At 37.8% G+C, this 72089-nt stretch overlaps 1 protein-coding gene across 1 annotated transcript; it reads left to right on the top strand.

The window, feature by feature from the left end:
- Window positions 1-22350: 22350 nt before the first annotated feature.
- LOC127092215 (uncharacterized) lies at window positions 22351-24416 on the top strand. Its single transcript, XM_051031051.1, has 4 exons — window positions 22351-22416; window positions 22558-22740; window positions 23989-24224; window positions 24329-24416. The coding sequence occupies exons 1-4, from the start codon at window positions 22351-22353 to the stop codon at window positions 24414-24416; spliced, it is 573 nt and encodes a 190-aa protein (XP_050887008.1).
- The last annotated feature ends 47673 nt before the right edge of the window (window positions 24417-72089 follow it).

Here is a 72089-nt window from a genome sequence, read left to right as displayed (position 1 = left end):
TTCTTCAAGAATATTCCAACTGGCCATGATTTGTGTTGGTTGGTCTAGATACCAATCCTTAGGCTTACCAATTAGAGAATGAGAAAATGATCTCATAAAGATAACTTCCTCTTCTACTTCCAAAGCTCTAAGCATATCGGATAATTCAAAGAATTTGGTGAGGTGAGTGTAAGGATCTTCATAATCATGATCGGCGAAAGGATTCACATAAATAGTCTGAAGTAATAATGTATTCATCTCAATTTTCCTGGCATTTGTATAAGTTATGGCCACGTGAGCCTATTGCCTCGGGCTATTATGACATGGCATACTTCCCTCTATGGGTGGGTTGTTATTTATGACATTTCTGGTGTTTTCTTCGACCTTAGCTATGACTTTCATTTGTTGTGGAGAAGAAGAGTTTGAGGTAGAAGTTTCTTCGTGTTGCTTTCATTGTTTAGCTAGTTGTTTGCGTCTTCTGGTTTTGTTGTTGTTCCTTCAGATTGTTATTTCAATCTCTGGATAAAAAATAAGTTGATTTTCCAGAGTTTTACGTTGCATACATAGAATTCACAACTTAACCACACAAGTGAGCAACATGATAGGTAAAAATATATGTATAATATGAAGTGTAATAGTTTCTTAAACAAATATGAACTGACGTAATGCTTTTAATATCTAAACCACTCCCCAACAACGACGCCATTTTGATAGTTGTAGTATTCAACACCAAAAGTAAGTATTTGTTTATCGTATCCATAAGGATTGATGCGATATTCAATTTCGTTCAAAAATTGATATAGTTTATTGTATTTGAATACCTGCTAGAACAAGTTTGGTTCTACATCTACAATCCTTGAGTTTTGATGATAACAAAGTATAAAGAATAATTTTGTACTCTAATAGTTTCATTAAGTGTGAAAAATCTAAATAAGCCATATCTCGGATAAAATAGACTCTAAACAAGCCAGATTGTGGATAAAGAAGACTCTGGATAAAGAGACTTTGGACTTTGTACTTCATCAGACTCTAGACTCTAGACATCATAAGACTCTGGACTCTGGACATCATCAGATTCTGAACCAAGTTAAAAATACACAAAAGTACTTAACTGATAGTCAACTCTGGATAACCTAGTCAACGCTTCTAAAAAGAAAATCCAGACATACTCTAATAAATTCAAGCCTCGTGTCCACTAGACTTTAAAGTCTAATCTTCAAGACTCTGAACTCTGATCAATCTTCAAATAATCTCTAATATGAAGCTAATAATTTAGATAACTATGATTGAAATAATATTCCTGAAAATCGTACATTCAAGCGGCATAATCAAATGTTTCCTTTAAAGGAAAAATATGATGGAATTATTAAGGAATGTATTACTAATGAATCTCCATGTTTCATAGATAAACCTCGTACCACTATTACAACTGTGAAGTTGAAGAATTTTCCAATTATATCCTCCAACAGTACTATTGATCATCTATTTAAAGAGGACAAAAGAATTATGAAAGATAGAATAGAAGTGACATATAACAATGAAAAGAAAAAAAAACACTCATTACACTTAGAGCTTTTCATTTGTATATTTTCTTAAGTGTAAACTCTAAAACTTATTTTGTATATCTGCTTGTTAAGAAGCATTCTTGTATAATCTTTGCATTGTAACTTTGTGTAAATTCCTCGAGGGACTAAGTTTAGTTGGTAGCCTCAAGAAGTCATTGACAGTTGATCTTTTAGTTTTTCCTTGAGTGACTAAGTTTAGTCTGTAGCCTCGAGAAGTCATTGACATTTGGTCTTTGAGTTTGTAATCTGATTTATTAGTGGATTAATACCTTAAGAAAAGGAGAAATCACTCTGATGAGTGGACTGGGCTAACTTAGATAACAGTGAACAAGTATAAAAATCCAGTGTATTTTTATCATTATTGTTCTTGTCTTTGGTTTGTGATTAGTTTGGTAAAAAGTTGTCATATCTGAAACCCAATTCAAACGCCCATTTCTTATGTTTCATGTACCTTCAATTGGTATCAGAGCTTCGGGTCTGGTATTGACTCTTTTCTGTCAAGCACTTAATTGTGTCAGATAAAGATCCACTTTCAGGAACACAATATGACATCCACAAGCAACAATGATAAAGATCATTATTCTGCTAAACCTCCAATCTCTGATGGAGAAAAGTTCGACTATTGGAAATATAGAATCGAAGGTTTCTTCCTTGGATATGATTCGGATCTATGGGATATGGTGATGGATGGTTACACACGTCCTATAAATTTAAATGGTGTAAAGCATGAAAGAAACAAGATGGATGAACAACAAAATAAGGACACCAAAAACCATCACAAATCAAGAACAATATTGTTGAATGTTATTTCTTATAATGTGTATGAAAAAGATTACAAATAGAGACTCAGCTAAGTCTATATTTGATTCTTTGGAAATGAATCATGAAGGAAATGAGCAAGTAAAGGAAACTAAGGTTTTTGCATCAATCCAGAAATATGAAGCTTTCAAAATGGAAGAAGATGAAACTATTGAGGATATTCTCAAGTTTTCAAACTCTTGTGGATGGATTAAAAGTTTTGAAAAAAGGCTACACCACTGCAGATCTTGTTAAGAAAATCATTAGAAGTCTGCCAAAGAATTGGAGGCCAATGGTAACACCACTCAAGGTGTCAAAGGATCTGAATAACACAACTTTGGAAGAGCTTGCAATATCTTTAAGAAGTCATGAAATAGATCTAGAAGAGGATGAGCCCCAAAGGAAAGTGAAGTATGTGGTTCTGAAGTCTAAAGGCAAGTTTGAAAAGACTAAATCTCTTCAAGCTGGAGAAGAAGAAGAGTCTAAAGAAAGTTCTGATTAAGAGGACGAGATGTCTCTATTATCCAGAAGGGTCAACCAACTATGTAAAGAAAGATAGAATAAGTCCATAGGCTATAGAATAATATGTGAACACTTTGAGTCAACCTCTGAGAGAGAAATGAAGGTTTGAAAAACACAAGAAGGGGGGTTGAATTATGTTGCCTTTTTCTTCTTTTAAGCTTTTTCTACTTCTACTTCTGATGGCTTTCAAGAAGATTCTAAACACTTAGTTCAGAGTGTAAGACCCCAAATTTTACCCTAAGATCCCTCATGCTATCTCATCATATGCATTGGCTTGGGGATCACACCTTGGCATCCTCCTTACCCCTCACTCATTGGGTTTGCATTGGGAGATATCACCAAGCACATTTTGATTGTATAATACTTTGTTTTTCATTATTTACTAACCAAAATACCAAAAATATGTCTATGTATAACTTTGTTCATTTGTAGGTAGTGTGTATGCTCACCAATGCCTCATCAAGCTCATATCTAGGGTTTAAGACCCTCAATGCAAGGAGACTAAGCAATAAATGGTTCAAATTTACTTTATACATCATACATGGGTCCCCATGATCTTAACATATCATTTTGATCAAGAAATCATCAAGAGTTTGAAGCTTGTTTGCCTTGGAAGCCCTAATTCATCTAGGTATCTTGTGTGACTTCCTCAGCAAGTTTCTTCATCATTTGATCAAATATTTCAAGGGATAATTCATATTACATCATTTTACGCATATATGATCCTCCATGAGTCCCAAAAATCAAGAGAATGTCAAGCTATAAAGATGGTTCATGGTGGTTGACTAGAGAAAGTCAACTAGTCAAAACTGGGGTTCCCTAGACCCTATCTCCTACAATTTTTGCCATATGAAAATTATTCCAAGAGAAACTTTACTTATAATTACATTAAAAACAACTTTCATGTTGAATTCTAGAGCTAGTTTTTCTTGGAAAGTCATTTTTTATGGTGAAAGATTATAGGTTATTTTATCTGAACCCTAGTTAGGAGGTCAACTTCCCAAGACCATAACTTGCTCAATTTTTATGATATGAAATCCATTAAAATTCCATGATCAAATTCAAGATGTATTATTCAACTTTGATGTTTGGAGGAAGTTCAAATTCAACTTTAAAATGCATGTGCCAAGAGGAAACATTATAGGTCATTTTGGGCCATTACCATTGAACAAGTGATTTTCTTCTACTTCTAAAATGCATAACTCCTTCATGCCAAATCCAAATGAGGTCAAATTTCTGACTAAATTTAATAGGTTTGAAAGATATACAGCTTTTATGAAGGAATTTTTTCCATTTGAAGTCCATAACAAAAGTTATTCAAGGTGGAAGAAGTGAACATTTGACTTGGTACTTAGAAAATTTTCATTTATGTTTGATTTTCCAAACTTCCACCTTACAATTCATCATGATCCAAGCTTAAAATGGAAAAGTGTTCAACATGAAAGTTGTTCCTCTTGATCTCACCTTTCCAAAAAGTCCAATATCATCTCATTTGGATCAATATTGAAAGACTTGTGCATGGGTGTAATGCTTGGTACCATATGGAAGTTTCTCATGTTCAATCTCATTTCAACATTGCATGGCTTAATGCATTGCTTTCAGCACCACGTGTGCACGATTTTGGACCTTTACCAATCATTCTTTGGGCTTTATACACACCCATGCAAGCTCATGATGCAAATTGCTATTTTTGGATTTTCAAATGGAAGTGTGTGGAAAGCATGTGATAACCCTATAATTACAAGTGCTATGAGTTTAGAACTTCATCAACACCTTGCCCAAGCTTTGCCAAGACAACTCAAACCCCTCACTCCATAAAATTCTTGAAGATTTCAATTGAAATCGAGTTTGAATTTCACCTTCTGTTTTGGAATTCAAACTCCAAGAATTCATTGCCCTTTTAATCTCAATTAATCACTGCAAGCAAGAGGAAGAGGAATCACGCAAATCCAGATCAAGATCAAGCAAATTTAAAGCAACTTGAAGGTGAAAATTCAAAAACTTCATCTCTTCAATTCTCTCTTAATTCTTCACTAATCTTTGTGATTTTTGGTTTGCTGAATTCCTACCAATGTAGGCAACAAGATTGAGTTGCTTTGAGGTTAAATCGAAGAAACTCAGATCATGAACCTCAAATTTCAAATCCATGTATCTTTCAATATACTTGGAATTGGAAGAAATAGAGGTCACATTCGTGCTCCTGAGCATTTTTTCTTCAAATTAGTGTATTCATTTTTCATTTTTCATGAATTTTTAGTTGGACCAGTCTGGTGGTCGTCAGCAGAGAAGATGACCAGAGCTAGGGCTCTGGTGGTGTGTTGGCAAGGTTCCAACCATCTGATCTTGGTCAATATTCTGATCTTGGTCCATATTCTAATCTTGGCCATTGGTTTTGATTACCATGCGTGTGGCGTTTTGACTTGAGTCCACCATGGATAGCGCGCGCGTGGCCGTCAAATCTGCCACCTCAATTAATGAGGGAGATTTGATGGCCCTTGTTTTTTTGTATTTTCTGATTTTTCATTTAATTGCTTTATTTTGTTTAATTCATATTAATTTCATTTTTAATCCAAAAAATATGGGACTTTCACCAAAAATCTTTAAATATTTTTATCTTTCATTTTCTGAATTAAAATTATTTTTTGGATTAATTCTGATATTTTTCATGAATTAAATGTTTTTGTGCATGTTTTTAATTGTTTAAAAATGCTTCTGACTTTTCAAAAATCATGAAATTTTTTGTCTAAGGTCCTTTGACCTTGTTTGACCTAGGATGAATCTCTTGGCCATTTATTTGGTGTTTTAAAGAGATTTTAGGTTTTGACCAAATTGAATTTTTATGCATTTTTAATTTGATTTATAATTGATTAATTGTGTAAAAATTGTGTTGAGAAATTTTTATGGTCTTGTGATGTTTGAATTTTTGTTTGGGCCTTGGTCAAGGTTGATTTGACTTATATTGAATTAAAATCATTGGATTTAGGGGATTGATGAAATGTACATTTCATCTCCCAAAATGAATGAATGATTTTAATTTGATAAAGTTCCTCCCATGACCAATTTTTGTTTCTCTCATCTCCCCTATCTCTTCATCTTCATCCCCATTCTTTCCCATCATTTTCATTGATCAATGAAGTCTCAATATCCTAAGGCTAATTGGTTCATTAATGACCTTGTGTCAGATGGACCAATACAAGTATGGATAAGATAAGTCTATCCCTTTTGATATTTTCTTTTAGTGTGTGGTATATTTTAGGAGTTTGGTTCATTATACCAAATCTCTAACATGCATTAACACCTAAATTTTTATTGCCTGACCTCAGATAGTTGTGACTTCTACATAAGTTCAATTATGATTGCTTAACATAGAGCTAAATTTGACCCTAAAGGCATAGCATTCTAGTAAGTGAGATTGTAAGTCTCCCATCTTTCATGGTATTGTGTGGAAACTTGGTCTTTTTTCCTTCCTTTGGAAGATGTCTTGGTTCAAGGATCCATGTTTGTGAATAGATGGTTGAGTGTTCTCCATGGAATGACTTAATCAATTGAAAAGCAAAACACCACTAACATATAATTAACCTTGACTAACATTTGACTAACTTTTATTAATATTGCTTTTACTTTCAAGTCATTTACTTTATGCACTATAATTTCTAGTCATTTATCATTCATTGCCATTTACATGTCATTTAACTTGTTTATGTTTATGCCATTTTTACTTTGCTCATTTGAGCCATATATTGTGATTGTATATATTTGTTTGTGTATTTTGTTTGTGCTTGTGGTCTTAGGACCTTAAAATACCTAATAAACAACAAAAACCTTTAAAAAAATTGGTGGACTGTTGAGCTTGATCTGGACTTTTGGACTTAGGATTAGGCAATGTTTCATATGCAAAAGGACTTGGCCAATGCCAACATTTTGAGACCAAGTTATTGTGATTTGAGACCAAGTATTGGAATCTATTTGAACTCATCTGCTACATTATCTTGATACCAACTGTTATTTTGATCTTGTATCTGATGCATTATTTTGAGTCAATCAAGGAGTATTTCATCTTATACCTGAGAAGACAAAGAAGACTGCTAGATATGAGATTTGCTTGCTTGGATATGACCATCTTTATTTGATGCCTTGATCTTTACGATGTCTGATATTGCTAATTGCTTGTTGATTATTGCTTGATTCAAAGTCCAAAGGGAAAGTGGGTTTTCTATATGACATTCTTGTATGTTGGATTGCATCCCATTGGTTAGATCTTTTCAACTCTTAACTTTTAATTTTATGCTTAGGATTAGCCTCTTCATCTCCTCCCACTTCTTAAATTTCAAAATCTCTCCCCCTTTTCTAAAACTTTCTATGCTTGTGATTTCAAACTAAGACCTTATTTCAAATGGAAACTTTGGCCTTATGTCATTGAATTTTTAAACTCTTTTCTTAAATCAAACTTGCAAATGAACTTAATCATATTGACTTAAAATTTCAAAATACAAAAAGAACTAACACCCATTCAAACTTTTAGGCCCTTTTTGCCTCTTTTAACTTAAATTTTAATTAAAAGAAATCCACTCATTTTGAAATTATTATCACGAACTACGAGGTTTTGATCCCTCATTTTTATGTTGGAACGTAGGCACAAGTTTGAAGGTCTTGTCAAACACAAAAGCATAATTAATGAATTTTTTTCTCATCCCTACATTCTATTTTTCTCAAACATAATTTTATACCAAACACACATACACACATAAAAAAAAGGGCTCTCTATGAGTACCTAGGACACTTTGGGTGCTAACACCTTCCCTCTGTGTAATCAACCCCCTTACCTGTAATCTCTGGCATTTTATTAGTTTTGATTTGAAAACTTCTTATCTTTGGGTTTTGTTCATTCTTTTCCCTTTTCCTTTGGAAATGATAAAAGCGCGGTGGCAACTCTGGTTTTATTGACGTTAAGCTTATCCATAGCTTGATGGTCATGAATTTACCGTTATAGAATCTGACTCAGAAAAGCTTGGATAGCTTATGAAGGTCCTTCATCGGATTCTAAACTAGAACCTAACTAGGAGGATCGGAGTTTAAAATAGCAAAATATTAATGAGCAGAAGCAAGGAAAGTAAAAGCAAAGACATAAGCAATTATTCTGGTGCCTCTCGCAACTTGAGAGTAGTCTAGTCCCCTTGCACTTCCAAGGGATTTCCCCTATAACCAAACTTATTATAAATGCTCAAACACAAGCAATAGACTTCCAAATGCTCAAGAACATAAGTAAGAGAGTTCCATATGCTCAAGCACACAAGCAAGAGACTTCTAAATGCTCAAGCACGTGAATAAGAGACATCCAAATGCTCAAGCACACAAGCAAGAGTCTTCCTTTGCTCAAACCCATAAGTAAGAGACTTCCAATGCTCAAACACACAGGTAAGAGACTTCAAATGCTCAAGCACTAAAGCAAGAAACTTCTGACTCAATAACAAATTTTAATAAGATATGGGTAACAACCACACTTGATATATAATCATAGGTGTAGATAGAATATAACTTAGAAAGACTCTAAGACTTATGAACTTCTAAAATATACAAGTTTTAAGATGTTCCAAGTCTAGCAATTTGACAGAGTGGCTTCCCTTTGATTGTCAAGGTTCAGAGTCTGTACATAAGTATGTTATATTGAAGCTTGGTAGTCTTCTTTATCATCCCATATGCTCGTTATATAGAGAGGGAGAAAAGAGGCAGTGAATACTTTCACCAAAAGGTTACACTGGCTTTGTACTTGATTAAACACGTCAATAAATCACCTTTCTCCATGAGGAATTATCCATTAAAGCTCATAAACCCAAGAGAGAGATTTTTCCTTAATTCTTCACGTGATCAAAAGGTCTTTGAGTCTGTCAGAAGTACCTCAGTTGAAGAGCTTTTTCTTCAGAGGTTGACTTTCTTCAGAGTTCACTCTTCAGAGGTTGATCACTTCATAGTCTGGGTCACCAAAGTCTGACTTTTTTCGGAGTTGATTTCTTCAGAGTCTGGATCACCACTAGAGCCAGAGTCTTCAGAAGTGATCCTCAGAGCAAGATTTTGATCTTCAAATGCATATTCCTCAAACATCTTTCATTTGTTCTTAATGATTATATTCCTACAAGTTTGAATATATGTTATAATGCTTAATTGTTCTTTAAATACTTTGTCATCATCAAAACTCAAGAGATGTGGTATTAGCCAATTTTGTTCCAACAAGAAAGTATGGAGATAACAAAGAGGTTATCTTCTTTAAGTGAAAAGATTCAGGTCACTACAAAAATGAGTGTCCCAAACTCAACAAATAAAAGCCTAAGAAGAAATTATTCAGAGAGAAGAATAAAGGGTTAATGAAACCATGGGATGACAGTGACTCTTCCAAGGATGACTATGAAGAAGAGCAGGCTAACATGGCACATATAGCTAGCATGGAAGCCTCTAAATCAAATCCAGACTCCGAAGTGGTATTTTCTCATCTAACTCATTCTAAACTTAATTAGCTTTAGTTCAAATTCTTAAAAAGAGACAGAAACTCCAAAAAAGATACAAGAATCTGAAACAAGTTCAGGTAATTGATTTTGGATCACATAGTGAGCTGATAAAATAAAATTCTATTTTAAAAGAAAGAGTTGATAGTTTAGAAAAAGAAAACTCTAGTCTCAAAAGCAAAAGTGAAAAACTCGAGAAGGAAACTCTTTCAGAAACTCCTATGGATTCAGGGTGTGTTTCAAATAAATATGAAACATATTTTCAAAAATTTCTAGCAAAGAAACATGGATAGAAGAAAGATGGCTTCCATGATCTACAGAGTAAGTATAAATGGGAAAATAGACATTGATTATGTTCCACCAAAGAACTGGATGTTTAAATCTAAACCTAAAGAAATGGTGATAAAACCAAAAGCTAGGTAGTCTCACTTTATTTATGATCACACATATGATATCTACTTTGCACGTAAACCTTGAGTTGAGAAAACCACTGCGAAAATTAACTATAAAGAACCTAAAAAGATGTGGATACCTAAGAACAAAATAATTTATGTTGTTGATATCCTTTGCAACAAAGTTGACACACCGGTCATGGTACCTGGTGTAAGTCTCTTAATTCAACTAATTTATTTAATTGAATTTAGTTGAAATTTATTTAAACTATTAAGTGATTTATATGCTTTTATTTGGATAATTGAAAATATTTGTGTTTTGGAGGGTTTGGAGAGAGTTAAAGGAATGGTAGGAATTAGTTAGATTATTTTAATTTAATTAAGTTGAATGGAATAATTAAAAATAAGTTAGTTGTAGAAAAATATGAGAAATAATCAATTTTTTTGGATAATTGAATTATTAGAAATTAAAATAAAGGAAATTATAAGTTAGTAAGAGGAGTAGGCGCAAGAGAGAGAATATGGGAGTAAGATGAGGGAAATAAGGGAATAATCTAATTAAGGGAATAATCTAATTAAGGGAATCAGATTTTGGTTTAAATAGAAAAGGGAGAGGGTTTAAATTTGGCAATACGTATTATTTTGGAAAACAAGAGAAAAGAGGAAAATGAGGCAACCTAGGGTTTGGGAAGAAAACACCATTGTTGAGGAGCTTAGAGCTTGCTTTGCTGGAAATCCAAGGTAAGGGGGAAGATTACTCTTCTATGGGTGTATATTGTATGAAGGGTAGAGAGGGATCCTCACTCTCCTCTAGGTTTTTATTTTAATTTCATCATTGTTTATGTGTTCATGTGTTCTTGATGAAAATTGTGTACAATTTGTGTCCAATTGTTATCGTTCATGATTTAATATGTGTGTTATAACATATGTATTTGTTATGAGATTGTTATATGCTGTGAAATTCATGATATGATGTGTTAGGATGTTATATTGACAATTGGTTGTATGCATGGGGGTAAGGGGATGGGGAAGATGAAGTAAACATGTTGAAAACTAGGATTTTGGGGATTTTGGCTGATGTCAATCGATTGACATCTTGTGTCAATCGATTGCACACATGAAATATTATAAAATTTTGAAAAGAAAAACTGTGTCAATCGATTAATTCCCCTTAATCAATCAATTGTTCTTAGCCAAAATGTGAAAATTTGGAAGGCATAATTTAATGAGGAATTATGTCAATTAATTTATTTATGATGTGAGTATACATCTTGCTCTTCCACCATTCAAATTAAATAGAGTCTCCAATAAATGTTGGAGGTCTAGCAACATAATTTTTCTTTTCAAATGTACTTTACTCATGATTATTATAACCACGACGAGAACCCCCACTTGAACCAAATCTAGATTCATTAGCCATGAAAGAATATGTATTTTCCTCCGGATCTTTCTTGCACCATTATTAAGTGTTTAGCACAGACCTTGCTCTGATATCAATTGAAGGTAAGAAAAACACAAGATGGGGGGTTGAATTGTGTTAGCTTTTTCTTCTTTTATGCTTTTTCTACTTCTGCTTCTGATAGCTTTCAAGCAGATTTTGAACACTTACTTCAGAGTCTGACTCAAAAAGGCTTGGATAGATTCTAAAGGTCCTTTATCAGTTTCCAAACCAGAACCTGACTAGGAGGATCAAAGTTGACAACAACAGAATATTAATGAGCAAAAGCAAGGGAAGTAAAAGCAAAAACACAAGCAATTATCCTGGTTCCTCTCACAACTTGAGAGTAGTCTAGTCCCTTTGCACTTCCAATGGATTTCCACTATAACCAAATTTATTACAAAGCTCAAGCACACAAGCAAAAGACTTCCAAATGCTCAAGCATACAAGTAAGAGACTTCCAAATGCTCAAGCACACAAGGAATAAACTTCCAAATGCTCAAGCACACGAGAAAGAGACTTCCAAATTCTCAAGCACACATGCAAGAGTCTTCCTTTGCTCAAACCCACAAGTAAGAGACTTCTAATGCTCAAGCACACAAGCAAGAGACTTCAAATGCTCAAGCACTAAAGTAAGAGACTTCTGACTCAATAACAAACTGTTATGAGATATGGGTAACAACTACACTTGATATACAATCAGAGGTGTAGATAGAATATAACTTAGAAAGACTCTAACACTTATGAACTTATAAAATACACAATGTTAAAATGTTCTAAGTCTAGCAATTTGACAGGGTAACTTCTCTTTGATTGTGTTCAGAGTCCGTATAGAAGTGTGTTATATTGAAGCTTGGTAGTCTTCTTCTTCAACCCATCTGCTCCTTATATAGAGATGGAGAAAAGAGACGTTGAATACTTTCACCAAAAGGTTGGGATAACTTTGTACTTGATTAGACACATCAACAGATCACATTCCTGCAAGAGGAATTATCCGTTGAAGCTCAGACACCCAAGAGAGTGGTTTTTCCTTAGTTCTTCATGTGATCAAAAGGTCTTTGAGTCTGTTAGAGTTTCCTCGGATGAAAGTCTGCTTCAGAGGTTAACTTTCTTCATACTTTACTCTTCAAAGGCTGATCACTTCAGAGTCTGCTTCTTGGCTTCTAAAGCTTCAGAGTCTTGGTCACCAAAGGCTGACTTTATCTAGAGTTGACTTCTTCAGAGTCTGGAACACCACCAGAGCCAGAGTCTTCAGAAGTGATCTTCAGAGCCAGAGTTTGGTCTTCAAATGCATATTCCTCAAGAATTTCTTTATATGTTCTTATTGATTATATTCTTGCAAGCTTAAACAGATGTAAAAATACCTAATTGCTCCACCAAAGAACTGTATGTTTAAATCGAAACCTTAAGAAATGGTGATAAGACCAAAACCTTTGTAGTATCACTTTACTTATGGTCACACATATGATATCTACTTAAACCCTGAGTTGACCAAACCACTGAGAAACTAACCATAAAGAACCCAAAAAGATATGGGTAAGAACAAAATAATATATGTTGTCGATATCCTTTGCAACAAAGTTGAGACACCAGTCATGGTACCTGGTGTAACTCCCTGAATTCAATTTAATTTATTAAGTGATTTATATGCTTTTATTTGAATAATTGGAAATATTTGTCTTTTGGAGGGTTTGGAGAGAGTTAAGGGAATTGTATGAATTAGTTAGATTATTTTAATTTATTTAAGTTAAATGGAATAATTAAAAATAAGGTAGTTGTAGAAAAATAAGACAAATAATCAAATTTTGTGGATAATTGAATTATTAAAAATTAAAAATAAAGGAAATTATATGTTAGTAAGACAAGTAGGGGCAAGAGAGAGAACATGGGAGTAAGTTGAGGGTAATAAGGGAATAACCTAATTAAGAGAGTTAGATTTTGGTTTAAATAGAAAAAGATGAGGGTTGAACTTTGACAATACATATTATTTTGGAGAACAAGAGAAAAGAGTCAAGTGAGGAAACCTAGGGTTTGGAGAGAAAACACCATTGTTGAGGAGCTTAGAGCTTGCTTTGTTGGAAATCCAAGGTAATGGGGAAATTACTCTTCTATGGGTGTATATTGTATGAATGATAAATAGAAATCCTCACCCTCCTCTAGGTTTTTATTTTGATTTCACCATTATTAATGTATTCACGTGTTCTTGATGAAAATTGTGTAAATTTTGTGTCCAATTGTTATGGTTCATGATTTAATATGTGCGTTATAACATGTTTAATTGCTATGAGATGGTTATATGCAGTCAAATTCATGATATGATGTGTTAGGATGTAATATTGAGAATTTGTTTGATGTATGAGGGTTAGGGGATGGGAAGATGAAATGGACGTGTTGAAAACTGAGATATTAGGGATTTTGGCTGATGTTAATCGATTGACATCATGTGTCAATTGATTGCACGCGTGAAAAATTAGAAATTTTTGAAAAGAAGAAATATGCCAATCGATTAATTCCCCCCTAATCAATCAATTGTTCTTAGACAAAATGTGAAAATTGGGAAAGGCATAATTTAATGAGGAATTATGTCAATTGATTTATTTATGATGCGAGTATACATCTCGCTCTTCCACTGTTCAAATTAAGTAGAGTCTCCACTAAATGTTGGAGGTCTAGAAACATAATTTTTCTTTTAATATGTACTTGGATCATGATTATTATCACCATGAGGAGTACCCCGACTTGAACCAAATCCAGATTAATCAGCCATGAAAGAATATGTATTTTTCTCAGGATTTTTCTGCACCACTATTAAGTGTTTAGCACATACCTTACTCTGATGTCAATTGAAAGTGAGAAAGACACAAGAATCGAGGCTTGAATTATGTTGGCTTTTTCTTCTTTTAAGCTTTCTCAACTTCTGCTTCTGATAGCTTTCAAGCAGTTTCTGAACACTTAGTTCAGAGTTTGACTCAGAAAGGCTTGGATAACTTCTGAAGGTATTTTATCAGATTCCGGACCAAAACCTGATTAGTAGAATCAGAGTTAACAACATTAAAATATTAATGAGTAGAAGCAAGGAAAGTAAAAGCAAATACATAAGCAGTTTTACTGGTTCCTCTCATAACTTGAGAGTAGTCTAGTCCCCTTGTACTTCTAAGGGATTTCCACTATAACCTAACTTATTACAAATGCTCATGCACACAAGCAAGAGACTTCCAAATGCTCAAGCATACAAGCAAGAGACTTCCAAATTCTTAAGCACACAAGCACGAGACTTCCAAATGCTCAAGCACACGAGAAAGACACTTCCAAATGCTTAAGCACAGAAGCAAGAGTCTACCTTTGCTCAAACCCACGAGTAAGAGACTTCCAATGCTCAAGCACACAGGCAAGATACTTCAAATGCTCAAGCACTAAAGTAAGATACTTCTGACTCTATAACAAATGGTTATGAGATATGGGTAACAACTACACTTGATATACAATCAAAGGTGTAGATATAATACAACTTAGAAAGACTCTAAGACTTATGAACTTCTAAAATATATAAGTGTTCAGATGTTCTAAGTCTAGCAATTTGACAGAGTGACTTCTCTTTGATTGTCGAGGTTCAAAGTCTATATAGAAGTGTGTTATATTAAGGCTTGATAGTCTTCTTCTTCAGCCCATCTGCTCCATATATAGAGTCGGACAAAAGAGACGTTGAATATTGTCACCAAAAGGTTTGGATAGCTTTGTACTTGATTAGACACATCAATAAATCACCTTTCTGCAAGAGGAATTATTCGTTGAAGCTCAGACACCCAAGAGAGTGATTTTTACTTAACTTTTCACGTGATTCAAAGGTTTTTGAGTCTGTCAAAGTTGCCTTAGTTGAAAAGCTTCTTCTTCAGAGGTTGACTTTCTTTAGACTTCCCTCTTCAGAGGCTGATCACTTCAGAGTCTGCTTCTAGGCTTCTGAAGCTTCAGAGTTTGGGTCATCAAAGGTTGACTTTCTTTAGAGTTGACTTCTTCAGAGTCTGGATCACCACCAGAGCTAGAGTCTTCAGAATTGATCTTCAGAGCCAGAGTCTGATCTTCAGATGCATATTCCTCAAGCATCTCTTCATTTGTTATTAATGATTATATTCCTGCAAGCTTGAATAGATGTTAGAATACCTAATTGTTCTTTAAATACTTTGTTATCATTAAAACCTAAGAGATATGGTATTAGCCAATTTTGAAGAAAGTTTGGAGCTGACAAAGAGGTTATCTGCTTTGAGTGCAAGGAGCCAACTCACTACTAAAATTAGTGTCCCAAACTCAACAAATAAAAGCCTAAGAATAAATTTTTCATAAAGAAGAAGAAAGGGCTAATAGAAATATGGGATGACTCTAACTCTTCCAAGGATGACTCTGAAGAAGAGTAAGCTAACATGGCATGTATGGCTAACACTAAAGCCTCTTAATCAAATTCAGAATCCGAAGAGGTATTTTCTCGTATAACTCATTCTAAACTTAAATTAGCTTTTGTTGAAATTCTCTAAAAGAGTCAGAAACTCCATAGAAGATACAAGAATCTGAAACATGTTCAGGTAGTTGATTTTGGATCCCATAGTTAGCTGATAAAAGAAAGTTATATTTTAAAAGAAAGACTTGATAGTTTAGAAAAAGAAAACTCTGGTCTCAAAAGCAAAAGTGAAAAATTTGAGAAAGGAATTCTTTCAGAAACTTCTATGGATTCTCGTTGTGTTTCAAACAAATATGAAACATCTTTTCAAAAATTTATAGCAAGAAACATATATAGAAGCAAAATGGAGTAAGTTGAAAATGGATTCTTAAAAAATGTTTTTCAAAATATTATAAGTTTTTCTAAATTTGTTTTTTATAAATTAAAAGATTGAATTATTCATTTTATAATATAAATATACATTATTGAAGATCAAAACATAATCAAAATCACAATTTTTTTGAAAAGTTGTATCTTAAAAATGATTTTTCTGGAAGCTGTTTGAAATAGCTTCAAAATTAAGTGATTTTTTGAAAATTTGATATCCAAAAAAAGTTTCGATAAAATGATGAAATACCTAAAATAACATTTTAATAATAACTATTCAAATCAAATTTTCATTTGAAGCTTTTATGAAAAGTTTCTTTGTAAAATTTTTTTACACTAAAATATGTAAAACTATAAAAATCATTTTTAGAAAAAGTCAAAACAAACGGGCCCTATATGTTTAAATCTAAGCCTAAAGAAAACCCAAAAGTTATGTACTCTCATTTTACTTATGGTCACACATATGATATTTAATTTTCACATAAACCCTTAGTTGATAAAGCCACCGGAAAAACTAACCATAAAGAACCCAAAAAGATGTGGGTACCTAAGAATAAAATAATATATGTTGCTGACAACTTTTGCAACAAAGTTGAGACACTAGTCATGGTACATGGTGTAACTCCTTGAATTTAATTAATTTATTTAATTAAATTTAGTTACATTTTATTTAAATTATTAAGTGATTTATATGCTTTTATTTGGATAATTGGAAATATTTGTGTTTGGGAGGGTTTGGAGAGAGTTAAGGGAATGGTAGGAATTAGTTAGATTATTTTAATTTATTTAAGTTAAATGGAGTAATTAAAAATAAGATAGTTGTAGAAAAATAAGAGAAATAATCGAATTTGGTGGATAATTAAATTATTAGAAATTAAAAATAAAGGAAATTAGAAGTTAGTAAGAGGAGTAGGGGTAAGAGAGAGAACATGGGAGTTAGCTGAGGGCAATAAGGGAATAACCTAATTAAGGGAATTCAATTTTGGTTTAAATAGAAAAAGGTGAGGGCTGAACTTTGACAATACCTATTATTTTGAAAAACAAGAGAAAAGAGGCAAGAGAGGCAATCTAGGGTTTGGGGAGAAAACATCATTGTTGAGGAGCTTAGAGTTTACTTTGCTGGAAATCCAAGGTAAGAGGGGACATTACTCTTCTATGGGTTTATATTATATGAAGGGCAGAGAAGGATCCTCACCCTCCTCTAGGGTTTTCTATTGATTTCACCATTGTTGATGTGTTCATGTCTTCTTGTTGAAAATTGTGTAAATTTTGTGCCCAATTGTTATAATTCATGATTGATCGGTGTGTTATAACATGTTTAATTATTATGAGATTGTTATATGTTGTTAAATTCATGATATGATATATTTGGATGTTATATTGTGAATTGGTTTGATGTATGAGGGTTAAGGGATAGGGAAGATGAAGTAAATATGTTGAACATTGGGATTTTTGGGATTTTGGCTTATGTCAATCGATTGATATCTTGTGTCAATCGATTGCACGCGTGAAAAATTAGAAAAAAAGAACTATGCCAATCGATTAATTCCCCATAATCAATCGATTGTTCTAAGCTAAAATGTAAAAAATTGGAAAGGCAGAATTTAATGAGGAATTATGTCAATTGATTTCCCTCAGATGTCAATCGATTGAGACTAGTTGAAGTTGGGAAATTGTTGAGTTGAACCCTATTATTCTATCTGATCATTTTTGTCATAAATTTAGTTCCGTAAGTCCAAATGAGGTGCGGTTTGAAGCATTAGAAAGCTAACGTGTATGGCTATATTATAGTGATGTATTAAGAGACTATATAGGTACTGAAAATTGTGAAAATAAATTTTTTTACTTGTTACATAGTAGTGGATGGTAACGAATGAGCGGTTAATTGTTGTGAATGAATGAAATTAATGATGAAATGATGTTTAAATTATTCAACATAATTGAGTGTTGCATGGATGTTTATTCGATGTGTGAATAGATGATGTGAAGTGCAAGTATAATTATATAAATTGTTATAAACACCTGCTGATGATTTTTAAGATGCATGGTTCAGAGTGATAACTATTGTTGATGCATTGAGATGCATGGATGTTTATAGTCAGATGTGGGGTTGTAACCATTGTTGTGTTGTTGTTATGAATGATTGTTTACAGTCAGATGTAGGGTTGTAATCGTTGTTCTGTTGTTTTCATTGCATTATTTTATGCCATACATCATATGTTGGCGTTGATGTGAAAGAGGCGAGTCAAAAGTTTAGAGATGGGACTTATGATTTGTCCCAAGCTCAGGGACGGGGCTTGGAGCTTAGATAGGGGGATCGGGGTTCAGATGTTAGGGCCCAGTTTATATGAAGATCCATTTTTTATTTGGTACCAAATGCATATAGCGTTGACTTGTGAGTCTGATTTAGAGAGGCGGTCGTGACTAGCATTGCCAGAGTTAAGGAGTCGAGCATTACATAATTATTTGCATTGAGCTTGAGTTAACTACTGATATGAGTTGATGCGAATGAGTAATTCATTGTATGAGTTGAATGAAGTGTTTTGTTTGAGTTGATGTTATCGATGATTGTTGTGTGAATACATTGCCTGTTGATGATTATTGTTGTTATTGTTTAGGCTACCCTTCCTGATCTTTTGCACCGCTAACATATTTGAGCGTATTCATACCACTTTGCTTTATGTTGTCCACCATTGACATCTTTAAGATAATCAGAAGTATAGTTTGGTTGTTGTGATTGGATAATAGCTTCTTGGAGGTCATCTTCATTTGTTTTATCGTTATTATTTTTAGTCGGTTAAATGATCTGATCTATAACATCGGGAACATGGTGTTTTTATTATGTTTTAAATTATTGCTGAATTATATGGTTTAAAGCATAACACTTTATTTGTGAAATTTGATTTTAAAATTTATTATGTTAATTTTGCTATGTTAAATGTTTTCAAAAAGTTTTTGGATGATTGTCATAGTGACACCTTGAATTATCGATTAAATCTGTTAATATAAGTTTTAGGGTTTAGGGTGATACATAGTGGTATCAGAGCAGGTCGGTCCATATGGCCAAGTTGTTTAATGATGTTTGTTCCCTAGTATGCGACACATGTGTGAAACACTGTTGATGCTCATTTGTTTTGTTAATCGCTTGTTAGTAGGAACAAGATTGAAATAAGTGGGGGAAAAGCTTTTGTGTCATCAAGTTGTTTCAGGTGTTGAGGGTTGGTTCAACATACCGGTGATTGCAAGGGTGCAGGTGTTGTTGAGGCAGTGTTGTTTCTTGAATCCTAGGAGAGTACAAATTCGATTTTCATGACCGCGAGATATGTAGGGATGTCCTTGAGAGAGATTGTGCTTGAGTTTCATGGTTTTCGCATCCTTGAGAGGGGGAAGTGAGATAATGATTACATATCTACCTATTGTGTATGAGTTTCTCGAAGTGTTCCTAGATGACATTAGTGATTTTCTGTCAGAACGTGGGGTGTAGTTTACTATAGACTTAGTACCTGGTACTAGTCTTGGGTCGATGGCTCCTTGTAGGATGTATGCTTCAAAGCTGAGTGAGTAGAAGAAACAATTATAGGATCTGCTTGAGAAGAAGCTTGTTCGACTGAGTGTTTCACTGTGGGGAGCGCTAATGGTGTTAGTCAAGAAGAAATATTGTAGCATAAGGTTATATGTTGATTATAAAAAACTGAATAAAGTGACTATAAAAAACAACTATCCTCTTCCGAGATTTGATGGTTTGATGGATCATTTGGTCGGTGCTTGCGTATTCAATAAGATTGATTTGAGGTCAGGTTATTATCAGACTCGAATGAAACCAGAAGATATTCTTAAGACTGCATTCATAACGAGATATGGCCATTATGAGTATTATGTAATGTTGTTTAGTGTGTCTAATGTGCCAAGTGATTTTATGGAATAAATTAATAGGATTTTCCATCCTTATCTATATCATTTTGTGGTTGTGTTCATCGATAATATATTAATATATTCCAAGTATGATGAAGAGCATACAGAGTATCTGAAAGTTGTGTTGCATACCTTGAAAGAAAAGAAGTTGTATGTGAAGTTATCTAAGTGTGAGTTCTGGTTGAAAGGAGTAAGTTTCCTTGGTCAAGTGATATCTAGTGGTGGTATCATAATGGATCCCTCAAAGATAGATACAATGTTGTAGTGGGAGACTCTGAAGTCTGTTATTGAGATCAAAAGTTTTCTCGGAATATGTGGTTATTACCAAAGATTCATTGAAGGCTTTTCAAAGTTAGCATTGCCTTTGACTCAGTTGACTCGAAAGGGTCAAGCTTATGTATGGAGTGTTCAGTTTAAAAAGAGTTTTCAGGAACTCAAGAGAAAGTTGACGTCTGCTTCAATTTTGATTTTGCCAAGTCTAGGTGAATCCTTTCACTATTACAAAAAGTGATTTTAATGTCGAACACGAAATACATTTTCACTTGGCTGCAGTAACGAGGTAACAAATGGTGTCATGAAAAGTTACCACTTATCACCTCCGTGATTTAAAAATCGAGGGGTTACGTTATATGCACCTGGGTTCGAACCCCAACATCAACACTTTTATTATTTTTAAATCTAACGTATCTTATATCTCGATTTATATTGAAAATTGAGGGGTAAGATTATTTCTTTAAAAAAAAACATATTGTTACATTGTTTACCTAGAATATTACATTGTTTACATAGAATATTAAAATAAAAAATCAAACTCCCTAGAGATATAAATAAAAATCAAATTCCCTAGGAATCTTGATAAAAATTAAATTTCCTGAAGATCTAGATTTTAGATCTTCAAATTATTGAATCTTAGGGAAGATCAAATGTTGGGTGCAAGATTATTCTTTACGGATCTTGCATGCATTTGATTCTAAAACAAAACAAAATAAGGGTTAGATAAATAAAATCAATATTCAAATATATGATTTTGTGCTCAAATAAATATTTAAGAAAACAAACCTAAAACCCAAGTAATTTTTTGCTCTTGCAATCCATCTTAGAGAATTTTTCCAAACGTCTTTATGTTTCAAGCGCTTCATGTTCCATATATATTAGATTTTTAATATTCAACATGCTTTTATAATGGATGTCTCTTAGGTTTCACGCATATCACTAATGACACATTCATGAGTGTTGATAAACATTAAATGGATGACAAAGATTTGTTTAAGAGCGTTGAATATAGTAAAAAAACGCTTAACTATCCCCTCGGTCACGAAGAAAATCGAGGTGAATAAGCTGTTTTTTTTTTAAATTACATTATTTACACATAATACTAAAAATAAATTGTAAAATCTATTTCCCAATGAGAATTTTTATTTTCCATGCCCATGTCCCAAGCAAGATGCTACATATCTGTTTTCCAGTGAGAATTTTTATTTTCTGCACTCGCAATCCATCCCAGAGATCTGTAGTAGAAACTCATGCTCAAATGAACAGTGGTGAATATCTATTTTAACAAATATTCATCAAAACTCTTCCAACGGATCTCTAGGGTAAAATGACATTTGATGAATATCTCTTTGGGGCAGCTACATATAAGTTAGTCTTAGGGTAAAATCAGTTTAATGAGTGTTTTTATAGTAAAATATGATTATTAAACACCTCAATTTTACTATAAAATTGAGGTGAATAATTCTTTTTTTAAAATTACATTATTTACACAGAATATTAAAATACATTGTTTACAACAAATCTTCGGCGATATCTAAATTTTGTTGCATTCCCTTTAAAACAATTTTTTTTGAAACATTAATGATTTTCTGCACTTGCAATTTATCAACTGAATACTCTTCAAAGGTTGAGCTCCCTTTTTTAATTGAGGGTTATTCCAAAAATATAAACACGACAACATCAACACCATTATGTGAGATAGATTGCAAGGGCATAAAAAATGTTTTGTTCAAGATAGAAGAACATTGAAGCTTTTTTTTTGTCTTGCAATCCATCCCAAATAATGATGCTTGCGAGTTTGGGGGGTTTCATATAAGTAATGATTAGGGTCAAATATGTTTAACGAGTGATTTTATAGTAAAATATTATTATTTTATGCCTCAGTTAAATAGAAAACCGAAGGGTTAAAACCTTTTTTTTGCACTTATAAACAAATAAAATCATAAACTGTGATAGCTAGGAATCGAAACTTGTACTGAGTTATTTTTTCACCTCGGTATTTTGAAAATCTGAGGGAATATATGGTTTTTTTATAAAAAAATAATAGAAAATAACGCGTCTTGGCTTTATACCTCGTTTTCTATTGTTTGAGGTGAAAGCTTCGTCATGAAAAGCGTTATTTGTTATAGTGTTTGTTGTGTATTGTGATGCTTCAAAAATGGGTGTAGTTGGTGTGTTGATACAAAATGGTCAGGTTGTGGCTTATGCTTATAGACAATTTAAGGTTCATGGGAGAAATTATCATGTGCATGATCTATAGTTGGCAGTCGTGATGTTTGTGCTGAAAATTTGGAGGCATTATCTGTTTGGTTCCAAATTTGAAGTGTTTAATGACCACAAGAGTTTAAAGAACTTGTTTGATCAGGAAGAGTTGACTATGAGGCAAAGGATATGGCTCGAATTTCTGAAGGATTATGATTTTGGTTTAAGTTACCATCCTGGTAAAGCCAGTGTCGTGGTTGATGCTTTGAGCAAAAAGTTGTTGCATATGTCGATGCCTATGGTTCGAGAATTAGAGTTGATTAAGCAGTTCAAATATCTCAGTTTGGTATGTGAAAGGACTCTTAACAATGTGAATCTAGTTATGATAAAACTGACTAGTGGTATTCTCTAAGAAATCATAGAAGGTCAAAAATCAAATTTGGGATTGATTGATTGGCTAGTGTTAATTAATCAAGGTAAACGAGGTGATTTCATAATAGATGAGAATGGTTTTATGCATTTCTGTGATAGAGTTTATGTACCAGATATACCAGAACTTAAGAAGAGTATTCTTGAGGAAAGTCATAGAAGTGGTCTGAGTATTCATCATGGTGCCACTAAGGTGTATCAAGATTTGAAGAAGATGTTTTGGTGGCCAGGAATAAAGAGGGAAGTAGTTGAGTCTGTTTACACTTACTTGACGTGTCAGAATTCCAAGATTTAACATCAGAAGTCATTGGATCTGATGCAACCATTGAGCGTCCTTTAGTGGAAATGGGATAACATTTCCATGGGTTTGGTGACAAGTTTGTCGAGGATGATGAAAGGATGTGATTCCATCTGGGTCATTATTGATAGACTGCCTAAATCGACTAATTTCATTATGATTAAGATCAATTATCCTTTGAAAAATTTATCCAATTTGTATATTGAGAAGGTTGTTAGCTTATATGGTACCCATTCGAGTATTGTTTCTGATAGAGACTCGAGATTCACATTAAGATTCTAGGGGGGTTTACAAGAAGCCATGGCTACTAAATGAAGTTTAGTTCTACTTATCATCCATGGACTGGTTGTTAGACAAAGAGGACTATCCAGTCTTTGGAGGATTTCCTAAGAGCTTGTGTTTTGGAGCAGAGAGGTGACTGAGATAGTTACTTACCATTGGTTGAGTTCACTTGCAACAACATTTTCCATTCTAGTATTGGAATGACACCGTTTGAGGCTTTGTATGGTAGGAGGTATAGAACTTCTTTGTGTTTGTATGATTCTGGTGAAAGTGTTGTGTTTGGACCTAAGGTTGTTCAGCAGACTAACGAGAAGATATGATGATCCGTCAGATGATGAAAGCTTCACAAAGTCTCCAGAAGAGTTATCATGATAAGATGAGGTAAATAATTGAGTTAAAGAAGGATATCATGTGTTCTTGCGAGTCACTCCAGTGACAGGTGTTAGTCATGCTTTGAAATCTCGAAAGCTCACGTCGAGTTTCATTGGTCCTTATCAGATTATGAATAAAGTAAGAGAAGTGGCCTACAAAGTTAATTTACCACCATTTCTTTCGAATATTCATGATGTCTTTCATGTGTCTTAGTTGAGGAAGCATATTCTTGATTTGTCTCATGTGATTCAAGTGAGAGATGTGCAAGTTAGAGAGAACTTGACCATTGAGGCATCTCCCTTGAGAGTATATGATCGTAAAGTGAAGCACTTGAGAGGCAAGGAGATTGCATTGATGAAGGTGGTGTTGGGAGGACCTTCTGGTGAAAGCATGACGTGGGAGCTAGAGGGTGAGGTGAGAGAGTCATATCTGACTCTATTTCCTTTCAGGTAATTTTCGAGGGAAAAAATTCTATTAGTGGGGATAGTTGTAACACCCCAAATTGAATTATTTATTTAATTGAATTTAGTTTTATCTTATTTAAATTATTAAGTGATTTATATGATTTTATTTGGATAACTGAAAACATTTGTGTTTTGGATAGTTTGGAGAAAGTTAAGGGAATGATAGGAATTAGTTAGATTATTTTAATTTATTTAAGTTTAGTGGAATAATTAAAAGTAAAGTAGTTATAAAAAAAATAAGAGAAATAATAGAATTTGATATATAATTGAATTATTATAAATTAAAAATAAAAGAAACTAGAAGTTAGTAAGAGGAGTAGGGGCAAGAGAGAGAACATGTGAGTAAGCTGAGCACAATAAAGGGATAGTCTAATTAAGGGAATTAAGATTTGGTTTAAATAGAAAAAGGTGAGGGTTGAACTTTGACAGTACATATTATTTTGGAGAACAAAAGAAAATAGACAAGGGAGGCAGCCTAAGGTTTGGGGAGAAAACACCATTATTGAGGAGAATAGATATTGTTTTGCTAGAAATCCAAGGTAATGGGAGATTTTTCTTCTATGGGTGTATACTGTATGAAGGGTAGAGAGTGATCCTCACCCTCCTCTAGGATTTTCTTTTGATTTCACCATTGATGATATGTGTATGTGTTCTTGATGAAAATTATGTAAATTGTGTTTCCAATTGTTATGATTCATGATTTAATCTGTGTGTTATAAGATGATTAATTGTTATGAGATTGTTATATGTTGTTAAATTCATGATATGATATTTTTGGATGTTATAATGTGAATTGGTTTGATATATGAGGGTTAGGGGATGGTGAAGATGAAGTAAATATGTTGAAAACTGGGATTTTGGGGATTTTGGCCGATGTCAATCGATTGACATCATATGTCAATCGATTGCGTGAAAAATTAGAAATTTTTGAAAAGAAGAACTATGTCAATCGATTAATCCCCCCATAATAAATTGATTATTCTTAGCCAAAATGTGAAAAATTAGAAAGGAAAAATGTAATTAGGAATTATGTGAATCGATTGCCCTCTGATGTCAATCAATTGATGCTAGTTGAATTTTGGAAAATTGTTGAGCTAAACCTTATTATTCTATTCGATGATTTTGTCTTAACTTTAGTTCCTTAAATTCCAATGAGGTGTGGTTTGAAGCGTAGGAAAGCCAATGCGTATGAATATCCCATAGTTATGTATTAAGATACTAAATGGTTACTGGAAATTGTGAAAAATAATTGTTTTAATTGTCACATAGTAGTGGACTGTAATGAACAAACGGTTGATTGTTGTGAATGAATGAACTTAATGATGAAATAATGTTAAGATGATTTAACATGATTGAGTGATGTGTGAATGTTTATTTTATGTGTGAATGTATGATGTGAAGTGCAAGTATAATGATATGAATTGTTGTAAATACTTGCCGATGATTGTTGAGATGGGTGGTTCGAAGTGAGAACTATTGTTGATGTGTTAAGATGCATGAATGTTTACAGTCAGGTGTGGGCCTGTAATAGTTGTTGTGTTGTTGTTGTGAATGATTATTTATAGTCATACGTGGGGCTGTAATCATTGTTGTGTCGTTGTCGTTGCATTATTGTTTGCCATACATCATATGTTATCGTTGTTGTGAAAGCGGCGAGTCACAAGTGCAGAGAGGGGACTTGTGATTTGTCCTAAGCTCGGAAAGGGGGCTCGGGTTCAGATGTTGGGACCCGGTTCGTATGAAGAACCATTGTTGAGTTGTAACCATTGTTGTACCCCAAACTTTGCCCTCCCTTTTCGCTTCTCATCTAACTTATGGCTTGACACTCATTCATATTTCATTCATGTGCATTATTTATTCATGATTAACACTTGCTAACAAACATCGTAGATTTAAGGTTTATGGCTGGTAAAAACAAGGGTTTTGCTTAAAGGCGGTGGTATTTCACACCTTACGGGCTGAAACCTTAATTCTTGACTAACCTGACTTCTGAACCCTAACTGTGGGTCCATGGTTTGAGATGTTGCTTGTGGAGCTTTGTGTTTGGTTCGAAACCCTAATTTTATTAGGCAGGTTCATGAATCATATGTCTTGCTTTGATGCGTTGGAAACCATAGTTGAGGCTCATGACTCAATTACACCATTTGAGTTGGCTTCTCACCTGGCTCGAGATTCTTGTTTGATACATAGCTTTGAACTTTAACCTAGTAAACCCTAATTCATGGTGTTATGTGATTTATTCAAGGCATGTTTGCATTCATGTTTCATTGACCTCATGGTCTCATGATCCATTTGATTTGAGTCTTATTTCATTCCCACTTCATCCATTACTCTCATGGTTTTATTAAAATGTCAAGATTCATACATGCTTTGATTTATAGTCCCATTGATACAAATTCATTATTCATTTGATCAATTCTTTCTATGACCCATTAATTCAATTTCATTCATTTATTCAAAGAAAGCCAAACCATTGTGCCTCACACATGACCCTGTGCATCAAAACAAAGGGAAAGCCCCATTTGGCATGATGGAAATCGATTACCATGTTTCAGAAATCGATTTACCAACTCCAGTGGCCAAAAAATACATTTCTGGATGATGGAAATCAATTACCATGTTTGGGAAATCGATTTCCCTACTCCAGTAGTCAAAAAATGCACTTCTGGATGATGGAAATCGATTTCCACGCTTGGTAAATTAATTTACCCTGAGACAGTAGCCAAAAAAACAAATTTTCATGATGTAAATCAATTTACATGCTTGGTAAATCGATTTACCCTAGGACAGTGGGTCAAAATACAATATTTTTCAGCAATAATGCAGTTCCCTTTGCACTCAAAAACAGCTCCAATTCTTGCATCAATACACCTTGAAATCTCTACACAATTATGCAGCAACCAACCATAACATTCATGCATTAAACCAAGTATTCCCAACACTTCAAATCATCAAGTTTAAGCTATTCTAACATCCCCTAACTGTCATAACAGTCCCAAACCAAGCCACATCAAACTAATTCCAAACCACATCAAACTAATTCCAAACCATTTTAACTAATTTCAAGCCTCATTTAACTCATTCCAAGCCACATCAAAACTAAATCCAAACCTCCACTTGATCCAAACCTGTAACCTATATAAACACAAGGGGGAGCAAAAAATCAGAACTTGATCATTCTCAAATTACTCATTGCAAATTCAACTTTTCTCACTTCATTTTCTCCAATCCTTCTCCCTACACCAAAGCTCAAATCACCATTGGATCAAGCTTCACATTGAAGTTTGTAATCAATTGAGCTAAACCTATTGCAATCAACAATCATCCCTATATTCACATAATCAACAATAATAATTCAATTCAGAATTTTTCAGAGTTAATTCTTGAAGAGGAGGAGTTCATAGTAGAAGTAGACGATTAAAGGTTCAATGGAGCATACCTCTGGATTTCTCTTCTTCATCTTCATCACCTCCAAATTTCAACAAGTTCCAAGATAATCCTCCATCTTGTAGGTCGGTGAATCTTCATCTTTGCTTGTTTATTTAATTTTTGATACCACATTGTAGCTTGTGTAGTGAAGAATCAAAACCTCAAGGTTTGATGGTTTGATTCTCCTCCACCTCCATTTAATTTCAGATTTTGTGCTTAGGGTTCTTGACTTTAATTGCTCAATTTCCATAATTAATTAATTTGTGGTTAGAATGGATGAAGGATTAGGATAGAAGAGGTTGAGAGGAGTAAGAAAGTGATGTTTTTTCTTGATTCCGACCAACTTCGCCGCCTCCGGCGCGGTGGTGCCGGAACTCCGGTGGTGGTTCTGTTTTGACATGAGAATTAGAAGATGATGTGTAGAGATGAGAGGGTGAGTGCTGAATTTTTCACATGCCCATTTGCATATTCTGTTGGGCTTAGCCATTAAGCCCAATACTCTGCTTTCTACACCCCTGTTTTGCTTAGCAACATAATTGCTGAATCCAACTACATTTCTTAGTATTTGGGCTTACTATGTTGGGCCCAAAGCCCCTTTTGCTGAATTCCGTACTCTATATTCAGGGACTGCACCCCCCTTGGTCCAACTTTTTAATTACCATTTTAATCACCTTTAATTCCATTTTATTTTGTGTTAATATTTTTGGTAATTGTTTTGTTAATATTTTAATTAGATTTAATTAAGCTTTATATTTTAATTAGAATTTAGGAATTAATTGGTGTTTTGTATAGTTCTTTTAATTATATTTTAATATAGTTTAGTTAGATTAGGAATTAAAAATAGTTAGTTTTAGTTAATTTTAGAATTTAGCTCATTCTTGAACATTAGGTTAATTTTAGAATTTAGGGCTTAATGAATTTATAGTTTCCAATTAAACTTTAATTAGAAATAAATTTGTGTTCATGATTGGATATTTTTCTGAATAGACCATTTTACCCCTTAGGGGTTATTTTGTCATTTTGACCATTTAAGTGCATGTTCCCTTAGAAACTTTTGACATAGATTTTTAACCAAGTCTTAACAATTACATGATCCCTTAGGATAGTTTCTAACAAATACTAACTTCTAGATTAGGATTAACCTAATTCCCTAAAACCAAAATAGACCCGTGATTAAATTGATCAAAAATAATTTTGATTAATTAAATCCTTTGAACTTGTATAATCCCACGGTCTAAATTGAGTGACCAAAAGACCCTTGGTCACTTAATAAGACTTTTTCTTTCAAGTTGTAGAGCTCAAAGCCTCAAGTCAAGATCTTCATTCAAGGCATCCTCAGTCATATTAAGCAGCTTATTGTACAAACACGTCAAAGGTGGCATCTTTAAAAGCTTGTCAAGTCAAAGTTAGAATTGTGTGGCATGAGCCTTAAGTAATAGAGAAGGAGTGGGACTGGAGTATTCCTACCCCCATTCTGAGTATCTTTGGGCATGGGACGTATGATCCAGCGCTCATCGTATTCACCTTTATTCATAGACTTTAGCACAATTCCAATCATATGAGTGACAAGTCTCTCTCTTCACAAAGCATCATACAACAAAGCAAGGACTACGTCAACAACTTATCAATCATGAATCAAGTTGTACGATACGAGCCTTAAGTAATGGAGAAGGAGTGGTAATGGAGTATTCCTACCCCCATTCTGAGTATCTTTGGGTATGTGACGTATGACCCAGCGCTCATCGTATTCACCTCTATTCATAGACTTTAGTGCAATTTGAAATTCTGGTGTAGTCAGAGTTCAGATGTTCTACTCCAAGTCATGACATCTGATCCAACATTATTACTAATACAGCAAGACAGTTATACAAATTAAAACCCAGTACTAATATGCACACATTCACAGATGTCACGACATCTGCTACTATATCACCATAGAATGGAAGAACACCCAGTTTTGTCCATCTGGTACAAAGACACAACAGAGATCAAACATAGCACTTACTTCTGTTGAGCCTGCAAGTTATCAGCATGATGTCTCAATATTGATTTGAACATCACCTGTTACAGTATTACAGTTTGCTGGCCTTGTACTTGTATTTCCTAAAGTTAAGGTTAAACAGGCTAACCTAATTTTCACATATTAGGGTGCTAACAAATAGGCTATTTGTTAGGTTCATTAATTATAGCTCAATAGTTAGTTTCCTGGATTTTAGCTCAGCTGTTGGATTCCTGAAGAATAGCCTGAGAAAAATGCTGAAACAGAAAAACTAACCATCCTACAATTTAGCATATGCTGTCTGGAATGAATGTCATAACATTCAGTTTGACGTCCAGATCATAGACCATATGCTAGGTCTGTAATTCTCCTGAAAACAGACTGTACTGAATGTTGTACTATAAAAGGCCAACCAGTCTATTATTCAGTATATGGTGTCAATGTTGAATGTCAAAACATTCTATTTAACATTTAGACAGTAGGCTATGTACCAGGTATGTTATTCTCTTGATAAACAGACTGAAATACATACTGAGTTATAACAGACAAGATTATAACGTGCAGAAGGTAAAAACAAAAGTAATTGTTAACCCAGTCCGGTACAACATCACCTACTCTGGGGGCATACCAAGCCAGGAAAAAGACCCACTATCAGCAGTATTAATTCAGAGTTAAACTCCCCCGTTTACAACTCTTCACTTAATCCTTACCCAATGCAATCTATACCTAGGAACTCCTAGATAGAAACCACCTGTTTCCATTCCTATCACTACAATTTCAATGTAATGCTAAACAACTTAAACTTGCTTCACAGCTTCGTTCAAGACCATAACAACTCTTACCTACAGGCTTTGAGTTACAAATAATCTCATGCTTTGAGCACTGAGAAACACATGGTAACCTTCCCACAGGTTGGGAGGTTTACCTCACACACACCCCTAATTTTTTACATTGTTTGAGGCTTTTAAAACCTAGGTTACAATATGTTATTTATAACCTAAACACCCAACTGGATTTGGGTCTTCAGAAATCGCAGCAAACTTCTCCTTTGCTGTTACAAAGCCAGCAGAAAACTTCTGCTACAATCAAGGTCTTCAATCTTTTAGTTCCTAAAATATCTCCATATTTAGAAATTGTATATTCACCAAATATTCTGATTGAGTCTTCAAGACCTCCACAAATAACGCCACATAGGATTCTAACTAATCCCAGAATATTGAATCAGTTAACACATAACAGAATTAACCAATTCAGTTTTATACACAGGCGCGATGTCACCGACACGATGTTATGGCATCCTACATGACATGTTGGTCCAGTTGTTGAACTTCTTCAACCCAACATATTAAAACAACAGAGGTGATTACATTATTTGTTTTACAAAATTAGTGCCAATCCTAAGGTACTAACAATCTCCCCCTTTGGCAAATTTTAGCTAAAACAAATAAACATTACACTAGACACCACATCCCAATATGGGTATGCACTTCCTCCTTGTCATTGCTAACACCATCACGAACACCAACTTTGGTGTACATGAAGAAAAAGCTGTACAAGAATCAGCTGCATCACAACCCTTCCCCTCAACCCTAGAGATTCCTGAAGAATATGTAATGCTGAGTACATAGATAATGTAACTCAGATCACAAGACACAACTGTCCTCTTAACTCAGATCACAAGACACAAGTGATATACCCAGTTAGTGACTTTTGTGCCTGAAGCCAACTTCTGCTCGCTACCACATTTTGCTTGCTTTTGGTACATTCTCAGGATAATGTTTCTCTCCCCCTTTTTAGATAAACATTTATAAATGAACCCTTCACAAAACCAGATCCAGGCGCAGTATGCCCAAATCTTAACAAACCCCATGATTTAGAGGGAATGGAATGTCGCTCTTGTGAGAAGAGGAGTGCTGATACATCCTTTAAATAGGTCAGACCGTGCTTAGGAATTAACAGTAGGAGTAAATACTTGGTCAAGATCCATAAATATTTGCTGAGAATCAGTCAGAGAATCACCAACAATATCTCAGACTATCTTTGAATACCTATTATAGCTCTTGACTGTTTCTTTTCAGAAACAATAGTCCCAATGCATGTAGACTATTCCATATATGCTATCAGACACGTTGCAAGCGATGTCCCAACTTTCAACGCGGCTTTTGCCTGCATTCTTCATGTATTCTCCCTATCATCATTTCCTAAAACCACTTTCGTACCTCCAGTGGTAGCTTGACATCTGGCACCACTACAGCCAAAATCGCAAACACCAGTAGATGGTTACTCCCCCTGTACCACACAACTGTAACACTCAGGCTTATTCTAATATATCATAATGAGACACACCACATCCATATTTCCTCATGACTGTAAGATTTAGAAGGAAATAACAGTATTGTCCAAGACAATGTCATGACATCCGGTCAGACATTCTTCTGCTCACTCAGCCTTGACACACACCACATCATCCCAATAACTAACAAGGTGCCATACCTTGTTATCTGAGAACACATAGACCACAAGCTTGATGATTACTTGCAGCGCAAAGACAGAACTCCCCATGTCATGAACAACCAACTCTCCTCTTGAAACTTGGAGATCACACATGAACATATCCAACACCCCAAAGTTGGAACTTCACATACTTCCTGATTCAAAGAGAACCCAGACCACTTGATGAATGGAAAACATAAGACGCATCTTCATGTCTTCAAGAGCACTCCCTATGTTCAACCTTCTTGGCTGAACACATTCACACTCTATGTCAATCTCTCTTCTAACCAGAACAGAAAGCCACTTCACAAAATGTTCTAACATAAGTTAGGACATCCTTCACAACATAACAAAGAACCCCATCTGATAATCTTCAGATATCACTGAGTCACCAGCTTGATCCAAAAGAACCCAGACACAAATTGGGACAGATACATTCTCATCTCATTACAAGAGATAATCTTCCATAGATAGCTCAGAGCTCCTACCACAAGCTCCAAGAGACGAATAGAAAACACCTCCTTTTGTCTTCAACTTACTACTTTTCTGCTCAAAAGTAATTTGTCTTAGACTTTCCTCAAGAATAATCAGCTGCCATAAGTTGATCATCTTGATTCTTCGAACTCGCTTCTGAGATAGACCAAATGTCACTAGTTGATTACCTCCTTAATGAATCCTCATATGAAAAGGTCAAATGCCACTTTTTGACCTCTCCACGTTCATCAGACTTCTCCCAAAGATATTCTGACGTACCAAGTGAGACTTGAACTTCAAGCTACATGTTAAACAAAACTTAGATTCTCTAAGACATGAACTTGTAACATCCTCTCCATCCAGCAACTCCAAAGGCTGCAATGAGAACGATCTTTTTGAAGTACCCAATCTACAACTCTGTAGACCCTTCTATCTTAAGTTGATGTGCCACTTTACCAACTAAGATTCTGATGTTGAACCAAATGTCACAACATTATGTTTTAACATCTAGCTGTTGAATTCAGCTCCTTCTTCTGCCACTTGAAAGAACCTCCTCCCTTCACAGAACAAGGGTTCAACGTTCTTATAGACTTGATTTGTGGAACCAAGTTTGAGTAAACAACCTCCATCCTGCAGGTTTGCAGTTAAGTCATCCAAGCTCACACCTTGATGAATCCCTGCTTCTACTCCAAAGACATCAGACATTCTGATGCATGATTCTTCAGAAAGACCAGTTAGAAACTAACCCTTCAGCTATACCAAGGATTCCACTTCCTAAATCAAGGTTGTTTCCATGATGTCAAGAATGCTGCCACTTGTTCTTAACTCCACAGTGTGCATTAGTCAATGCACTTCCTTACCTAGATCAGCAGTAAACTGATCCAAATAACCACCATCAAGACTATGATGTCTTCTTCTTCTTGTACACACCAAGGCTGAACATGTTTCTTGCCAGGAAACCTTTTCAGAGGTCATATGCTTTTGCTGCCACCAAAGTGATAGATCATAAACCAATGTACTATCCTTCCTGTGATTCTGCACAGGGTCTTGAAGAAGAGATGTTCCAACATCTTTAAGAACATCAGTTATCTTAAGCTCCAAGGATAGTCAATTAAATACTTGTACTAGGCACAAGTAGACATTGATTTTAAATCCTTTCCCAATTATCCTTTCAGATACTTCCACCATAAGAATACTTTGAAAATACTCTTCTTGTGTCAACATCTTCTGCTTGCAAGCACCTCAACCGTTTTGAGAATCTTTCCAGATTAGATTCACCCTTAGGAATGAGAGAGATGAATCCTTCCTTGCAAATGTGCCACACAACAGCCAGAACCCATGTGTCACAGGTTAACACCCAACCAGAACCTAGGCTGACCAAACGTGAGGAGGTTAACCAAAACTCCCTCTCAAATTAACACTCATGGAACCTCCACACCAATATCCAGGCATTGTACACAGATGTCTCAACATGACATACACCATCCCTACCAGTGGTAACTAACTCTATGAGTTATACCTATACATACTCTAATCACACCAATCAGACTCCAGCTGACCATAAGTACTAGAAAAAAAACAACACCAGTCAATAGTAAATATGCATTACTAGAGCATACTACCTCAACCAATCTCTGAATCTTCATATTCTCACTCCTTGAAGGAACTGTCACTTCTGAGCGTGGTGTTTGAATAACAAGATTCATGGTCCCAATCCTCTTAAATGAAATAGCAATCAGGTTACCCCATTATTGACATCTAACATCCAGGAGACTTGTCTTCCAACACAACATAGTACTTCAGGGAACAATTATCCAACCCTGATCAATCTACAGGAATAAGATAAACAGCAGGAAATTGCACACTGTCACATCTCAACCAGCTTCACTTCTAGAGATCAGACGTCTAAAAGTGACCTTCTTGAGCACACACAGAGTTGACCCTACCCTTGTCAACTTAGCACACACAGATGTCTCATCTTCCAGGTCAGGAGTAGGTTCCAAACCCAGGTATCCCTTCGTTTGACACCTAAAAATATCTGCTCTTCAACCAGTAGCTGCATACTTGTTGAACAACATGTTCTAACATCACATAGAACATTAGTTCCACCTCCTTGGAACAAACCCTCCTTGAAAGTCTTCAAGGTCTTCATATACACTACCCAAGCGAGTAAGATAATCAGTGATCAGGTGATTCTTACCATCCTGAAGTGAGAACGTCATGATGAGTGGACTTGAGGAGACTCAAGTATCTTTGACGTCTTCAGTAGATTATGATAAAATCTTGAATACAACAGCCTTTCATCCACATGAGGGGAAACTGCATCAGAGTTTGAGTTTTGCCAGGTATTATGCAGCGGAAGTCATAATACAACTCAACCTATGAACACACACTTCACCAGATCAGCCTCCAAGAACATACCTAGTTTGAATATGATTCAATACTAGCACAACTGTCCCACACAAAGGCCAATTGCCAACCTCTAGAGATGGGTAGACACAGTTCCTGTCATGAATAGTCCATCCACCTACTTCAAGGGACCATTCAGGGAAATCACAGAACCTTCCACAGGTTCCAACATCAGTACTAACATAACTCCTTGCAAGATACCAGAAAGTATCACCCATGGATCTCATCCAGAAACAGAACAGGATGCCTGCTCTGATACCAATTGAAATTCTGGTGTAGTCAGAGTTCAGATGTTCTACTCCAAGTCATGACATCTGATCCAACATTGTTACTAATACAGCAAGACAATTATACAAATTAAAACCCAGTACTAATATGCACACATTCACAGATGTCACGACATCTGCTACTATATCACCATAGAATGGAAGAACACCCAGTTCTGTCCATCTGGTACAAAGACACAACAAAGATCAAACATAGCACTTACTTCTGTTGAGCCTGCACAGTTATCAGCATGATGTCTCAATATTGATTTGAATATCACCTGTTACAGTATTACAGTTTGTTGGCCTTGTACTTGTATTTCCTAAAATTAAGGTTAAACAGGCTAACCTAATTTCCACATATTAGGGTGCTAACAAATAGGCTATTTGTTAGGTTCATTAATTGTAGCTCAGTAGTTAGTTTCCTGGATTTTAGCTCAGCTGTTGGATTCCTGAAGAATAGCCTGAGAAAAATGTTGAAATAGAAAAACTAACCATCCTACAATTTAGCATATGCTGTCTAGAATGAATGTCACAACATTCAGTTTGACGTCCAGATCATAGACCATATGCTAGGTCTGTAATTCTCCTGAAAATAGACTGTACTGAATGTTGTACTGTAAAAGGCCAACCAGTCTATTATTCAGTATATGGTGTCAATGTTGAATGTCAAAACATTCTGTTTGACATTCAGACAATAGGCTATGTACCAGGTCTGTTATTCTCTTGATAAACAGACTGAAATACATACTGAGTTATAACAGACAGGATTATAAAGTGCATAAGGTAAAAACACAAGTAATTGTTAACCCAGTTCGGTACAACATCACCTACTCTGGGGGCATACCAAGCCAGGAAGAAGATCCACTATCAGCAGTATTAATTCAGAGTTAAACTCCCCTGTTTACAACTCTTCACTTAATCCCTACCCAATGCTATCTATACCTAGGAACTCCTAGATAGAAATCACCTGTTTCCATTCCTATCACTACAATTTCAATGTAATGTTAAACAACTTGAACTTGCTTCACAGCTTCGTTCAAGACCATAACAACTCTTACCTACAGGCTTTGAGTTACAAATAATCTCATGCTTTGAGCACTGAGAAACACATGGTAACCTTCCCACAGGTTGGGAGGTTTACCTCACACACACCCCTAACTTTTTACATTGTTTGAGGCTTTTAAAACCTAGGTTACAATATGCTATTTATAACCTAAACACCCAACTGGATTTGGGCCTTCAGAAATCGCAACAAACTTCTCCTTTGCTGTTACAAAGCCAGCAGAAAACTTCTGCTACAATCAAGGTCTTCAATCTTTTAGTTCCTAAAATATCTCCATATTTAGAAACTGTATATTCACCAAATATTCTGATTGAGTCTTCAAGACCTCCACAAATAACGCCACATAGGATTCTAACTAATCCCAGAATATTGAATCAGTTAACACATAACAGAATTAACTAATTCAGTTTTATACACAGGCGCGATGTCACAGACACGATGTTATGACATCCTACATGACATGTTGGTCCAGTTGTTGAACTTCTTCAACCCAACATATTAAAACAACAGAGGTGATTACATTATTTGTTTTACAAAATTAATGCCAATCCTAAGGTACTAACACAATTCGAATCAAACGATTGATAAGGTCTTCATCATCAATACAAGAAACAACTACAAAGATTCTTCTCTCTCCACTTGGAAGTTAAGACGAGAGTTACATGCCATGAGCCTTAAGTAGTAAATAAGGAATGAGACTGGAGCTTTCCTACACTCATTCTGGATATCTTTGGGTGCGAGACGTTTGGCTCGTTGCTTATCGTATCCACCTTTACTCATAGACTTTAATGTGATTCTCATCAACTAACTATCAAGTCTATTCATCCTCCTTTCTAATCATTTCAATTCAATCATTCTATCATCACATTATTTTGCCTCCAATCATTCTTGCTTTCAGCCCTAATGGACTGAACTACGAAAGCTTTGATTTCCTTATTGCACTATAAGGATACGTAGGCAGGAGAACCCAGTTTCTTCGCGAGCTACCTTATCTATGCCTGCCCTATTTATCAATCAATCGTTCTTCATTCATTCAATCATACCATCTTTTTGAGATCAATCATACTTCTCCTTGGACTCCTCGCCTATCCTTTTAGAACGATAACGATAGTCCACCTCATTAATCGAGAGTTGTTTGGCCCGTAACCCAAACATTTAATTCATTCTTTTTCGTCTAAGATGCCACTTTGCTCTTCGATTAAGAGTCTATCTCTCTCTTGGGTCCAAATACTACCCTTATTTGATCTTGAACTGTTGATTCCCCATCCAGTGATATATTGTTCCTTGTACACAACAATACTTTCTCTTGGGCCCTGCTTTTACCCCTTTGAGACGTTGTAACACTAATTCATCTTGTGAATCGAGAGTTGTTTGGCTTGTATCCAGGCATTTAATTCATTCCTTTGGTTGAAAGGCTTGTTTACTATTTGATTCCAAGTTCCCTCCAGTTGTGGGTTCCCTTGATACCATTCTGTTGGTACATGTTATACTTTTCATCACTATATGTCCCTCTTTCTATTCTCGTAGTTCCGAACTACGATTATTCTGACTATCTTATTGCACGATGAGAATACGTAGGCACGAGGATGCGAATCCTTGGCGAGCATACTTCTAATTATTCCTTCTTCGCCTTAGGGCATCATTCATATCTTTCATTGTTCATTACCTACCTTCGATCATAAATCGTTCACCCAGTGACATATTATCCCTTTGACATCGAAATATACTTTCTTTGGGATTCCATATCTACCCTTTTAGAACGCCTAACGAAGAGTCCATATTTCTATCTAGAGTTGTTTGGCCCGTAACCCAAACACCTCTATGATACAAATCCCATTTCTCTTATGGATTCCAATACACTTTCACCTTTCGATTTCAAACAATACTTATTCAGTCACTTGTTACCAAATCCCCCAATTTTGTGACTTTGGTCACTTCATACCATCCATCTCCACGATGCTTTCATAATCTACCTTCATTCACTCCATGTGATATACCTATTCTTTGAGACAAATACATTATACCTTTGTGCTCCATCTTGTACCTCCTTGTGAACCAAGAGATGTTTGACCCGTAACCCAAACACCTAATTCCTCTCTTTTTCAGTTATCCCAATGCAGTGATATAGTGTTATAGGCCCTCACTTATTGGTTCATACCAGTTTACTCTTGGGTTCATGTGTTTCGCCTCTTTTTGAGTTCAAACAACATTATCCTTAAGTTCAAACCACACTTCTATCACCATTCTTTTCACCTTCCACCATTAGTTCTTTGAACTACGGAGCTCTGAATTTCTCATTGCACTATGAGGATACGTAGGCATGATGGTCCCAATCCTCACCGAGCACTCTATCTATTTCTTTCCCTTTCCCCCCATTCTTTTGCGAGTAATCTTAGATATCACACCTATTCGAGCGAGAACAATCAAACGGTTCCCATGGAGTACCATGGATGTTTGGGGTGTTAATACTTTCCCCTTGCATAACCGACTTCCTTACCCAGTATATCTCTTTCCCCCCGAGTTTTATCAATGTTTTCCCTTCCCTTTGGGGATAAATAAAGTTCGATGGCGACTCTGTTGTATGTTCGAGCATGCGATACCTTTGGGTATATTTCCACTAGCTTCAACCATATGCATATATAGTTGAGTTGTGAGTCAGGTTCAGATAGGGGATCATGACTAGCATTGATAGACTTAAGGAGTCGAGCATTGCATACATATTTTCATTGAGTTTGAGTTAATGCGAATGAATAATTGATTGTGTGAGTTGATTGGAGTGTTTTGTTTGAGTTTATGTTATCGATGATTGTTATGTGAATATATTACCTGTTGATGATATTTGTTATTGTTGTTTAGGCTACCCTTCTTGATCTTTTGCACCACTAACATATTTGAGCGTATTCTCACCCTTTTGCTTTATATTGTCTGTAATGCCCTAATCTGCTTTCAGGATTACCGACTGACCCCACAAACCAACACGAGTCATTTCAACATGTTTTATCCTCACTCACACACTTTTCGGGAAACTTTCCAAAAGGTTACCCAACCAAATACTACTCCAAGTCAAGCACACTTAAATATGGAGTTCTTATATGTTAGGCTACCAAAAAGAAGATGCATCTTATTGGTATAGGTAGTACCAATCAATCCTTATAAGCCTGCCCTCAACCATACAGTCACATCCCTACGCAACCTCGGGATCCCTCTCATTCTGATGTGAATTCGGCGACTACTTTCCACCTTATACGACCTCGAGTATTACATCCACTTTTCGCCCTCTTCGCCCTCAGGTGTTACATGCCCGCCAGCTTCCGCTTTGTTCATCCTCAAACCACATCGTAATGGGAGAGGTCTAACTCTTATACCATTTTTAATGTCTCAACCAACTTTTAGGATTACTGACTGGCCCCACAAACCAACACAAGTCTTTTCAGCATGTTTTGTCCTTACTCACATGCTTTCCAGGAAACTTCCTAGAAGGTCACCTATCTAAATACTACTCCAAGTCAAGCACACTTAACTATGAAGTTCTTATCTGTTAGGCTACCAAAAAGAAGATACATCTTGTTGGTATAGGTAGTACCAATCAATCCTTATAAGCCTTCCTTCAACCATACAGTCCCATCCCTGCACAACCTTAGGATCTCTCTCATTCTAATGTGAATTCAACCACCACTCTCTATCCTCTACGACCTTGAGTATTACATTCACTCTCTGCCCTCTTCGGTCTTAGGTATTACACTATCCACCATGGACATCTTGCAGATAATCAAGAGTAGAGTTTGGTTGTTGTGAGTGGAATATAGCTTCTTGGAGCTCATCTTCATTTATATTATCGTTATCGTTTTTAGTCGGTTAAATTCTCCGATCTATAACATCGGAAACAAGGTGTTTATATTATGTTTTGAATTAATGTTGAATTATGTGGTTTAAATCATAATAATTTATTTGTGAAATTTGATTTTGAAGTTTTATTATGTTAATTTTGTTGCATGTTGTTAAATACTTTCGAAAAGTTTTTGGATGGTTGTCATAGTGACACCTTAAATTATCGATTAAATATTTTTGTATAAGTTTCAGGATTTAGGGTGTTACATCTGAACTCTGAATGCTCTCGGCACATGACGGGAAGAAGGAATATGTTCCAAGAGTTGAAACTTAAGCATGGAGGTTCTGTATGCTTTGGAGGAAATAAGAAGGGTAAGATCATTGGTACATGAACAATAGGTAACAGTTCCCTTCCCTCTACTACCAATGTTTTATTAGTTGAAGGTTTAATGCATAATATATTATCCATAAGTCAATTAAGTGACAATGATTATGATATTATATTCAATCAAAAGTCATGAAAAGTTGTGAGTCAAAAGAATGACTTTATACTCTTCAGTGGTAAGAGAAAAAATAACATTTATAAAATCAAACTTTCTGATGAGAAAAAAGAAAGTAAAATGCCTTATGTCAGTGAGTAAAGAACAATGAACTTAGCATAGACGGCTGGGTCATGTTATCGTGAGAATAATCTATAAGCTTGACAATCTCTAAGCTCTCCCTTCTTAGGGATCTTGGAGGGAGGTTCATCAAGAACAAGGCAATTCTCAATACACTACGCGTCCTCCTTTGATATTTGTCTGAATGAACAATTTAAGAGGACAAACAATAACTAATGCTCAACCCTTCTCCTTGCCAAGTGTTCCTTTATCTTGGATAATGGGTATGTTGACATTGTTCATGTGCAAAGGATATAAAGAAAAACAAGTCAGGAAAATATTTGAGGAATAACCTTAAACAGAGATTTTATTAAGTAACAAATTCACCTAAATATTCGTTTATCCCATTGTCGTCTCCTAGATACAAATATATCAAGGTACATGAACACATAAACCTGAAGCCTGTCAATTCTTAAACCACCTCCCGCTCAAAGGTGGTGAGATCTGTAGCACCTCAAATTTGCACCTATCATTATGCAAGCATTTTCATACTAGGTCATAACATATCATGATCCATTACATAGCATTTGCATTGTCTTTCAGTTGCCTCAAGAGCAAGCAATCAAGAATTAGGTCAAACCAATCTCCTGATCAGTCCACCAAGCAAGCCAAGGAATTTCTCATTGAATCAAGGCCTTGGGGTTTATCCAACAAGTTCACATGGCTTGGAGGTCTATTTGAAGTGTTTTGGTCAAGGGTTGAGGGCTCAGAGGTCAGCAGTTCATACGCAGACAGTTAAAAACCCTAGAAAGTCAACTGTCAGCCAAAGCAGTGGATGGTGGTCATTCTTGTGGAATTTGGGCACCATGGTCAATAATCAAGAGTTCATACAACTTGGGACATCATTTGAAGTCAAGTCCTCAAGGAATTAGGGTTTGGAAGTCATCAGTCAATGCACAATCAATCAGAAACCCTAAAAGTCAACTGTTGGTCAACTGTCCATTTAATCAGTGATTGGATGATTGGATTTGGTTTGTGAGAGTTCATTCATGTCCAAATAGTCATCATACATCATGCCAAACACCATCATGGAAGAATTTGAAGCCAGATCATGAATTTCCCAAAATAGAAACTGGGCCTGTAACTGAAACTTGCCATAAATGGAAAGTTTTGATCCTCAAACTTACATCATGATACAAGCCTCAAATGAATTTTTGCCCAACATGAAAGTTGAAGATCTTGTTCTCCCATTTCCAAAAAGTCCTAGAACTCTCAATTCCCATGTGTGGTTGGCAAGTTATGATCGAATCGATTTCAGAAAATCTTGAACTTCAAAGGGCCATATCTCCCAAACCGTTTGGCCAAATTTGGTGGGGTTTTTTCCTACAAACCACATTTTTCATCCTCTTTCCAAAAATATAAATTTCATGACCTAAAACCTTACCAATCAAAATGGCATTTTTGGACCTTTTTCATTTAAATTCAAAGTTTGACCAAGAGTTGACTTTTTGACTCAAGCATTTTTTCAACATTTGGCCAATGGGAACAGCTCATAAATATCATTTTAAGTGTGTTTGCAAAGCCAAATTATGCAGAACATGTGAATCTTGCTTGGTTGCTTGAATTATAAGAAAGGTACAAATGCACCATACTTGTCTATGCTTCCACCATGCCTTGCCTTGTACCTCAAGAGGACAGCAATTATGCAGCATTCTTGATCATTTTTTGTCATGTTGAGACCTCATTATGCAGCCAAACAACCAACAAGTACACATAGCCATGCTTGCTCACTTGAGTTTTGGCAAAAAGGACATGTCCAATTCATGAACCATACCTCTTGCAACCATACTTGTACCACCACATTGCAGATTTTTTGCCCATGATTTTCTGTCAAAACCAAACAGTAACAGCATGACTTTCCTTCTATTTTTTTCCTGTCATGAGCACCAAAACTGCAGCAGCATAGTCCAACCTTGCTTGGCAATCAAAATACCTAAGTCACTTGCATTTTGCCACCAAAAACAACAGCCACAGCAGGTTTTAGGGATGGGAGTTTTTCTGTCATTTGAAAAGACTAACTGCTGCATAAACCATGTTGTAGAAATGCATCCTGGGCCATTTTGGACAAAACAAGTCATCAAAACTTCCAAAATACAAAGAGCCTGCTGAGAGCCAACAGTAGAAGGAATAGCAAGAGACCATACCTCCATACCATGCAGCAGACCTAAGATGTATCTTCTGTCCTTTTGAGCAGCAGGACAAAAACCACTTGGCCAAGGCAAATGAAAAGGAGGCTGCTGAGATCAAAAAGGAAAAACCCCTGCTGTTAACATTTGAGTTTATCTGTCCAAAACAACATGGCAAAACCAACTATTCTCACATTTTCATTCAGCATTTTTGAATCAACAACAGTAGCCTAACAACCTTCATTTGAAAAAGCATTGTCAAACCCTGCTGTGCAATTAAAGAAAGGACCAATACACACACTGTCCAAACTCAAGCATTTCAAAAACCTGTCTGCAGCATAGAACAACGATTGACAGTAACAGCAGGGCACATTGGTGGGGACTGGTAGTAGCAGTAACAGCAAGAGGGCATGATCAAGAAGGATTCTGCTCAGATCCATTCAGGGGCAACCAACAAACTTCATCTATTCTAACCAAAACCCTTGGCCATTTCCTCAAAAACCTTGCAGCCACCAAACCAAAAGGACCTAACCCCATTCATTCAAACTCATCACACAAAAAACATCCAACTCACTCACACAAAAGTCTCTTCACACTCACTCCAACTCACCTGGCCTTTGGTATTTTTCTGTCATCAACACAGTAGAACAAACATCCACCAACCTTGCTTGGTAACCAAAACCTCACTTGCCTTTTTCCAACAAAAGCCTGGCCCTTTGCATTTGGTCTAAAGGAAAGCATCCATCCTGCAAAAACCACAAGACCACAAACCAAACCACACACCCTTGGCCATTTTCTGTCCAAAACCAAAAAAAACTTCCTTCAAACCTTGCCTTGCCTTGTGTGTAAAACCTTGCCTTGCCAACAAACTTGCTAGCAGCAAGCCAACCAGTCACCTTGACTTGGCCCTTCTGCATCTCCTGTCATGAAAAGCCTAGCAGCATCATACCACCATTCACAGCAGAAAACACCTGGTGCTAAAGACCACCCCTTTGGCATTTGAAAACCTGTCATGAAATAGCCATAACAAAACCTGCACACAGCATTATCTCAAACCAAAGCTTTTTGCTCACTTTTAAAACCTCACCTTGCCTTGCATTTTCAAATAAAGTCTGTCCAAACACAAAAGAACTCAAGCCTTGCATTTATGTTTGAACCATCAATTCATCACTCTGAAACCCTACTGGCAGCATCCATTGCAACCAACAAACCAACAGAAATCCTTCATTCTAAAAAATTGCATCCTTTAGCCATTTCCTAAAACAGTCCAAACTTCCAATAAAAAACCTGGCATTGTGATTTTCCACCATTCAAGCATCATCCTAAATCAATAGCAGCCAACATAATCAACCAGAAAGCCTTGTTTCTCATTCACTCAAAAAACACATTTTGCACTTTTCAAAAAAAAACAGTTAATCAAACTCCAAGTAAACAAGCCATCCAAAGCAAAGCTAGCATCATCATTCATCATCAAGAAGGCCATTGGACAACTGTTGCACTTCAATAACATCCAAAAGCATCAGCAACACAACTGCTTTTCCAAATAAGTAAGTTTTCGAGTTCCATGATTTCTCAAATTGACACATGTTTGGAATAGGTTTTTTAATGCTGAGTTTAGTGATGCTTTCACTTTTTGGATTGGTTGCTTATTCATGAAGATATGATGAGATAAAGTTTGATACTTGAAAATGTTTCCTTTGATTTCTTGTTGTGTGGTTCGAATTAATGAAAATAGGGTTTGGATTGTTGTTGTATGATGTTTGATGATTACAATGGTATGCTCAATTGACATTTTTGGGGAGAAATTAAGAAATTCGAATTTGGGGATGATGATGAACATAAACCCTAGTTTCCCAATTTATTTTTCCAGAATTTTTCACATTCTCACGTGTTACTGTGCCATTCCCCACTAGCCAATGAAAACATTTCATTTTCTGGACCAAAACACGGTCGTTTTGATAAGTGACTGGGTTATTTACAAAAATGCCATTCTCCCAATATTAATCCAATTAATTTCTTCACTTTGATCACCAATCTTCCAAAATTCATAACTTGCTCATTTTTGATCCAATTTGAATGGGATTTTTTGTGTTGTGTTCATCATGATCTCTACTTTTTTATCATAATTTTTCCAGAATTTTTGGATGAGTGGTTTTTAAATGGCCTTAGGGTTTGTGACATGTGACCAAATTTTGTACATCTTGCCAAAACATTTGTGAAATGATGAGAATGTATCCAATGGTTCCCAATTTTTTGTGCTTAAACTAGACACATTCATGGTGATTTTGGTATAAAGTTTGTGAATTTATCATTTGTGGTTTGCTGGTTATGATTTTTTGAAGTTATGTGTTACATTTGTTGCTACATGGATGACATACACTTTCACAATTTTTGTTCACATGCTTCCTTACATCCAAATGACCCCAAATTTTGCATGAACCTACTCTTGTATGTCTAGTTCACATGTGAATTTTCTTGGATTTATTTGAGCTATTTTCCTAATTGTTTGAGATTTTCTCCCCTGCCTAGTCAAATGTTGACCTTGTGTGACACATGTTCCCATTTCATTTGTGAAATTCTCATACTTTATTGGATGGACATGAAATTTGACATGTGATAACTAGACATCCTCATCTTTGCCATGGCTTTAGTCCCATTCATTTATCATACACCATTCTTGACTTATGATTTTTCTAAGTTGATGCATGTTTGGTTGACTTCTTTGAGCATGTTCAAATTGGCTTTGACTTTCTGATTTTCATTGACTGCCTTCCACTTGTCTAAATGGGATGAAATTTGACATGCTTACCATACTATGTGTTAGGTTTGATCATGATTTATTTGGTGATTTTTGAAAAATGTTTAGATTGGTTTTGAGTCCAGTCTTTCTGTTGACTTCTATGAGCTTCTGTTTGCCATGTTTTGACCTAAATGGTTCATGAAATGATGATAGTGATTGATATGAGTGTGAACCCAATTGGTTCTGTTTCCTAATTGTTTGAACATGATTTTGGATACTTAACCCTTGCTGTTTTGACTTTCTCATTCACTTTTGACCCTAGGCTTGCCCTAGTGGTCCTGTTACTCACCTTTGAGTTTGTGATTTCAGGTTGACCATCAAATGGCCATTGTGACCAATTCTTTTTGATTGAGCTTGCTCAAATATCACTGTCTAACCCTCTTTGTTTTGTAGGTGGCTTGGCTCACATGCCTTAAGCCTTGTGCCTTGCACATCCATGTGCCTCCAATTGACTGTTGGTTTCTGTTTCTGTTTGTTTTGTTGCATACTAACATCTGCTTGACTGTTTCAGGTACTTTAGTTGCTTAGTTCCTTGTGAACTTTTTGCTTTGCTTTGCTTGTATAAGCAATTTGCATTGAGGTATGTCTCTTTTACTTCATGTAGTCTGGAAGACCTGGCTTGTTACTTGGCCAGGCAACTGTCTGAAGTCCTCCTTAAGAGGCAATGTTTGTGGTTGTTTACTTTTGTCCTTGCATAGAGTCAAAGACCTCCTAAGTGAAGAGGCAATTGGTGGAAGGTAGGGATATGCAATCTATCCCCCACTATTCAGTGTGTCATCTGCTTTGCTCACACCACTGTGTTGATGCATTACAGGTAAAAACCCAAGATCTTGTGCCATTGCACAGTTGAGTCAGTCTTAAATGTGTAGAAGGGTTCCCACTTTCTGAACCCACACATTCTTGTCTTGAGCTCTCCCAGGCCAGGGATAAGAGCTGTGAGGTCTCATCCTCACTTCATCCTTTCATCTGCTTCACCTTAGCCCCTCAATGGCAAGGTTAAGAGCAACACTCACCCCATTCCAGAGGTTTGTTTGTTGAGGTTGATATGACCCCTTGACTAAAACCTAACCCTTGTTTGAGCCACTTGTTTGTGTATAGCGTGTGCTATCTGTGCTTGTAGGATTGTTTGACTTGCTTCCTGTGCAAGTTAGGATAGTTTGACTTGCTTCCTGTGCAAGTTAGGATAGTTTGACTTGCTTCCTGTGCAAGATAGGATTGTTTGACTTGCTTCCTGTGCAAGTTAGGTTTAGTTTAGACTTGCTTCCTGCGCAAGTAGGTTTTGCTTGGCTTGCTTCCTGTGCAAGTTAAGTGTGTGTGGCTTGCTCCCTGTGTGAGCCATACTTAGGATAGGTTGGCCCTTGTGCCATTTAGCTAGAAACCTTAACTTAGGGATGATTTGCATGATAACATCTAGGCTCGAGTCGTAGTCTCCCTAGTTGTGTCTCCCTCTGTTATCTGGTTAGGCTGGTCCTTTATCCCTGCGTAGGGGAACTACATCGCCCTGATCTTCATACCAGATGAAGTATGTAGGCAGGAGATTGAGCTGATCTCTCCGGGCGCCCTTTTTCTTTTTTTTTGTGTGTGCTTGACAGTTATAGGCTGAGTCCCCGACTCCCTATTAACCTGTGTGTTGCTGTGTGCTTGGAAGCCGATGTAAGTCCATCAAGTGGCATTTGGGTTCCAGTGTGTGTGTGTTTAGGTTCGGATGCTGATGTAAGCCCAATGATTGGCATTCAGGCTCCATGTTTGCCTCCTTGTGTGTGTTTTAGGTTCGGATGCTGACATAAGTCCAGCGATTGGCAGTCGGACTCCATCTTTGCCTGTGTTTGTTTGTGTGCGTGTCAGCCGAGCTACGAATGCTCTGATTCTTCTCTCGTCCGAGAAGATACGTATGCATAGGATGCGATATCCTAGCGAGCATGTGTCGTTTCCCCAGTCCGAACTACTTGGACTCTGATGTCTATGCCTGATAGACTAAGTAGGCCCAGGATGCGACATCCTGCCGAGTTCAGTTTCAGTCAGTCTCTTTCGTTTCTTTCAGCCAGTGTGTGTGAATATTTGAGCAGTGTTTAGCAACCAATTTTCCTTTCTAGTGTGCGTGGATCCCGTAGAGTACTACGGATGCGTAGGGGTGCTAATACCTTCCCTTCGCATAACCGACTCCCGAACCCATTCTCTTTGGTCGCGAGACCATGTCTTTTCCCAGGTTTACTCTGAGCGTTTCCTTTCCCTCTTTTGGGATAAATAACGCACGGTGGCGGCTCTGTTGTTCTTTCTTTTCCTGCCGGTTTTTCGCGTGATGCGACAGCTGGCGACTCTGCTGGGGATAATAGAGAAGTTGACCTGTGCTGGTCCGTCTTCCCTGAGCGAGTCTCTCCTAGCGCTCTCTAGGTTAGGGTTTTGGTTGCTTTGTGCTGTGTTTATTTATTGCATTCATTACTTACTGTTTGCATTCATCGTCTATTGTTTGCATTTATGTTTGCATTAATGTTTGCATTTATTCATCTGTTCACCTGGCTGGTTGTTTGTTTCTCTCTGTGTGGGGGGGAAGAGTCAGTTGAGGTAAAAGGTCCAATACCCAGACCATGAGTGCAATCTAGGATATCTAGGAATAGAGTGATTCATGGGAAGCGGGTGGTATGGCGCCACTTAGCGGAACATTGATATCACGAGCAGTTCAGACCCTGGTGGGATGCTGTCGTTACATACTTCGGGTGTGTATATGACAGTATTCTGCGAAAGGTTATTTATGCTGCGTTTCTCTCAAGCTTTACCCTGGCCTAGACTACACCCGTGAGTGGGGAGGGAATGATCATTTCATTACAGGTACCGTTGGTGACTCGGTTCTGTTGGTGACTTGATTCTGATGGTGACTTTGTGTTCAAACAGTGTTCAGTTGACCTTAAGTTGGATTTATGTTCTGACTCCGACTGAAGCTTCGACCTAGTATCAGAATATGCACAACCAGCCAGTCCAGTCTGCATCATGTGCATCATAGCATATTTATTTTTCAAAAGAAACGCAAAAAAAAAAAAAAAAAAAAAAAAAAAAATCCAAAAAAAAAGAAAAAAGAAAAAAAAAAAAAGAAAAAAACTAATCCCTGCATGCATATCATTTCTCAGGTACATTCCAGAGCTTGTTCACTGATAGAGATGGCAACAGTCCCTGAGTTGAAGCGGAAGACTTGTTCCTACAGCTTTCACCGTGAGCCTTTGACGTCTCTGATTGAGTTGAGTAACCTTATGACCAGTGGTAACCAGAAGGGGTTTGTTGGCCGGCATGGAGATATTCTGACACTGTTGAAGATGGTAGTGGATCCAGTGCCTCTGCAGACACTACTCCAGTTTTACGATCCAGAGCTCAGATGCTTCACTTTCCAAGATTACCAGTTAGCACCTACTCTCGAGGAGTATTCTATCCTGTTGAGTATCCCTATTCAGCATCAGACTCCCTTCTTGGACGTTCCAAAGGAGGTCGACTTCAGATTGATTGCCAGAGCTCTCCGGTTGAGTGTTGAGGAAGTCAGTGATAGTTGGAAGTCCAGTGGGGATGTTGTAGGATTGCCTTTGAAGTTTCTATTGAGGGTAGCTAGAGAAGAAGCAGAGAAGGGGAGTTGGGAAGCCTTTCATGCTCAGTTGGCCGTCATGATCTATGGGATCGTTTTGTTTCCGAGTATGCCAAATTTCATTGATTTCACTGCTATCAGCATCTTCATCAGAGGGAATCCAGTCCCAACTCTCTTAGCGGATACTTACTATGCCATCCACAGTAGGCATGGTAAGGGTGGAGCCATCAGGTGTTGTCTACCTCTTCTGTTCAAATGGTTCATGTCTCTTCTGCCAGCCAGTGGACCGTTTGTGGATACCCAGAGCACTCTGAAGTGGACTCAGAGGGTTATGTCTCTTACCTCCTATGATATCAGGTGGCAATCTTACCGGATGGATGTGCGTAATGTCATTATGAGTTGTGGAGAATTTCGTAATGTGCCACTCATAGGGACTAGGGGTTGCATCAATTACAACCCGGTTCTTTCTCTTCGCCAGTTGGGGTTTGTGATGAAAGGAAGACCACTTGAGGCTGAAGTAGCCGAGAGTGCGTATTTTGAGAAGAAGAGTGACCCAGCTAGATTGGAGCAGGTAGGGAGAGCTTGGAAGTCTATTGGTGTGAAAGATGGATCCGTCTTAGGGAAGAAGTTTGCCATAGCCATGCCTGATTACACTGATTGGGTAAAGAAGAGAGTGGAAACTTTGTTGCTACCCTACGATAGGATGGAGCCGTTGCAGGAGCAGCCACCTTTGATCCTTGCTGAGAGTGTGTCTGCGGAGCACTACAAGCAAGCCCTAATGGAGAATCGCCGTTTGAGAGAGAAGGAGCAAGACACTCAGATGGAGTTGTACAAAGCTCAGGCTGATAAGCTGCACTTGGCCCATCAACTCAGGGAGGTGCAAGGAGAGGATGCTAGCAGACTGAGAAGCAAGAAGAGATCCTACGAGGAGATGGAGAGTATGTTAGATGCAGAACACCGGGAGCGCTTGAGGCTGCAGAGGGCTGAGGCCAGTTATCAGAAGAAGATCAGAGACTTGGAGAAGCAACTCAGAGACAAAGGTGCTCAGATGAAGAAAGAGATGGAGTTGAGACAGAAATCAGAGGACCACCTTGGAGGAGAAGTCTTGGAGCTGAGAAGACAGTTGAAAGAGAAGATCACTCCTTTACCAGATTGTTCAGAATGCTCACTGTTGATCGACCAGTGCCATTACCTGAAGACCCTCATTCCGGAAGACCGTCTGTCTTAGTTTGTATCTCTGATTGTATTTTGTTGAATCACCTCCAGGCTTGTTGGATGGGATTCATTTGCGTGTAAGCCATCTCTTGGATCTTTTGTTAAGAATCACCTCCAGGCTTGTTGGATGGGATTCTTTTTCTTTGTACGTTGTTTATTCAGATATTCTGTTGACATTGGTTGTATGCCTTTTTACCCTTATGTATGTCAGCATTTCCCTGTATCTGTTTGTCCTCTTGTTGCTGCAGGTTGCCATCTTTTCAGGATGGGTCAGGCTCTTTGAATGCCTGAGAAATGAACATATCATGTGCATCATACGCATCATTAGCATCATACTCATATCATTTTGCATAACAGGTGTTCTTGATCGTGACTTCTCACTCTTGGTTCCTGTTCAGGCAGGATAGCTGATCAACGTCCGCACCGCTACTCAACAAGACTGAATCAACAGAGAAGTATGGATCAATTTCAAGCTGAGTTGGCTGAGATGAAGGCTAGCATGGCCCAGTTTATGAATATGATGCAAGGGGTTGCGCAAGGTCAAGAAGAGCTTCGAGCTATGGTCCAGAGACAAGAGGCTGCAAATCCACCGGTCAACCATGCTCCGCCAGAGGGAGGTCCGGTCAATGATAACAATGTCGCTGCTGCTGTACCCGTCAACAACTATGCTGTAGGTGATGAGTTGGGGGGTATTCGAATCAACGGTCAACCTATTGTTCCAGATGCCGCTAATGCTAGAGTAGTTCGTGCTCCGGCCCGTAATCCTGTTCCGATTGTTGACAGACAAGAAGATATGTTCTCTCTGCTCAGTGAAGACGAAGATGTTCTGGGAAGGGTTAACGAGAGAGACCGTAAAGTTGAGGCTCTTGCTGAGAAGATCCGTGCTATGGAAAGTCAGAATTCTCTCGGTTTTGATGTTACTAATATGGGATTGGTTGAAGGTTTGAGAATCCCTCACAAGTTCAAAGCACCGTCCTTCGACAAATACAACGGTACTTCTTGCCCTCGCACCCATGTGCAGGCTTATTATCGAAAGATCTCTGCTTATACCGACGACGAGAAGATGTGGATGTATTTTTTCCAAGACAGTCTATCTGGGGCTTCTTTGGACTGGTATATGGAATTGAAGAGAGATTCTATCCGCTGTTGGAGGGATCTGGGTGAGGCCTTTTTGAGGCAATACAAACACAACATGGACATGGCACCGAGCCGGACTCAGCTGCAGAGTCTTTGTCAGAAATCCAATGAAAGCTTCAAGGAGTATGCCCAGAGGTGGCGTGAACTAGCTGCTAGAGTTCAACCCCCTATGCTGGAGAGGGAGTTGACAGATATGTTTATCGGTACTCTTCAAGGTGTGTTTATGGACCGGATGGGGAGCTGCCCATTCGGTAGTTTTTCTGATGTCGTCATTTGTGGAGAGAGGACTGAGAGTCTAATCAAAGCTGGTAGGATCCATGATGCTGGTTCCTCGTCTTCATTAAAGAAACCCTTCTCTGGGGCACCTCGCCGTAGAGAAGGAGAGACCAATGCTGTACAGCACAGAGGGGGTGTGTACAGAACAAATGCTAACAGAGATCAATATCGCCCAGTGGCTGCAGTGACTATTCCGGCACCTCAACCTCGTCAACAACAACAACCAAGAGTTCAACAACCGCAACAACAACAACAACAGCAACGTCCTTATCAGCCCAGACAGAAATTGCAGGCTGATAGGAGATTTGATCCACTGCCCATGTCTTACACAGAATTATTACCCGAACTACTCAAGTTGGGGATGATTGAGTTGCGTACAATGGCTCCGCCTACAGTGCTGCCTCCCGGCTATGATGCTAATGTTAGATGTGACTTTCATTCTGGGGCACCAGGCCACCATACTGAGAAGTGTCGAGCTCTCCAGCACAAGGTTCAAGATTTGATCGATGCCAAGGCGATCAACTTCGCTCCAGTGCCTAACGTCGTAAACAACCCTATGCCTCAGCATGGTGGGCATAGAGTGAACAATATTGAGGGGAAAGAAGCTGAAGATCTGGTTGTTAATGTTGATGATGTTCAGACTTCTCTGCTAGTTGTGAAGGGTCGTCTGCTGAATGGGGGTGTCTACCCGGGCTGTGATGAAGATTGTTTGGGCTGTGCAGAATCTGAGAATGGTTGCGACCAGTTAAGGGCCGGTATCCAGGGTATGATGGATGAAGGTTGTTTGCAATTCAGTAGGGCTGTAAAAGATCGTGGAACAGCGTCAACTATCACCATTTACTTTAAACCGTCTGAAGAACGTGGACAAAGGGTTGTTAGTGCACCTGCAGCAAATGGTACCCCAGTTACCATTCCCGTGCCTGTAACCATCAGTGTTCCAACTACTATCGTTGCGCCTGGAAGAAGGGTTGTTGAGAATAGTAAAGCAGTGCCGTGGAAGTATGATAATGCTCACCGCAATTACAGAAGGGCTGAAGGTCAGACGAGACCAGTGAATCAAACTCCAGTGACAATTGGTTTACCGAATAGAGTTCCTGCAACTGTTGGTCCGGCTGTGGATAATGTAGGGGGTCCAGGAGGTTTTACCAGAAGCGGTCGTCTGTTCGCACCACAGCCTTTGAGGGACAACAATGCTGAAGCTCTCGCCAGAGCAAAGGGTAAGCAAGCCGTGGTTGAGGAAGAACCTGTCCAGAAGGAAACGCCCGAGGGGTCATTTGAGAAGGACGTGGAGGAGTTTATGAAGATAATCAAGAAGAGTGACTACAAGATTGTGGATCAGTTAAATCAGACTCCGTCCAAGATTTCTATACTCTCACTGTTGATGTGCTCTGAAGCACACCGTAATGCCTTGCTGAAGATGTTGAATCTGGCTTACGTGCCTCAGGAGATTTCTGTCAATCAACTGGAAGGTGTGATGGCCAATGTGAGCACCAGACATGGTGTAGGTTTCACCAACTTGGATTTACCACCTGAAGGGCGAAACCATAACAAAGCCTTGCACATCACCATGGAGTGCAAGGGGGCAGTGTTGTCTCACGTATTGGTGGACACCGGGTCGTCGCTGAATGTGTTGCCTAAGCAGATTTTGAGGAAGATCGATGCGGAAGGGTTTGTGCTTAATCCCAGTGACCTGATCGTTCGTGCTTTCGACGGATCCAAACGTTCCGTGTGTGGAGAAGTTACCTTGCCTGTGAAGATAGGTCCTGAGGTTTTTGATATCATCTTCTATGTTATGGACATCCAGCCCGCCTACAGTTGTCTATTGGGGCGTCCATGGATTCATGCAGCCGGGGCAGTCTCGTCGACTCTCCATCAAAAGCTCAAGTATGTCTGGAATGGTCAGATCGTGACTGTGTGCGGTGAAGAAGAGATTCTGGTGAGTCATCTGTCCTCGTTCAAATATGTTGAGGTGGATGGCGAGATCCACGAAACCTTATGCCAAGCGTTTGAGACTGTGGCTCTTGAGAAAGTGGCGTACGCTGAGCAGAGGAAGCCAGGTGTTTCGATTACTTCTTACAAGCAGGCTAAGGAGGTTGTTGATTCTGGCAAGACTGAAGGCTGGGGCAAGATGGTGGATTTGCCGGTTAAAGAAGACAAATTTGGTGTTGGTTATGAGCCTCTCCGAGCAGAGCAGAATGGTCAAGCGGGTCCGAGTACCTTTACCAGCGCTGGGCTGATGAATCATGGTGACGTCTCCGCAACCGGTATTGAAGACTGTGACAGCGATTGTGTTTTGGACAACTGGGTTCGCCCGTGTGCACCAGGGGGGTCTATCAACAACTGGACGGCTGAAGAAGTGGTTCAAGTTACTCTTCTGACAGAGTAATTTTCTGTTGTTTTGTCATTTTGCATGAAAATCCTACGTTCTGCCCAAGGCGTAGTGATTCATTTTTGTAGGGCCTCATCATGTTTTAATGATTATCATTAATGAAGGACATTTTTTGAACAAACTTTGTGATCCTTGTCTTTCTATTTTTTGTTTTCATTTTTTCTTTTTCAAAAACAATAAAAATGGCAATGTTTTTGTTTTTGTGACTTTTTTGAACTCTTTTTCTAAAGCAAAGCATTAAACATGCAGAAGCGATCTTATGGCATTCACTATGAACAGTTCTGTTATGGCTCAGTATGATTTCGATAATCCCATTTACCAAGCTGAAGAGGAGAGTGAGGAAGACTGTGAGCTCCCTGCAGAATTAGCCAGATTGTTGAAGCAGGAGGAAAGGGTCATCCAACCTCATCAGGAGGAATTGGAAACTATTAATTTGGGTACTGAGGACGACAAAAGAGAAATCAAGATTGGGGCTGTTTTAGAGGACTCTGTCAAGAGGAGGCTGATTGAGATGCTGAGAGAATATGTGGAGGTATTCGCCTGGTCGTATCAAGATATGCCTGGTTTAGATACAGATATTGTGATGCATCGATTACCTCTTAAGGAAGGATGTCCTTCGGTTAAGCAGAAGCTTCGTAGAACGAGTCCTGACATGGCGACTAAGATCAAGGAAGAGGTTCAGAAGCAGTGGGATGCGGGTTTTCTGGCTGTCACCAGTTATCCACCGTGGGTGGCCAACATTGTTCCCGTGCCGAAGAAGGATGGTAAAGTCAGAATGTGTGTCGATTACCGGGATTTGAACAGAGCGAGTCCGAAAGATGATTTCCCATTACCTCACATTGATGTATTGGTTGATAATACGGCTCAATCTTCGGTATTCTCTTTCATGGATGGTTTCTCCGGATATAATCAGATAAAGATGGCGCCAGAAGACATGGAAAAGACGACATTCATTACACCTTGGGGCACGTTCTGCTACAAAGTGATGCCATTTGGGCTAAAGAATGCTGGTGCTACCTATCAGAGGGCAATGACAACTCTTTTTCATGACATGATGCACAAAGAAATCGAAGTGTACGTGGACGACATGATTGCGAAGTCGCAAACAGAAGAGGAGCACCTGGTTAATTTGCAGAAGCTGTTTGACCGGTTGAGGAAGTTCAAGCTGAGGTTGAATCCGAACAAGTGCACGTTTGGAGTGAGATCCGGGAAGCTCTTAGGCTTCATTGTCAGTGAGAAAGGGATTGAGGTTGATCCAGCAAAAGTCAAAGCTATTCAAGAGATGCCTGAACCGAAGACGGAGAAGCAAGTCCGTGGGTTTTTAGGGAGATTGAACTACATTGCAAGGTTCATATCTCATCTAACTGCTACATGTGAACCAATTTTCAAACTGCTCAGAAAGAATCAAGCGATCAAGTGGAATGATGATTGTCAGAAAGCTTTTGACAAGATTAAGGAGTATTTGCAGAAACCTCCAATCCTTATACCTCCAGTTCCAGGGAGACCTCTGATAATGTACCTGTCAGTGACTGAGAACTTGATGGGGTGTGTATTGGGACAGCATGACGAGTCTGGTCGAAAAGAGCATGCCATATACTACCTTAGCAAAAAGTTTACCGACTGTGAAACAAGATATTCACTGCTCGAGAAAACTTGCTGTGCTTTGGCCTGGGCTGCTCGCCGACTAAGACAGTATATGTTGAACCATACCACTTTGTTGATTTCTAAGATGGATCCAGTAAAGTACATCTTTGAGAAACCAGCTCTCACCGGACGTGTTGCCCGTTGGCAAATGATCTTAACAGAGTATGACATTCAGTACACGTCACAGAAGGCCATCAAAGGTAGTATTCTGTCAGATTACCTCGCCGAGCAACCGATTGAAGATTATCAGCCTATGATGTTTGAATTCCCTGACGAAGACATCATGTATCTTAAGATGAAAGATTGCGAAGAGCCTCTTGTCGAGGAAGGACCGGATCCGGATGACAAGTGGACACTGATGTTTGATGGGGCTGTGAATATGAACGGTAACGGTGTTGGGGCAGTGTTGATCAATCCTAAAGGTGCTCATATACCTTTTTCTGCCAGATTGACGTTTGACGTCACCAACAACGAAGCTGAGTATGAGGCTTGTATCATGGGGATAGAAGAAGCCATTGATCTGAGGATCAAAACTCTTGATATATTTGGAGATTCCGCTCTAGTGGTCAATCAAGTCAACGGAGATTGGAATACGAATCAGCCGCATTTGATTCCGTATAGAGATTACACTAGAAGAATACTGACGTTCTTCAAGAAAGTGAAGTTGTATCATGTCCCCCGAGATGAGAATCAAATGGCTGATGCCTTGGCGACTTTGTCTTCCATGATCAAAGTTCATTGGTGGAATCATGTGCCACATGTTGCGGTGAATCGACTCGAGAGGCCTGCATATGTGTTTGCAGCCGAGTCTGTTGTGAATGATGAGAAGCCATGGTATTATGACATCAAGAATTTCCTCAAGACTCAGGAGTATCCTGAAGGTGCGTCGAAGAATGACAAGAAAACCCTGAGGAGGCTAGCTGGAAGCTTCTATTTGAATCAGGATGATGTGCTGTATAAGAGAAACTTTGACATGGTCTTGCTCAGATGCGTGGATAGACACGAAGCAGACATGTTATGCAAGAAGTGCACGAGGTTCGTTTGGTACCCATGCTGGTGGTCATGCAATGTCGAAGAAATTGCTGAGAGCTGGTTATTACTGGATGACTATGGAATCCGATTGTTTCAAAATATGCTCGGAAGTGCCATAAGTGCCAAATCTATGCTGATAAGGTGCATGTACCACCCAGCCCTCTGAATATCATGAATTCGCCTTGGCCGTTTGCCATGTGGGGCATTGATATGATTGGGAAGATTGAGCCTACTGCTTCTAATGGGCATCGTTTCATCTTGGTTGCGATTGATTACTTCACCAAATGGGTGGAAGCAGCTTCCTATGCTAACGTTACCAAACAAGTGGTTACCCGGTTCATCAAGAAAGAAATCATCTGTCGTTATGGAGTTCCTGAGAGAATCATCACTGACAATGGTTCGAATCTCAATAACAAGATGATGAAAGAGCTTTGTAAAGATTTCAAGATTGAACATCACAATTCTTCTCCTTACAGACCAAAGATGAATGGTGCTGTAGAAGCGGCAAACAAGAATATCAAGAAGATTGTGCAGAAGATGGTCGTTACGTACAAGGATTGGCATGAGATGCTGCCTTTCGCTTTGCATGGGTACCGTACCTCAGTACGTACGTCGACCGGGGCAACCCCTTACTCCCTTGTGTATGGTATGGAAGTTGTCCTGCCTGTTGAAGTGGAGATTCCTTCTCTGAGAGTTTTATTGGATGTCAAGCTGGACGAAGCTGAGTGGATTCGGACGAGGTTTAACGAGTTGAGCCTTATCGAAGAGAGACGGTTAGCAGCTGTATGTCATGGACAGTTGTATCAGAGAAGGATGAAGCGAGCCTTTGATCAGAAAGTGCGTCCTCGAAGCTATCAGATCGGTGATCTAGTTTTGAAGAGGATCCTCCCTCCCGGTGCAGATAACAGGGGCAAGTGGACTCCTAATTATGAAGGCCCGTATGTTGTGAAGAAGGTCTTCTCTGGTGGAGCCTTGATGCTTACAACTATGGATGGTGAAGATTTTCCATCTCCTGTCAACTCAGATGTAGTCAAAAAATACTTCGCATAAATTGACCCGCTGGACAAAAAGAATAAAAGAGTCCAGGCAAAAAATGGGCATCCCGTCGAACCAAAAAAAAAAAAAAAACAGAAAGAAAAGGTTCGGGCAAAAGTTAGGGATAAAAATGAAAAGAATTTGTACACCCGGTAAGTCGAAAACCCGCAAGGGCGGCTTAGGCAAAAATGGGTATCCCGGTGGATTGAAAACCCGAAAGGGCGATCCAGGCAAAAATTAGGGATTAAAGCGAAGACTACAGTCTGAGTTGTCTGTACTGCATCCAGCTTTGTCGTCTACCATCTCGAAAGATGTGATCTGTCCAGTCATTCTCCTCAGAAAGCAAGGAACTGGGAGGAAAACTGATGATCTGTGAGTTATAACAGAATTGGGAAATAGTGGATGCCGTGTTCACATTGCCATTAGGGTAGATTTGTTCCTTTTGTGCGCAATTACCTCTTCCTAGGAATTGCCTCCCAATGTATTTGCCTCTTCAGGCACATTTTCAATCAATAAAAATCGTTATTCAGATAAATAGCTCTTGTTTTTATTTTTACTGTTTTGTTTGCGAAATGTCCGAATTTTTGATAAGCATTGCATATAAAAAACATGAAGGCTACACAATAACGTGCAGAAAGATGAAACATTTGAAAATCATTTTGAATGTTGAGGACACTTGAGCGTATCTTGTCCATGTATCCCCTGGGGGCATTTTGTTGTGTTGTTTTTTCAGATGGGCATATGTGAGGACGTTTCCTCAGCAGATTTTTTCCCCAAGCAAGTTTGAAAGCTATCAGAGCTATGTTCCCCTGCAGAGACGTCTGTGGATAGTGCCTTCTATTCTCCAACAGATCTAAGGATTGCCTACCCCCAGCAGGCCTGTATTTGCCATTTCCTCCCCGAGTGAGGCAGGTTCATTGAAATTTATCTCCAGCATTTATCCTACCTGTGGACTGAAGGATATCCCCAGCGGAGTTTACCTTTCCCCAGCAGCAAGTGCTATTCTTCAACATGAGCGTGAAGTCGCTTTACCATTCCTCAAGCAGAGTTCCCCGCGGAGTATTTCCCCAAGAGGAGACTCCCCACAGAGTCAGAGTATCTGATCATTTCGGCTCCCTAGCCAGGGTTCATTTGCATTTTGCATGTAATAATCATTGCATCCTCAAATTGCGTAGCATTTCCATTCCATATGGAGCATTACGCCATAGAAAAATTCAAACATATGCATTCATATGTTAACCTCACCAGACTGTATCCCCGGCAGAGCCGGACCATTTCATTCAACATCAGCACAGCAAGACTGCTACAGTTGCTCTTGACAGCATTCAGAATTGTTTATTCCCCACAGAGGTTTATTTCCTCACCCGATGGTGACAGAGGTTTATTTCCTCACCCGATGGTGACAGAAAGTTTGTTTCTCTTCAGTGAGACCCCCAGCAAGTGGTCAACCTTGCCTTGACATATCTAAGATGTTATACTTTGTGATACTAGTCAGTGTCATGCTAGCACCCACGTGTGTTTTCTTTGTTTGGTGTCGGTAAACACCATTGTTTCGGTGTCGGTAAACATCGAGTGTTTTCTCCAGTCATCAGTAAATGTCTGGTCATCATTTTGGTGTCGGTAAACACCATTGTTTCGGTGTCGGTAAACATCGAGTGTTTTCTCCAGTCATCAGTAAATGTCTGGTCATCATTTTGGTGTCGGTAAACACCATTGTTTCGGTGTCTGTAAACATCATCTTTCGGTGTCCGTAAACATCGAGTATTTTCTCCAGTCATCAGTAAATGTCTGGTCGTCATCATTTTTGGTGTCGGTAAACACCATTGTTTCGGTGTCGGTAAACATCGAGTCTCACCCAGTCATCAGTAAATGTCTGGTCATCATTTTGGTGTCGGTAAACACCATTGTTTCGGTGTCTGTAAACATCATCTTTCGGTGTCCGTAAACATCGAGTATTTTCTCCAGTCATCAGTAAATGTCTGGTCATCATTTTTGGTGTCCGTAAACATCATCTTTCGATGTCTGTAAACGTCGAGTATTCTTCCCAGTCATCGGTAAATGTCTGGTCATTTTTTGATGTCGGTAAACATCATCTTTCGATGTCGGTAAACATCGAGTCTTTTTCTGCAGTCATCGATAAATGTCTGATAATCCCCAGCTAGAAATCCCCAGTAGAGTCATCTGTAAATGTCCTATTTGGTTTCCAGTTGCGAATATTTACTCCCCAGTCATCAGTAAATGTCTGGTAGTTTTGTTTTGATGTCGGTAAACATCATCTTTCGATGTCGGTAAACGTCGAGTCTCATCCCAGTCATCGGTAAATGTCTGGTCATGCTTTGTCCCCTTGTTGATAAAGTCAAGATCCCCAGAAGTCGTCGGTAAACGTCTTGTCTGGTTATACCACAAGGATTTTGTTCCTCCCCCAAGTGGAGATGCCATCGGTAAATGGCCCCGTTTTCTTCGATATCGGTAAATATCGGATCCCCAGTTACAGTAGCCATCGGTAAATGGCCAGTTTGAAGTTGACATCGGTAAATGTCAAGTTTCTTTGAAGCCACCATCGGTAAATGGTCTTGCTTCCTTATTACATCAATTCGTTTTTCCCAGCAGCCATCGGTAAATGGTCGTGCTGAAGTTGATATCGGTAAATATCAAGTTCTAACCATCGGTAAATGGTTGTTGTTTTTCAGAAGTTTATTTTCCCCAGGCGCCGTCGGTAAATGGTCGTGCTGAAGTTGATATCGGTAAATATCAAGTTCCCAGTTTCTAACCATCGGTAAATGGTTTTGCTTTTTTGAAGCTGTCATTTGCAGTCGTCATCGGTAAATGACGTGGTTCTTCTTGTATCATATCCAGTTAGTGCAAATTCTACGGTTCTTTGGTATTCAATCCCTGTTTACCCTGAAAGTCTGACAGCCGTTGCTCTCATCCATTCGGGTTCCCAGCTGATTGAATAGGGGCAGCTGTAGCACCTCAAATTTGCACCTATCATTATGCAAGCATTTTCATACTAGGTCATAACATATCATGATCCATTACATAGCATTTGCATTGTCTTTCAGTTGCCTCAAGAGCAAGCAATCAAGAATTAGGTCAAACCAATCTCCTGATCAGTCCACCAAGCAAGCCAAGGAATTTCTCATTGAATCAAGGCCTTGGGGTTTATCCAACAAGTTCACATGGCTTGGAGGTCTATTTGAAGTGTTTTGGTCAAGGGTTGAGGGCTCAGAGGTCAGCAGTTCATACGCAGACAGTTAAAAACCCTAGAAAGTCAACTGTCAGCCAAAGCAGTGGATGGTGGTCATTCTTGTGGAATTTGGGCACCATGGTCAATAATCAAGAGTTCATACAACTTGGGACATCATTTGAAGTCAAGTCCTCAAGGAATTAGGGTTTGGAAGTCATCAGTCAATGCACAATCAATCAGAAACCCTAAAAGTCAACTGTTGGTCAACTGTCCATTTAATCAGTGATTGGATGATTGGATTTGGTTTGTGAGAGTTTATTCATGTCCAAATAGTCATCATACATCATGCCAAACACCATCATGGAAGAATTTGAAGCCAGATCATGAATTTCCCAAAATAGAAACTGGGCCTGTAACTGAAACTTGCCATAAATGGAAAGTTTTGATCCTCAAACTTACATCATGATACAAGCCTCAAATGAATTTTTGCCCAACATGAAAGTTGAAGATCTTGTTCTCCCATTTCCAAAAAGTCCTAGAACTCTCAATTCCCATGTGTGGTTGGCAAGTTATGATCGAATCGATTTCAGAAAATCTTGAACTTCAAAGGGCCATATCTCCCAAACCGTTTGGCCAAATTTGGTGGGGTTTTTTCCTACAAACCACATTTTTCATCCTCTTTCCAAAAATATAAATTTCATGACCTAAAACCTTACCAATCAAAATGGCATTTTTGGACCTTTTTCATTTAAATTCAAAGTTTGACCAAGAGTTGACTTTTTGACTCAAGCATTTTTTCAACATTTGGCCAATGGGAACAGCTCATAAATATCATTTTAAGTGTGTTTGCAAAGCCAAATTATGCAGAACATGTGAATCTTGCTTGGTTGCTTGAATTATAAGAAAGGTACAAATGCACCATACTTGTCTATGCTTCCACCATGCCTTGCCTTGTACCTCAAGAGGACAGCAATTATGCAGCATTCTTGATCATTTTTTGTCATGTTGAGACCTCATTATGCAGCCAAACAACCAACAAGTACACATAGCCATGCTTGCTCACTTGAGTTTTGGCAAAAAGGACATGTCCAATTCATGAACCATACCTCTTGCAACCATACTTGTACCACCACATTGCAGATTTTTTGCCCATGATTTTCTGTCAAAACCAAACAGTAACAGCATGACTTTCCTTCTATTTTTTTCCTGTCATGAGCACCAAAACTGCAGCAGCATAGTCCAACCTTGCTTGGCAATCAAAATACCTAAGTCACTTGCATTTTGCCACCAAAAACAACAGCCACAGCAGGTTTTAGGGATGGGAGTTTTTCTGTCATTTGAAAAGACTAACTGCTGCATAAACCATGTTGTAGAAATGCATCCTGGGCCATTTTGGACAAAACAAGTCATCAAAACTTCCAAAATACAAAGAGCCTGCTGAGAGCCAACAGTAGAAGGAATAGCAAGAGACCATACCTCCATACCATGCAGCAGACCTAAGATGTATCTTCTGTCCTTTTGAGCAGCAGGACAAAAACCACTTGGCCAAGGCAAATGAAAAGGAGGCTGCTGAGATCAAAAAGGAAAAACCCCTGCTGTTAACATTTGAGTTTATCTGTCCAAAACAACATGGCAAAACCAACTATTCTCACATTTTCATTCAGCATTTTTGAATCAACAACAGTAGCCTAACAACCTTCATTTGAAAAAGCATTGTCAAACCCTGCTGTGCAATTAAAGAAAGGACCAATACACACACTGTCCAAACTCAAGCATTTCAAAAACCTGTCTGCAGCATAGAACAACGATTGACAGTAACAGCAGGGCACATTGGTGGGGACTGGTAGTAGCAGTAACAGCAAGAGGGCATGATCAAGAAGGATTCTGCTCAGATCCATTCAGGGGCAACCAACAAACTTCATCTATTCTAACCAAAACCCTTGGCCATTTCCTCAAAAACCTTGCAGCCACCAAACCAAAAGGACCTAACCCCATTCATTCAAACTCATCACACAAAAAACATCCAACTCACTCACACAAAAGTCTCTTCACACTCACTCCAACTCACCTGGCCTTTGGTATTTTTCTGTCATCAACACAGTAGAACAAACATCCACCAACCTTGCTTGGTAACCAAAACCTCACTTGCCTTTTTCCAACAAAAGCCTGGCCCTTTGCATTTGGTCTAAAGGAAAGCATCCATCCTGCAAAAACCACAAGACCACAAACCAAACCACACACCCTTGGCCATTTTCTGTCCAAAACCAAAAAAAACTTCCTTCAAACCTTGCCTTGCCTTGTGTGTAAAACCTTGCCTTGCCAACAAACTTGCTAGCAGCAAGCCAACCAGTCACCTTGACTTGGCCCTTCTGCATCTCCTGTCATGAAAAGCCTAGCAGCATCATACCACCATTCACAGCAGAAAACACCTGGTGCTAAAGACCACCCCTTTGGCATTTGAAAACCTGTCATGAAATAGCCATAACAAAACCTGCACACAGCATTATCTCAAACCAAAGCTTTTTGCTCACTTTTAAAACCTCACCTTGCCTTGCATTTTCAAATAAAGTCTGTCCAAACACAAAAGAACTCAAGCCTTGCATTTATGTTTGAACCATCAATTCATCACTCTGAAACCCTACTGGCAGCATCCATTGCAACCAACAAACCAACAGAAATCCTTCATTCTAAAAAATTGCATCCTTTAGCCATTTCCTAAAACAGTCCAAACTTCCAATAAAAAACCTGGCATTGTGATTTTCCACCATTCAAGCATCATCCTAAATCAATAGCAGCCAACATAATCAACCAGAAAGCCTTGTTTCTCATTCACTCAAAAAACACATTTTGCACTTTTCAAAAAAAAACAGTTAATCAAACTCCAAGTAAACAAGCCATCCAAAGCAAAGCTAGCATCATCATTCATCATCAAGAAGGCCATTGGACAACTGTTGCACTTCAATAACATCCAAAAGCATCAGCAACACAACTGCTTTTCCAAATAAGTAAGTTTTCGAGTTCCATGATTTCTCAAATTGACACATGTTTGGAATAGGTTTTTTAATGCTGAGTTTAGTGATGCTTTCACTTTTTGGATTGGTTGCTTATTCATGAAGATATGATGAGATAAAGTTTGATACTTGAAAATGTTTCCTTTGATTTCTTGTTGTGTGGTTCGAATTAATGAAAATAGGGTTTGGATTGTTGTTGTATGATGTTTGATGATTACAATGGTATGCTCAATTGACATTTTTGGGGAGAAATTAAGAAATTCGAATTTGGGGATGATGATGAACATAAACCCTAGTTTCCCAATTTATTTTTCCAGAATTTTTCACATTCTCACGTGTTACTGTGCCATTCCCCACTAGCCAATGAAAACATTTCATTTTCTGGACCAAAACACGGTCGTTTTGATAAGTGACTGGGTTATTTACAAAAATGCCATTCTCCCAATATTAATCTAATTAATTTCTTCACTTTGATCACCAATCTTCCAAAATTCATAACTTGCTCATTTTTGATCCAATTTGAATGGGATTTTTTGTGTTGTGTTCATCATGATCTCTACTTTTTTATCATAATTTTTCCAGAATTTTTGGATGAGTGGTTTTTAAATGGCCTTAGGGTTTGTGACATGTGACCAAATTTTGTACATCTTGCCAAAACATTTGTGAAATGATGAGAATGTATCCAATGGTTCCCAAATTTTTTGTGCTTAAACTAGACACATTCATGGTGATTTTGGTATAAAGTTTGTGAATTTATCATTTGTGGTTTGCTGGTTATGATTTTTTGAAGTTATGTGTTACATTTGTTGCTACATGGATGACATACACTTTCACAATTTTTGTTCACATGCTTCCTTACATCCAAATGACCCCAAATTTTGCATGAACCTACTCTTGTATGTCTAGTTCACATGTGAATTTTCTTGGATTTATTTGAGCTATTTTCCTAATTGTTTGAGATTTTCTCCCCTGCCTAGTCAAATGTTGACCTTGTGTGACACATGTTCCCATTTCATTTGTGAAATTCTCATACTTTATTGGATGGACATGAAATTTGACATGTGATAACTAGACATCCTCATCTTTGCCATGGCTTTAGTCCCATTCATTTATCATACACCATTCTTGACTTATGATTTTTCTAAGTTGATGCATGTTTGGTTGACTTCTTTGAGCATGTTCAAATTGGCTTTGACTTTCTGATTTTCATTGACTGCCTTCCACTTGTCTAAATGGGATGAAATTTGACATGCTTACCATACTATGTGTTAGGTTTGATCATGATTTATTTGGTGATTTTTGAAAAATGTTTAGATTGGTTTTGAGTCCAGTCTTTCTGTTGACTTCTATGAGCTTCTGTTTGCCATGTTTTGACCTAAATGGTTCATGAAATGATGATAGTGATTGATATGAGTGTGAACCCAATTGGTTCTGTTTCCTAATTGTTTGAACATGATTTTGGATACTTAACCCTTGCTGTTTTGACTTTCTCATTCACTTTTGACCCTAGGCTTGCCCTAGTGGTCCTGTTACTCACCTTTGAGTTTGTGATTTCAGGTTGACCATCAAATGGCCATTGTGACCAATTCTTTTTGATTGAGCTTGCTCAAATATCACTGTCTAACCCTCTTTGTTTTGTAGGTGGCTTGGCTCACATGCCTTAAGCCTTGTGCCTTGCACATCCATGTGCCTCCAATTGACTGTTGGTTTCTGTTTCTGTTTGTTTTGTTGCATACTAACATCTGCTTGACTGTTTCAGGTACTTTAGTTGCTTAGTTCCTTGTGAACTTTTTGCTTTGCTTTGCTTGTATAAGCAATTTGCATTGAGGTATGTCTCTTTTACTTCATGTAGTCTGGAAGACCTGGCTTGTTACTTGGCCAGGCAACTGTCTGAAGTCCTCCTTAAGAGGCAATGTTTGTGGTTGTTTACTTTTGTCCTTGCATAGAGTCAAAGACCTCCTAAGTGAAGAGGCAATTGGTGGAAGGTAGGGATATGCAATCTATCCCCCACTATTCAGTGTGTCATCTGCTTTGCTCACACCACTGTGTTGATGCATTACAGGTAAAAACCCAAGATCTTGTGCCATTGCACAGTTGAGTCAGTCTTAAATGTGTAGAAGGGTTCCCACTTTCTGAACCCACACATTCTTGTCTTGAGCTCTCCCAGGCCAGGGATAAGAGCTGTGAGGTCTCATCCTCACTTCATCCTTTCATCTGCTTCACCTTAGCCCCTCAATGGCAAGGTTAAGAGCAACACTCACCCCATTCCAGAGGTTTGTTTGTTGAGGTTGATATGACCCCTTGACTAAAACCTAACCCTTGTTTGAGCCACTTGTTTGTGTATAGCGTGTGCTATCTGTGCTTGTAGGATTGTTTGACTTGCTTCCTGTGCAAGTTAGGATAGTTTGACTTGCTTCCTGTGCAAGTTAGGATAGTTTGACTTGCTTCCTGTGCAAGATAGGATTGTTTGACTTGCTTCCTGTGCAAGTTAGGTTTAGTTTAGACTTGCTTCCTGCGCAAGTAGGTTTTGCTTGGCTTGCTTCCTGTGCAAGTTAAGTGTGTGTGGCTTGCTCCCTGTGTGAGCCATACTTAGGATAGGTTGGCCCTTGTGCCATTTAGCTAGAAACCTTAACTTAGGGATGATTTGCATGATAACATCTAGGCTCGAGTCGTAGTCTCCCTAGTTGTGTCTCCCTCTGTTATCTGGTTAGGCTGGTCCTTTATCCCTGCGTAGGGGAACTACATCGCCCTGATCTTCATACCAGATGAAGTATGTAGGCAGGAGATTGAGCTGATCTCTCCGGGCGCCCTTTTTCTTTTTTTGTGTGTGTGCTTGACAGTTATAGGCTGAGTCCCCGACTCCCTATTAACCTGTGTGTTGCTGTGTGCTTGGAAGCCGATGTAAGTCCATCAAGTGGCATTTGGGTTCCAGTGTGTGTGTGTTTAGGTTCGGATGCTGATGTAAGCCCAATGATTGGCATTCAGGCTCCATGTTTGCCTCCTTGTGTGTGTTTTAGGTTCGGATGCTGACATAAGTCCAGCGATTGGCAGTCGGACTCCATCTTTGCCTGTGTTTGTTTGTGTGCGTGTCAGCCGAGCTACGAATGCTCTGATTCTTCTCTCGTCCGAGAAGATACGTATGCATAGGATGCGATATCCTAGCGAGCATGTGTCGTTTCCCCAGTCCGAACTACTTGGACTCTGATGTCTATGCCTGATAGACTAAGTAGGCCCAGGATGCGACATCCTGCCGAGTTCAGTTTCAGTCAGTCTCTTTCGTTTCTTTCAGCCAGTGTGTGTGAATATTTGAGCAGTGTTTAGCAACCAATTTTCCTTTCTAGTGTGCGTGGATCCCGTAGAGTACTACGGATGCGTAGGGGTGCTAATACCTTCCCTTCGCATAACCGACTCCCGAACCCATTCTCTTTGGTCGCGAGACCATGTCTTTTCCCAGGTTTACTCTGAGCGTTTCCTTTCCCTCTTTTGGGATAAATAACGCACAGTGGCGGCTCTGTTGTTCTTTCTTTTCCCGCCGGTTTTTCGCGTGATGCGACAAGATCATCAAGAGAAAAACTACCGGGACCTTCCGATTACTCGTTCAAGAAAATGAAAAAAGGGGAGCGCGGTCGCGTCAGTCGTGACTGTCGAAGCACCATATCTCCCTTGAATCTCACAAATTTGTCCTTCCAATCGAGGTAGGGGTTGGAGTGGGGTGCCAAAAACTTCTTCCCCAGAAGACTAAACAAAGTCACCCAGCCACTTGTGGGGTTTTGTTGGACACTGTAGAAAGAAAAGAATAGCCTAACAGTAGGAAAAACGTCCAACATGCGACACTGAATCTTGAAGGCTCTGATGATACTCCAAACATTAGACGTGATTTCAGAAGGGGCGACATTGGTGGTTGTCAAGAGTTCGTCCTCAAATATTCTGAAAGGGATCAAAACCCCCAAATAATAAATAACAGGAAGATGTAAGTAGAAATAGGGAATGAGTGAATCATCTCTAACAACCATATTAGCTCTCACCCCTTCAAATAAGGCTCCAAGATCACGTCTTCTTCGTGCCCATTGTTGGAAAGTCTAATATGTCGTTAAAAGGTCATAACCTTTTCTTCGTCGGAATATAGAGACGTAAAGTCTTGCACACTAATGTGTTTGTCACCCCTTCCTATTAACTCAAGATAAGCACAAGAAGAACACAAAAGTCTCTATCAAAAACATGTGGGCTTTCATCTCACCAGAGTCCCTGCCTGTGATATTAAAAGAGCAATTGGGCATCCAAAAGAAAAGTCAAGAGCGAAATGGAATAGAGGAGTCATACTTGTAACTGTAATCAAGAACTTGGGGAAAATGAGCTTTGGACCCTTACGAACTCCTGAGTGTAGGAATGAAAGCTCGAGTGGAAGAAAGATTAGAGGAAAAATACCTAGAATTTTTATAAGGGAATAAGTACAGTTATATGGGCAACCTACCTCCGCCTGAACATCTCAATAGTTACAAGAAATTGGAAAGATCCTTTGTATTTGATACACGTGTAGGGAGTAAGGCCAAATTTGGCTTCCTAAGAAAGATTAGTATTAACTGCATTTAATGTAATGCACGATTTATCTAATTGATGTTTCAATCTCTCTCAACTAACTAACGTTTAATTTCTTTTGGTTGATTAACGTTTGAATTCTGACAGTTGGCGCGTGGGTTGCTTCACTAACATATAGGAGCATGTCCTAGAATCAACCACGCAAAGGCAACGCCTCACATTTGAAGTCCGACCCGAGGGATTCCACTGAATCTCGGTTAAGGGACTTAACTAAGTCTCGCATGAAGGACTCAACAAAGTCTCACTTGAGGGACTCAACTAAAGTCTCGAGAACTAAAGGTAAGAGTCAAGTTTCGACTAGGATCCTACGAAAATCTCGAAGATGAGTAAGGGAGGAAAACACTTCGGTCTCTACAAGCCATCATGCTTGAGGGACTGTGTAATGGTGTAATTGGAAGAAATCATGGGAGCATGGTGAAGGCATACACTTTGCCCATCGTTCTTTCTAAGACGTCATTTTATTGGTTTGAGCGCCCTTTTTGTGAAATGTTCCCGGGTCATTAGTGTCTTTGCCCACAATGCACGATCGTGTGTGGAACATGTGATGGATCAACAAACGTTACATGGGAAGTCGTGATATTTAATCACACTTTTTGGATTTCAAAGAATCAACTATCCATTTATGGAGTGATTGTTACATCTTAGGAAGTCTTAGATCCATGTCTAGAGAGTATAAATACATCATTGTTATGATAGACAAATATACTTGTAACATAAAAATGTACACATACATGAGTTTCTCATCCCGCATGAGCTAGTTCTCAACCTTACAACAATCCTTAAACTTCTTAAAGTCTGTGACAATACTTAATCGCTAGAGATGTCACACATTTATACTTTTAATAAATATATATTATTTTTTTCACTTAGAATTTATTTAGTAAAATTAAATTATAATTAATATCGGAGAATAAAAAAATTAGATAATTATAATTAAAATTTAATATAATATTTGATAAATATAGAATGACATAAGTATATTTATCATCTCTTAAATTAGACTTATATTTAATTTATTTCATATCATATCATATTTAAAATATAATATTTTCATATTTACAATGAAATAAATTATATTTCATATCATATCACGTCATCTCAGAAAATTTTGATAAAAGAAACTGTAAACCGTTGTTGTGATTTTATTCAATAGTGATATGTGCAGGCATAACTTTTTGTTTTATTGTTTATTAATAACAATGATTGAGAAAAAAAAATGTATCCATTTTTAGGCAAAGTTTCGCTGTCTATCAAACATGTTTAATTACATGATTTATTTAGTTTGATGTTTTTTATCAGACTTAAATTCAATTCATAATTAATCCAGACAAGTATGTTGAGTATAGTTAAAAACATTTCCATCAAAGGCACTATAACTATTTTTATAATTGATTATATTTGACATTAAAATTGGTGGGTGATCAACCAAGCAAAAACAGTATCTGAAACCGTCACAATGAACCAAAAATAGAATCACTATTTACTGTGAAAATGATTATTTATTTATTTATTTTTGTTATCTAATGAGTTATTAGTAAATATTCATATACCAAATACCCCACCTCAATTTGTCTTGACTCTATTATTAAAAGACACCCTTATAAAGTATTAACGTTAATACGTATACATCAAAATGTAACACCAAATATGAAAATAACTAATGGAAAAAGACAAATACTTAAAAATTATGCTATTATGTCTAATGGTGTACACCACCAAAACATTCCAACATGATTGAAAATATAAACATTAATGGAAACAAATAAGTACATCATGCTATTAAAGTTTGACAGTGTCAGAAAATTAATTTCTTACCAATCTAAAGAAGAGAGTGTTGGGATAAATTAAAACTATATAGTAAAATCAAACTGAATATTAAATACAAAATATTTATGCAATGTATGTATATATTAATGTTAATTGTCAAACCGTTATAACGACAGTCAGAACACACATCTCACGAACCAAACGTGACTGTTAATGCAATCCAGTTCAGCACAAATGTTCTCATCGGTCTCACTAGCTGTAGATCATCACCGTTCATCAGCAATATTCTTATTAATCCTCTCTCTTTCATAAGTTGAAGAAAGATAATTGAAATTTTATTAAATTATTTTCTTTGCATATAATATGGATTAGATATATAATTACAAAATTATCATTAATATTATATTTAAAATTGAAAATAACATTTTATAAAAAAATTGAGAATAACATTTATTATAATTTTTTGTTAAAATTATAGTTTTATAAAATAGAAAGAGTCTTGCACAATGCGTCTGAAAATTTTATTAAACCAAAACAAATAAACTAATATAAGGTGACTCAGGTCCAACTGAAGACAAACAAAACAAAAGTTAATCCAACATTAGACAAGCAATATGCTTTCTAATTCTAGGATGTTTCACCCTCTCAATAACTATACCCCAAACATTTGTAATATTGATAGTGTTTTCAAAAATCTTGTTTTTATACCTCCACATTTCATACATCGTCTCCGCTGCAGCATTACGAAGAATGCAAGTTTTCCAACCCTTATTTTTATCCTTATGACTCAATCATCTAAGCCCATCGGTTCACCCAACAAATGTATGTTGAATATTCATCTACTATATGATTGGTTTCCAAATGATATTCACATGAGGACAAGCAAAGAAGAGGTGTTTTGTTATCTCAATGTGCGAACAAAAATTACAACGCTCATCACCAAACATACTGAACCTCTTCATGCGCTCCTTGGTTGTCAACCTATTGTGACAAGCTAACAAAAAAATGCAATAGGCCTAGCAAGAGTACGATAGAAAAGATGTCTTCAATCCACCTTGGGGAAACTCACCTTAATATGATCATGAACTCTTTTGATCTCAAACTTGACAACCATGTTATTCCAATCAACCATTTCACAAGTAGTGTCTTGTTGTTTCACAATAACCTTGATTATCCACAAAGCATTATCAGCAAGCTGGAAATTCATAGCGTTCACACCTTTGAAATAGTAGGTACTCACCCATTTTATCCACATGATGTCTTTCTTGCCACTCAAATTTCATAACAACTTCTCCATTTTGCCTTGTTCCACTCCTATAGATACGCCACACTAAGGTCACCTTTGTCCTTCAAAGTGCAAACTTGTTTCCAAGAAACAGGGGATTTCCTAGAAATAACATCACAGCCAGTCCACAAAAATGAACGACAAATAACATCAATTTTCTTG

The sequence above is a fragment of the Lathyrus oleraceus genome, chromosome 1 (assembly GCF_024323335.1).
Source record: "Lathyrus oleraceus cultivar Zhongwan6 chromosome 1, CAAS_Psat_ZW6_1.0, whole genome shotgun sequence".
Taxonomy (NCBI): Eukaryota; Viridiplantae; Streptophyta; class Magnoliopsida; order Fabales; family Fabaceae; genus Lathyrus; species Lathyrus oleraceus.
The sequence above is the reverse complement of the archived record's forward strand: the minus strand, read 5'-3'. Positions and strand labels throughout refer to the sequence as shown.

What these genes read in the sequence shown, in the direction of transcription:
- LOC127092215 (XM_051031051.1), top strand. Translation starts at nt 22,351, where the DNA reads ATGGGTGTAGTTGGTGTGTTGATACAAAATGGTCAGGTTGTGGCTTAT. An exon ending in AGTTCAAATATCTCAGTTTG is followed by an intron (nt 22,741 to 23,988) that starts GTATGTGAAAGG and finishes CATGTGTCTTAG; the next exon opens with TTGAGGAAGCATATTCTTGA. An exon ending in CTGACTCTATTTCCTTTCAG is followed by an intron (nt 24,225 to 24,328) that starts GTAATTTTCGAG and finishes TAAATTATTAAG; the next exon opens with TGATTTATATGATTTTATTT.